Source organism: Castanea sativa, chromosome 3 (assembly GCF_040712315.1).
Source record: "Castanea sativa cultivar Marrone di Chiusa Pesio chromosome 3, ASM4071231v1".
Lineage (NCBI taxonomy): Eukaryota > Viridiplantae > Streptophyta > Magnoliopsida > Fagales > Fagaceae > Castanea > Castanea sativa.
The window spans coordinates 37,384,317-37,456,405 of NC_134015.1; the positions used below are offsets into that span (position 1 = coordinate 37,384,317).

The 72,089-nt window shown below is 37.5% G+C and overlaps 3 protein-coding genes across 7 annotated transcripts in view; all 3 read right to left on the reverse strand.

The window, feature by feature from the left end:
• Window positions 1–16,373: 16,373 nt before the first annotated feature.
• Window positions 16,374–28,679, reverse strand: LOC142628119 (coiled-coil domain-containing protein SCD2). 3 transcript variants are annotated; one of them, XM_075802117.1, is made up of 17 exons: window positions 28,198–28,679; window positions 27,439–27,608; window positions 25,999–26,074; window positions 25,828–25,869; window positions 25,661–25,723; window positions 24,591–24,640; window positions 24,480–24,507; window positions 23,273–23,347; window positions 23,049–23,159; window positions 22,912–22,972; window positions 22,173–22,289; window positions 21,925–22,040; window positions 21,657–21,726; window positions 18,024–18,065; window positions 17,586–17,626; window positions 16,930–17,056; window positions 16,374–16,848 (listed from the first exon to the last, which is right to left on the reverse strand). In XM_075802117.1, exons 1-17 carry the CDS (start codon window positions 28,537–28,539, stop codon window positions 16,730–16,732), a joined length of 1,650 nt encoding a protein of 549 aa, XP_075658232.1. In that variant the 5' UTR covers window positions 28,540–28,679; the 3' UTR covers window positions 16,374–16,729. The 3 variants fall into 3 exon arrangements, with proteins under 3 accessions (XP_075658232.1, XP_075658230.1, XP_075658229.1); XM_075802115.1 differs by having other exon boundaries at window positions 22,185–22,289; window positions 28,168–28,679; XM_075802114.1 differs by having other exon boundaries at window positions 28,168–28,679.
• An 11,017-nt stretch (window positions 28,680–39,696) lies between these two features.
• On the reverse strand, window positions 39,697–47,064 carry LOC142627972 (RNA polymerase II C-terminal domain phosphatase-like 3). Its single transcript, XM_075801883.1, has 12 exons — window positions 45,906–47,064; window positions 45,622–45,754; window positions 45,430–45,485; window positions 45,254–45,314; window positions 43,733–45,142; window positions 42,334–42,954; window positions 42,078–42,224; window positions 41,721–41,989; window positions 41,501–41,612; window positions 41,153–41,410; window positions 40,924–40,970; window positions 39,697–40,755 (listed from the first exon to the last, which is right to left on the reverse strand). Exons 1-12 carry the CDS (start codon window positions 46,634–46,636, stop codon window positions 40,692–40,694), a joined length of 3,909 nt encoding a protein of 1,302 aa, XP_075657998.1. The 5' UTR covers window positions 46,637–47,064; the 3' UTR covers window positions 39,697–40,691.
• A 24,997-nt stretch (window positions 47,065–72,061) lies between these two features.
• Window positions 72,062–72,089, reverse strand: part of LOC142627191 (acyl carrier protein 1, chloroplastic-like) — a 1,874-nt gene continuing 1,846 nt past the window's right edge. For all 3 annotated transcript variants that reach the window (XM_075800993.1, XM_075800992.1, XM_075800994.1), the window contains exon 4: window positions 72,062–72,089. This exon is cut by the window's right edge and continues 300 nt beyond it. The gene's annotated coding sequence lies outside the window, so the exon portion shown is untranslated.

Below are 72,089 nucleotides of genomic sequence, written 5' to 3' on the forward strand. Positions count from 1 at the left end.
GCTGAGAATGAGAAATTGACCTCAGAGGTGGCTGATCTGAGGAGAGACAAAATGGGGTCGAGTCAAACTTGAAGACTATGAAGACCCAGATAGAAGGACAGCGCAAGCTCCTTCGTGAAAGAGATGAAGAACTCTCCCAAACTCAAAGGGAGTGCTCGGATCTAAAGAAGGAACTGGAGTTGGTGAAGAAAGAGGCCAGTTCCTTCCAACTCTCTCTCCACGCTGCCAAACAGGCAAGTTTCGATGAAGGGGTAGCAACCACAGAGGAGCAGCTGACAGAGGAGTTCGCGGCTTTATGCCGCGAATACTGTCAAAAAGTATGGGGGGAAGCTTTAAACGTAGCAGGAGTTCCCCAATCTTCGGATCTGAGGAAGTCCGAGAACGTTTGGCTTCCCCTAGAAATACAGGAGATTGAAGAGGCTCCTGCTGCTACTCCTACCCTCGAGACAACTCTTCCTGTTCTACCTCCAGTGGTCCCACAGCAAGTTCCTGATCCTACAACCTCTCGGTTCCAACAAAGAGAAGGAAGGAGAAGGGGATGCGAGAGAAGGACTTGAGCCAAATAGTGGAACCCAACGTCCTTCCAACGAAGACGAGCAGATAAAGGAAAGCAAGTTTTGACTCCTTTTGAGCCGGAGTTTGAGAAAGACCGAGGCACCCGCACTCTCATACCCCCTCTAAAGGCTTAGGACTTATCTTTAGGACTTCTCTTTTTCCATTTTTGAATTATATATGTAATGTACATTTAACAGATTAATGAAGAACAATTTCGTTTGCTTTTCACTTGGGTTATATCTATTTTTACTTTATTCTTTTTGTACTTATTACAAAAGCTTCCCATTAAGTCATAGCAAAAGTTTCTCAGAGTACACAAATCTAACTCCAAGGATTGCACAATCATAACTTCCACATAATCATGCGTATATTATTAAAGATTCAATAAAAGGTGACATGGTTAATATATTTGAACAATGCCTCGATTAAGAAGAAGAGGGCCTCATATAACGATTAAACCCTTGTAATGCATAGCTCTGTTTCTAGCAAGATGTAAGATCCGAGTTAATAAACAAGTAACGCATTAACATCCGTACGTAATAAGGGAATGACTTTGATAAAAGTTGTGGTCGAAGATAAGACTTAACCAATTCTCCGTTTGATTCTTAAAGGTTATAACTTCAAAAGTAAAATTTCCCAAAGCAGTAGGTCCGAAGACCCAACATAACCGAGGTTCGTTTAACAAATGACAAGACGTCAATTTCCACAAGGTTTGTGGTCCGAGGACTGCACTTAACCAAGTTTCCGTTTGATTCTTAAAAGTGATAACTTCAAATGTTAATTTTCCCAAAGTAGGAGGTCCGAAGACCCGCATGAGGTTCGTTTAACAAATGACAAGTCGTCAATTTCCACAAGGTTTGTGGTGCGAGGACTACACTTAACCAAGTTTCGTTTGATTCTTAAAAGTGATAACTTCAAATGTTAATTTTCCCAAAGTAGGAGGTCCGAAGACCCGCATAACTAAGGTTCGTTTAACAAATGACAAGACGTCAATTTCCACAAGGTTTGTGGTCCGAGGACTGCACTTAACCAAGTGACGCGTAGAGTCTTAAAATTTTAAATACAAATGTAAATTTTCCCAAAGTAGGAGGTCCGAAGACCCGGCATAACTAAGGTTGTTTAACGAGATGACAAGACATCAATTTCCACAAGGTTTGTGGTCCGAGGACCGCACTTAACCAAGTTTGTTTGATTCTTAAAATTGTAACTTCAAATGTTAATTTTCCCAAAGTAGGAGGTCCGAAGACCCGGCATAACTAAGGTTCTGTTTAACAAATGACAAGACATCAATTTCCACAAGGTTTGTGGTCCGAGGACTGCACTTAACCAAGTTTCTGTTTGATTCTTAAAATTGTAACTTCAAATGTTAATTTTCCCAAAGTAGGAGGTCCGAAGACCCGGCATAACTAAGGTTCTGTTTAACAAATGACAAAACATCAATTTCCACAAGGTTTGTGGTCCGAGGACTGCACTTAACCAAGTTTCTGTTTGATTCTTAAAATTGTAACTGCGAGTGTCAGAGCTACTCATAACTTTGAAATACAAACTGACAAAAGCTCATTTCATTAATAATAATACCTTCTAAGATTATTTACATTCCATGGACGTGGTACAATTCGTTCGTCTAGATCAGCTAGCCTATATGACCCTATGCCTGCTACTGAAACAATGCGATAGGGGCCTTCCCAGGCTAGGTCCCGTACTACCCAAGCTGGGTTCTTAGAAGTGCCTACAACTTTCCTTAATACAAGATCACCAGGTGCAAGTGGTCTTAGCTTCACATGGGCATCATATCCTCGTTTTAGCTTCTGCTGATAATAAGTCATTTGGACCATAGCTACCTCACGTCGTTCCTCAAGTAAATCAAGATCTTTCTCTAGAAGTCCCTTGTTATTCTTTGGGCTAAAAGAACTTGTCTTTAGAGTAGGAAAACCAGATTCCAATGGTATCACCGCCTCGGCCCCATACGTCATAGAGAATGGCGTTTCTCCAGTGGATCTGCGCGGTGTGGTCCGATACGTCCATAGGACATGAGGGAGCTCTTCTACCCATCTGCCTTTCGCATCGTCCAACCTCTTCTTGAGCCCGTTAACTATGACCTTATTAACTGCCTCGGCTTGTCCATTTCCTTGAGGATAAACTGGGGTGGAATATCTGTTTATGATACCCATGTCACCACAATACTTCCTAAAAGCCTTACTATCGAACTGGACACCATTATCAGAGATGAGTGTGTGTGATATTCCGAATCTGGTGACAATATTTTTCCATATAAATTTCTTGGAATCAACATCTCGGATATTGGCTAAGGGCTCAGCTTCAACCCATTTAGTGAAGTAGTCTGTTCCCACGAGGAGCCATCTTTTGTTGCCGGCTTCTCGGAAATGGCCCCACAATGTCCAAGCCCCATTGTGCGAAAGGCCAATTTGGAGAGAGGGTTAAGAACCCCTCCGTGTTGGTGGATATTAGGCGAATCTCCGACATTGATCACACTTTCCGGCATAGTCCCGAGCCTCCCTCGCATATTGGGCCACCAATAACCCCGAGTCGTGGCTCTATGGGCTAAGGACCTTCCCGGTGTGGCTCCCACGCATTCCCTCATGCAACTCCTCCATTAATGTTTCGTTGATTCGGGGTGCACACACAACAAATACGGTCACTGAAAAGGATCGTTTGTATAGCTTCTGGTCCTCGGATAACCAGAAACGCGACGCCTTTCGACGTACCTTTTCTGCTTCAACCTTGTCTTCGGGAAGAATGTCACTTTTAAGAAAAGATATGATCGAATCCATCCAACTAGGACCAGGCCTTATTAGATGGATGCGAGGGGCGTTAGCAGTTACAAGAAAAGGTTCTACCAGATCCTCAACGAGAATAACCCTTGGTAGACCTTGAGCCGAGGATGTTGCCAACGTAACCAAAGAATCTGCATGAGTGTTTCCACTCCTAGAGTCGTGAGCTAAGGCAAAGGAGTCGAATTCAGCCTGCTGACGCTTGACCTGGGCCAAATATTCCTGCATTCGGGGGTCTCTAGCCTCCATGGTCCCCATGACTTGGCCGACCACTAACTGAGAGTCCGAGAACACATGGATTTCCTTGCCACCCATCTTATGCACCATTTGCATGCCTACCAAGACTGTTTCATACTCGGCCTCGTTATTAGTAGCCAAGAAGGCCAATCTCAAAGATTTTTCGAAGACAATTCCTTCAGGGGACATTAGAACAAGTCCAACACCAGACCCTTTTTGATTAGCAGCCCCATCCACATAAACTCTCCAAACCGAGGGCGATACTTCTGTGATCACACCAACTGATTTTTCACCCATGTGTGCTTTTGAAGTTTCTTCTAACAATGGTTCAGTAAACTCTGCCACCAAATCAGCGAGGACCTGTCCCTTTACCGAGGTACGAGGTTGGTATTTAACATCAAAGGCTCCCAAAATAGTTCCCCATTTTGCCACCTTGCCAGAATAATCAGCACTGCGCAACACAGCCTTAAGAGGCAACTGGGTCAAAACAACCACAGTATGAGATTGGAAATAATGAGGAAGTTTGCGCGTGGTGTGGACTACAGCCAGAAGTGCTTTTTCCAAGGGCAGATAGCGCACCTCGGCCTCATTCAAGGACTTACTAACGTAGAAGATCGGTCTCTGTACTCCGCTTTCATTCCTTATAAGGACTAAGCTCACCGCGTGAAAAGCCACGGCCAGATAAGCGAATAAAACCTCGTCCACCTCAGGGCGAGATAAAATAGGTGGCCGAGAAAGATATTGCTTAAGCTGTTGGAAAGCTAATTCGCAGTCCTCGGTCCATTGAAACCCTTTCCACTTGTGCAACAACCGAAAGAAAGGACGGCACCGGCACTGACCGAGAAATAAATCTATTCAACGCAAAGAATCATTCCAGTCAATTTCGAATCTCTTTTGGGTTCCTAGGCGGTACCAAATTCGAATAGCCTTAACTCCGCACCGGGTTTACCTCTATGCCCCTATGAGTAATCATATATCCCAAGAACTTTCCGATCCCACGCCAAAAGAACACTTGGAGGCGTTAAGGCGCAACTTATACCTCCTTAGCATCCGGAAGGTGTCGGCCGTATTCGTCATGTGTGAAGGTACCGTCTTACTCTTCACCACCATATCATCCACGTATACTTCGATGGTTTTCCCCGCTTGCCGTTCAAACATTCGGGTCATCATTCTTTGATAAGTAGCCCCGGCATTTTTTAATCCAAATGGCATAACCTTATAATGATAGTTCCCGGTTGGAGTAATGAAAGGGCTTCTCTGATCCTCTAACGCCAAGGGAATTTGGTGGTAACCCCGGAAGGCGTCCAAGAAACTCATCCGAGGATGTCCAACAGTAGCATCTACCGCCTGATCAATCCGTGGCATCGGGAACGAATCTTTAGGACAGCCTTGTTCGGATCGGTAAAGTCCACACATACTCTCCACTTGCCGTTCTTCTTCTTAACAACAACAAGATGAGCCAACCATTCGGGGTAGAAAACTTCTTTGATAGCCCCCGCCCTTTTGAGTTTAAGAACCTCTTCCTTCACGGCCCGAATGTTCTCGGGAAGATCGCCGAGGTGGCCGCCTCGAACAATGGCAGGATTGACGTTTAAGCGATGACAAATAAAGTTCTGATCTACGCCCTGAGCCTCATAGGGGTCCCACGCAAAGACATCCAAATTATCCTTCGAAACTTCAACAACTCCATCTTCTCTTGGTGTGGCAAAAGTATGCCAACTTGGAAGAACCTCTCGGATCGTCCGTTATTATAAATTTCTCTAACTCCTCACAAACAGCCTCGTCTCCTGTCATCGCTCCGTATGCCTCCCGAGCCGCACCGTTAATTGCTATGACTCCTGGTTGGGCAAGGTTGATGACTCAATTTCCGACCGACGAAGCACGCGCCCTCGATATGCACCGCCTAGCCACTACCCTTGGCCGCCGAGGATTTCCTCAACATGCTCCCCCAAGGGGAATTTCACCTTAACATGTAAGGTAGAGGAGACGGCTCCCAAGCGTGCGCCCATGGCCCGGCGAGGATGGCTGCATATGGAGAGTACGCGTCAATCACAATGAAATCTACCTCAACCGTTTTACGTGCCGGATTGAACGGGTAAACGGATCCGTCCCTTCGGCACAACGGCCCTTCCTTCGAAGCTTATAAGTGGGAGTCGTAAGGGGTTAAATCTTCCAACTCCAATCTCGCCCTTTAAATAGATCGTGGTACATGATATCTATGGCCCCGCGATCTATCATCACCCTCCTCACATCATAGTTCCCTATCCCGAGGGTAACCACAAGAGCATCGTCATGGGGCTGGATAGTCCCTACTTTATCCTCCTCGCAGAAACCCAAGACAATGTAAAGTACACTTTAATCTCTTCGGCTCAGCTACCTACATCCTCGGCCTGCGGATGGGAAACCGCCATCACCCTAGTGGGACCCGAGCCGGTCCTACCAGGTGCAGCGAAGATAACATTAATTGTTCCCAAAGTCGGCCGAGATGAACCTGCTCCTCCTGGTTGTTTGAACCAACTTGACTGACTTCCAGCCTGGGCGGACACAAGTCGCTTAACTTTCCCTCACCGACGAGCTGCTCTAGATGGTTCCACAGGGTCCGACTGTTCTCGGTAGTGTGACCCACATCCCGATGATACCGACGAGAAGGTTTTGATTTCTTCTCGCAGGTCCCCCGCCATCTTGCCGGGCCATCCGAAGAAGGGCTCCTTACGAACCTTTTCTAATAACCGATGCACTGGTTCTCGGAACACGCATTTACGCCGCGAGGTGCCGCCGAGCCGATTGTCCGAAGTAATCCCTCCTCGGCTTGTTGTTGTGATATCGTCCGACCCGAAATCCCTTCTCTCCCCGTGGATAACCTTCTCCTTTCCTTTTCCTCGCTCGTTGGTCTTCCTCTACCCTTTTATATTCATCAATACGATCCATAAGACGGCGTACGGCCGCGGACAAGCTTTTCGTCAAGGACTTTCTTAGGTCGTGATCAGTAGGGAGACCCACCTTAAAGGTATTAAGCGCCACCTCATCAAAGTCGCCGTCTATTTCATTAAACATCTCCCAGTATCGGTCGGAGTATGCTTTCAGTGTCTCCCCTTCCTTCATGGCCATGGATAGCAACGAGTCCAATGGCCGAGGGACTCTGCTACACGTAATGAATCGCGAAGCAAATGCCCTAGTTAGCTCCCCAAATGAGCCTACAGATCCTGATTTGAGACCGTTAAACCATCTCATAGCCACAGGTCCCAAGCTAGAGGGGAAGACTTTACACATCAAAGTCTCGTTGTGAGAGTGTACTGTCATCCTCTGGTTGAAGTGACTCACGTGCTCCACCGGATCAGTCCGGCCATTATAGATGGTAAATGTGGGCTAGGTGAACCTCCTGGGAAGCCTCCCCTTCTCAATCCTCCGTGAAAACGGAGATTTAGAGAGTTGGTGCAACGCCCTACTCATGGTATCGTTGCCTAAGCCCCTAGAACGAAACTTCTTACGTCTGCGGGTTGGCTGATCGTCCTCCTCACCGGAGGATGTTGCGCTAGTGGGGGAACATGACCTTGAACTGTAAGCAAGTCCCCTATCCTTCTCTGAGGAAGAACTAGACGAGGACGGGGAAACCTTACGTTCAGCGCGGCGTAACTTCCTCTTCAAACGATTGATTTCCCTCTGCATGGATTTAGAACCCTCATCATGGGTAGTGCTACCCCCTCCATGAGTATGGCTAGCCCCTGGGTATTCTGTATGGACGCTTCCCTCACGATCCCTACGATGTTCAAGACGTTGGAAATGATCTTCCGGTTGTGATCCTTGTGACTCTGCATGGTGAGAGCCTAAGCCTGCCATAATATCCCTACCTCTTCTAGACTAGATTCCCCACAGACGGCGCCAATTGTAAGTGCACAAATGCACCTGGCCCCAAGAACAGTTATGGGCCCAGGCCCAATGAGCCTTAAACAATATGAATTTGTAGAGGGTGGGCTTGAAACCCAGGTTAGAAGTGTGTGGGGATTAAATGACAAATTAAAAATTGCAAATACTTAGAAACAACAAGTGATATTGTAAATTGGCCTCCTCGGACTTAAGCCGAGAGCTGTTCTTCTATTATATCTTTCTCCTTGTCTTTTTTCTTCTTTAGATTACAAAAAGTCCGTCCCTCTTTCTATTCCCGGTTCCTCCTTAAATACTCCTCTTTTGAACACTTTGTACACGTGTTGCCCCACCTCCCCTTAGCCTAGATATTTCCCTTCTCGCGTGCCTTTGAATAGTAACCAAGTTTCTCTTCGTTCGAGTGTCACTTCCCCATAAATGCGGCCAGGGTGGTAGGTGCAGGGTCTTTAATGTGGAGGTAGCAGCCTTTATCTTTGACATTTCTTCAACATTGGTACTTCTGGGGCGTTCTAGGATTCCCCCCTTTTAACCATTGGCCTTAACCATGTCATCCCCTAATCTTTACTATGAAATCCCGAATTCTTCGGTGTTCATCCGAGGATAAGGTCACCCTCGGCTGGATCCTCGGATCCTCGGCGTATGGGCCGACCCATAGTACTAACAATTTCTAAACCCAGGATCAGGTCGGCCTTCCTTAACACGGCCCAAAAGGCCCACGTTCCCATCAGGATCTTTTTGCCCCCCACATGTAATATTTCTAACCTATTTAAAACTTTTTAAAGTTCATTTTATTACCAAAATAAAATGAAAATGTGTACGGTGTTCTAAAATATTGGTTGTCCATATCTTATTAAAAAAAATATACACACGAAATAAAATTTATTGTTTCATGATAATGAAAAATTAAGTTAAGAAGTAACAAAATATCTGTATTTTTTCCCACTAAAATTAAACAACTAAGAGTAAGCAATGTGCATACTCTACCAAATATTATCTTTACTAGGTATTTTTTAAGAGCCGACAAAAATATAAAAATGACCATCACTAATACTCAACTTAAGTAGGAATATATATAAATATATATATATATATATATATATATATAATTATGTTTATTTTTAAATACATTCTTGTTAATACATGACGTTACAAGATATTTTATATTTATTAAAGAGAATAAAAACTATTCTTGAAAATTCAACCCCAAAAAAAATACACAAAATATAAGAAGAAAATTGCGCCTATAAATCACATTGGACAAATATCCCACTACTTGTATGCATTATCTAGCAGCTTCGGCTGCTTGTTGTTGTAATACTTGGGTGCCTTTCTACCTCTTCTGTTCTCAAATGGGTTTATTTGCATGGATAAGACTTCTCTCTCGAAACTAGTTCGGAAAAATCTCTTTCGAATTAAAATATAATGATTTAAAAATCTATTCATGTGTATTTATTTAAATAAGTCACATAACTTATCTAAAAAATTATGTGAAAAAGTTTCTTCCAAACCAATTTGGAAGTAAAAACTTTTTGCTTTTGTCAATGAGTGAGATGGGTTTGACAAAATTGATCTTTTATACTTGTTTTATTTTTCAATAAATTCTTTTTTTCAGTCAAAATAAAAAGATTTTCAAGTATGCATCATCTTAGTGACAAATTTTTTTTTTTTTTTTCATAAAAAAAAAGTGACAAATTTGGTAGGGTGGTTAGCAAATGCTGTTCCGTGGTAAGCAAATCACAATTATGTGGTAAATATCCGAGAACAATCTTAAAGTATGTTTTGCTTTGTTTGACCTGTCTATTTAGGCCTTTAATTTTGTCTGACTTCTGAAGATTCCTTTTCCTCATACACAAGCCAACACACTCACGACTCACGAGTCTCTCTTATCTGGTGTGAATGAGCAACAGCCATTTGGGTCCATAGTCGTCCCTACCAAATGGGCCATGAAACCAGAGAGAAAGTATTGCTCCCCAGCCTAGCAAGGAGAAGTGGACTAATCACTAATGGCAGAGGGAATTTTTGAGAGAAAGCTCATCTTTATTCTCCACACTTTATTACCTACCATGATCTTAATTAGTTGCACGTACAAATAACTTTCACAAATTAGAAACCAGGCATTCGATTTAATTGATTGCGTAAATTTGGGGATTAGAGGATCATATGGGAAGCATTTTAATTGCAGCTATGCTTGTTCATTATGGGCGGCCTCCATGCTTGTAACTAGGGGCAAATTAGAGAATCACATTGGGAAGCATTTTCATTGCAGCTATATTTGTTTATTATGGGTGACCTCCATGCTTGTAACTAGGGGCAATACTTAGGCAGTTGCAGAGTAGTGTTCCAAGACTAATTAAGTTTTTTCCATTGTTCCAGTTCTACCTAATTTTTTTCCTGTAACTAGACTCGACAAACATGTCAAGTTGGATGGTTTGGGTTTAACATTCAGGTATGGAGTAAATCATATACATGTTAGAAACTATTAAACTAAAAAGAGTTGTTATTCCAAAGACTTGGAGACTTAAGCCCGATCTCTTGCCCCTCATCCCATGATAAATTTTACCTATGAAGTGACTATTAAGTCAAGAATGCAAGGTGGCGGTGGTTCAAAGATTCTTAGTGTAAATTCAGGTAAAAAATAATAATTAACATACTTTCTAACAATTTTTGTGTATATTTCTTTTAATAAAAATAAAGATTAAAGAAAACTCTCAAAAGACAAATGCTCAATAATACGTATTCCAAAAAAATGAAATGAAAACGCCTGTTTTTCATGTTATACTTGAAACATAAAATAAAATTAAATCACCAATAAAAACAAATTGTGCATTTGAATTAAATTTTTACTAAAATTTTATTTCTTATGTTCTATTTTTTTTAAAGATAGATAATGAAGAAGACCTTAGCATTTACATTAGAGGTGGTAAAACCACTTAAAAGCTATTTTAGCACCTCAAACCATAAAAATCATGTTACGAGTCTGTTTGGATGCAGCTGAAACTGAAAACTGAAAAATACTGTAGCAAAATAATTTTTTAATGTGTAAAAATCACTGTTCATTGGCATAAAATCACTGTTCATGGCCAATGAATAGTGAACAAAGCGCGTCCCAGAGAAGAAAAAAAAAAAAGAAAGAAGAAAGGGGCTGATACGCAAACGCTGGGTGTTTCAGCCCCTCCCCAACGCACTCTACATGAGAATTACTGCATCTAAAAAATTTTAGCATTCAACTGTAGTGGACTCTTATAAATAAGATTTAACTGTAGCAACTATTTAAAAAATAATAATTTTTGACTCTCTCTCTCTCTCTCTCTCTCTCTGTCTCTCTCTCTCTCTCTCTCTCTCTCTCTCTCGCGCGCGCGCGGTGCTAATATGGTTTTCAGTGGGTTTCGATGGTCCGAATTGGTTCATGGGTCTTAAATTTTAAATTTTATAATGGATGCAGTGAATGGGATTCGACTTATATAGATTGTTATTCATACTACCTATACTTTTTTTTTCCTCACAAATTTAGGTAGATTAACAGGATTGAATCTAATTTTATGAAGACTATTTGAAACCATGTGATTGTTCCTGATTGTAAAAATATGATCTGATAGGTGCCAATTCCCCAACCCCACCCAAAAAGAAAAAAAAAAAATTGACATTATCAACAGTCCTTCACTCAAGTTCCACTAATTTCTTTGTCACCACACCAGGCATAATGAGCAAGTTGAATGATTTAGGAAAATTTTGTTGTATTTGAGCCATTATTCCTTGCTTGATTCTGGATCTCTTATCAAATTCAACCTTTTTACAATCTTTAGAATTCTTTCTTTACATAGGTGCACTTTTTGGATGGGTGAGTCATCAACTGATAAACAATGGTCGATTATGAATCAAATCAAGAAAAGAGCATTTCCGTCCAACCATTAGCATATTTACTAACCCAACCTACAATTAAAGATAATTGATTGTGCGTGTGCCTGATTAGCAACCTAAAAAAACAGAAAAAGAAAAAGTAGATGACGTTTGTGCCTCTCTCACACAGTTATGAGATTTACCTTCTTCTTTGTTTTCTTTTCATCCACAAAAGCCTGACAACACAAAGGACAAAATATTCCGTAATTCTATGTTTTGGTATCGATAAGTATAGTAATAAGTTCTGATTACATATAAATATTTCACCTTCTTTATATTTTTCTATTATTTAGACAGTAAAAAATAATATTTATTATTCACTTTTTTTAAATATATTTTTTAACAGAATTTTTATCACTTTTTTATCTTATTTAAATATTATTTCTTTATTTATTATTTTTTTTAACAATTACACATCTTCTAACATTTTTTTATTCAATAGCTGATTATTATAATAGCTAAAAACGTTTGAAGTGTGAACAAGAAACGCTATAATATTCTCTACTTGTAAAGAAACACTGTAGCAATTCTAAAAAATAAATGAAGATAGAGAAACTGTTAAAGTGAATTTTTAGAGTATTTTCTCTCTAAAATTAGTTTTAAAGAAACTATTGGAGATGCTCTGAAGTTCCTAACCAACCAGCTAAGCTAAATAAGAAACTCGTACCCATGAATATTTAGCTGGACTGTCACCTCATTCCTTTACAAGTTTTATTTTATTTTATTATTAGGTAAATTTTTCACCTCATTTCATGACAATAATTTAAAGGTGAAAGGAATATAATCATTATAGGTGATTTAAATGATACTTTTCTAAAATATTTATATAAATGATATTTGGTAGCATTTCCTTTCATCTTATTAAGCATATGGGTAATTGTGTAGCTCATCGGTTAGCTCAAAGATCTCTTTGTAATCCTCTGTTAGTATGGATGGAGGAAGTTCCTCTTGACACTGTGGACGTTTACAACCATGATCTTGAACTTATTCATGAATAAATCCTGCCCTTATTTGTGGGTTGGTTTCTCAAAAAAAAAAAAAAAATGATATTTGGCTTCTTCTTTTTTAAATTTTTGTATAGGCAAATAAGAAGAAAAGGGTAGCTGAAATTTGAATTATAGACATAAAACACTAAAATATATCATTATTGTTGTACTATCACTTAAATCCTAAAAAATATTTTAACTTAAGGTTCTAAATGTAACATGTAAGTTCATGCCTTCTAATTCTGTTAAATAAGAGAATACTTTGTTTTTAAAAAAGATTTCTACTCGTGTACAAATCTTGATGGGAGTTTTATTTCATCCATCATTTGAGTAGGAGTCTTATATTAAACATGAACTTTTCTCTCACATTTATAAAAACATAAAGGAGATAGTTATTTTTACAAACTTTTTAAGTGTATCATTTTGATGATGTAGGTTGTTTAATTTACCTTTTCATTTTTCTATATTATTAGTGAGATGCCCTTTGCCTTTTTCTCCAAATTTTAACTAGATAGCGTACAATTAACTTCTTGTTTTTTGTTGTACCGAAGCAAAATACCTGTTTGTGGCATGTGATGCGAGTTACTTTTGAGTAGAAAATAAAAAGAATGTAATGAGAGTTGGCCTGGCTAGTTGGGAAATGTGCTAGAATGAGAAAGGAGCATGCAGCTCTAGTAAATCCTTTGTGGACTCTTGAGACGGAAGCAAAGGTTCACTTTTATCCTTTTCCAACTTTTTCTTCCTTCTATATGAAATACCCTTTTGATGATGCTATTTTTGTTCTTAGAAAGGAAAAGCTAGCTGACTTTTTAAATTAATAATACAACTTTTCATTCCTATATTTATTTGGCCTAGAATGCATGTTTGAACATCACAATTGCGCTTCAATCCTTGTATTAACAGCTTTGATTGCCTTACTAAAAAACTAGGAGTGTGGTCTCGTATGAATCAATGTGTCTCCTTTCGAAGACACAAAAAATGAAAGAAAATTCATGTTGGTATGATTGAGCCTCTTTTTCTTCTAGCAAAATTTGCGTAAATTATGATTTCATCTCTATGATAGTAATGTTTCTGGTCCATCATTTAATGAAAAAAAAAAATTTTGGGAACTTTGTTAAACTCAAAGAAACCTGACAATTAATTAAAAAAAAATGAAAACATTATTTACTAGAAGATGGCCGAAATTAACTAGAAAGATAATTATGAGTTTGACTGAGGGAGAAAGAACTGTATTTGCATGATGTAATCAATGGACTTTCACCATTAGAGAGAGTGCGTGTCTGGGACACTTTGAATGGTGAAGAAAGAAAACAAAGATTGGAAATTGGAAGACAACAGACAAAACATAAAAGTAATTAATTGAAAGTCGGAAGCTGCTAAAAAAGTACCTCTCTATCTCTCTCTCTCTCTCTCTCTCTTTCTCTCTCTTTCTCTCGGAGATGATGATGGGGTCAATAGGGGAATGATTTCCAAATGCGCATGTTGGAGAAGAGAGACATTTTAATTCGTGGGTGGCAAGACATTCAGATTCATATGTGACACATTTCTTAGTTTTACCAAAATAGACCAACCATTTTGCAGAGACAAAAGGCAAAAGCTACCACAAACACACCCCACCCAACATTTTCATTTCAAATTAAACCCACTCCACCCACAAATACAAATACCACATTGCTTTTTGCCTTTCTGGTGGCCCTCCTCAACTAACTTCCATACGAATCCTCACAACTGGAAACAAATAAAAAGAGAAGTATGTTTTTGAAAAGATGCACTTCAAAATACATAATCAGATTTCATCATTTCAACGTAATAATGATGAAAAAATAAGATATTAGCGTAAGTTTATCTCTTCAATTTTTTTTATTATTATTTTTTATTTATTTTGGCATCCTTTCACATTAAGTGGAAGAAGAATTAATCTAATCATCTAATGTTAACAAGTGTGTGTATTTGGTTAATGACATGTAGGGCCCCATGCCACTAAACAGAGAAAGTCAGAGAAACTGTTAACTGTTAGATAAGCGGATTAGGTCAAAATAACCTTTAGAATTTGTGTGTCTTTCTCTTCTTTCCCTATGCGCACCTTTTCACCAAAAGAATGCTTTTTTTCTTTTCTTTCTTTATTTTTGGCTATGTTCTTTGTCCCTGTGTTTATCAAAGGGACTGTGTGCCACTATTTTTATATTGAAATGCACATGCCCATGAGGCACACAAGATTAGAACCAAGCAATCCTTAGCCATATATATATGTACTTTATGATGGTAAGGTTATGGGTGTAACATTTTTGTTTTTATTATTTATTTTTTAAGTTTTGAGAGTATAGGAAGTAGGAACACAAACAAAACCTGCAGCGCGTGCTAAGTGGCATAGAGAATGAGGTAGCCCGTAGCCCTGATTGAAAGAGACTTCATAGAGAGATGGACCTTCAAAAGATAAAAGTCTATTCAATAATGATTCCCCGATCTTCTAATGTCCAATTTACAACGTTCCATCGGAGAGGTGACAAAACGAATTTCCAGAAGAAAAAAAATTATTACAGTATTATGCTTTTTTTTCTCTGTCTAAAGCCGTTATATCTGTACCAGATTTATGTGTCTTTATCTGCTTATATTCGGCTCTTTGGATAAGGGAAAGGGCTCGAGAAAAAGAACAACAAAAAATAGAGGAAAAAACAAAAAAGATTTGTAGACTTAGGTACTCTCTCAATTAAAAATATAATTAATCAACTTTTTTTAGCATATTAGGTTGAAACATATCTAGCTAACAAACAAACAAACCAAGGACTTCCTTCCTGAGTTATGACTTGCGACCATTGTAATAACTAATAAGAACTTTTTAGTTTTCTTGGGTTACCTTATTTATTTTCTCAAAATAAATACAATCATTTTCTCAAAATGGTCCTTGGTTCTTGGGTCAGTTTTCTTTGAGAAAGCAAGTAGGTGACTCGTTCTATATGGTCCTCTTATCCAAAAAAAAGTTCCATGCGGCCCATCTAACAAATGTGCAACTATTCACAATAAGTGTACTGTACACACGTTCCTCAAAAGAAAAAAAGGTACACTGTACACAAAGCAGACCTGGCCTACCCCACCAGCCCATACCAATATCTTGGTGGCCACTCATTATTTTTTTGGAATACAGAGTGTGGATATTTCCTAGGTCATTATTGGACCCTATCAAGCCAGCCCATATTGTATTATTGGAATCAGCCATCAGGCCAGTAAAGGCCAAATTTTTTACCATAATTAATCCATCAACAAGCATGATGAAAGTTGGTCGCAGACTGATTATATGATTCATATCCACATTCACAACAGAATGGAGCCCAAATCACGCCCTTGCTTAGCTGCTCTAAGAATATTTTTATATTGAAAAAAATAAAATACATGAATAAGGGGAAAAGAACTACCATTTTTCTTTGATTTATGGATTGATATTTGCTTTTAAATAATGACACCTAATAATTAATATTTTGTTTTGTTTCTACGATCAATATGAATTTATTAGGACACCAACTCTAAAATGCATTTAACATAAACGGATATATGAGATTGATATCAATTATCCCATGAATATGAGTGTTTTGATAGACGTTTGCGTTTTGAGTTTGCACGACAAGTATTACTATTACAGCTACTGTTCATGCACGTTATTACATTGTGCAGAAGAAAGTTACTGTTCATGCACTGTTTATGAGGGATTCAGATCCTCTAGAGTTCCTAGGGTACTCTACCAAGTAGAGTTCATTAAATCCTAACCACTCTTTAATGATTTAATGGTCTAGATTTTGCCATATCAGCATTTCATTAACAATCATCTTAATTGTTTTGTTTACAACATTATTTTATTATTTCAAGAATATTATTAATGAAATGCTGACATGGCAGAATTTAAACCATTAAATTATTAAAGAGTGGTTAGGATTTAATGAACTCTACTGGTAGAGTACCCTAAGAACTCTAGAGGATTTGAATCCGTTTATGAGACCCACAAGCACGTTATTCAGGAAAAAAATATTAAAAATGAGTCTCACAGCATTATTCACACATTTAAAAATTATTTTGCTACAATATTTTCAGTTTTCAGTTTCAGCAATAAGTTCTATCTAAACAGACCCTAAATCATACAACTAATTACAAAATTTATAGTTTTAAATTATGTACCCCAAATGGGTTGATAGAGATACGTGTAATGAACTTTACATCACAGTAACACAAATGGAAAACCCAGTTGGTATTTTCCCACATCACACATCAAACAAAAATGCTCCAAAACTAAAAGAAAATCTAACAAAAATGAATTACAGGAAAATAGAAACAAACAAAAAAGGAGTGCAAACATCTCGAGCCAGTGGTGGTTTGTCAAGCAGTACTCTTCATTTATGCAGCAGCTTTCCGTGAAATCAAATTGGAAGGATCCTGGTCAATTTCTTTCCGAGATGCTTCCCATAGTCGATGCTCAATCCCCAATTTCCTGAGCTCCATCAAACCTTGGTCAACTGAAACAAAACATTTAGATAAGAAATACTTCATAAGCAAAAGTTGAACACAAAACTCTAAATTAATGTTGTAGAAATAACCATCAACAGCATCATGTGAAGTTGGCGAATGCCCACTGCGGCTAATCCAAAACTGAAGACGTTCTTTTGCGATGCTCTCTTCTATACCATGAGCTTTGGCTCTTCTCCAAAAATATGTAAGCCATGCCTGTGTAAGTTGAAAACAGAAAATATCAGATTCAGTGTCTCTAATACATCTGATTGATTTGAGATATCTGTCAACTACTAGGCATGAAGATCAACATACAGAAACCATTTAAATCCTTACACACTGGCTGACAGATCTAAAGTACTATATAAAGGTGGGTAAAAAGCAGAGAAGAATTTAAAGAACAGCAAGAGGAAACCCCAAAGTTGCAAGCAACATAACCTCCTCCAACCTGTTCCACAACTAGCATTATAGAAGGACTGGAAGCTTATCTGAGTGCATCAGTAGGAAATGATGACATTGAGTCAAATTTTTTACTAGAGACTAGGATTCTACCAGCAGTTAACCAAAGGCTAATAAGAAAGCCCAGATAGTTCCTAGTGTTGACCAAAAGACTAGGATAGGAATAGATATTTATCATCACACAACAAGAATGGGATACATGGTCAAGGAATAACAGGGAAGTTTTTTTTTTGGAGAAAGAACAGGGAAGAAATTAAATAAATAAATAAATAAAAAACCAACATACCTCCTTGAAAAGAACATCTTCAGACTCCTCAGTGCTTAGTTCTGCAAGAGAAAATTGATGTCAATATCATGCGCTCATCATGACAAAGAATTTGTAATGATAGAAAGCATCAAAAAAACTAACAAATTTAAAACAGACTGACAAATCAAATTAGAATGATTTTCCATTAACACCATTATGCAAAATGGATTTATCGTTTGAATTGAAATGTTCTTGAAAGTGCAGGGCTTAATTTGAAACTTCTGAAAGTATGGGGTTTAATTTGAAACCACCTCTAAATTAGAGGGTTTGATAATGTAATTTACCCAAAATATTTTGAGTTAAGTGCTGTGTCCAGTCCACCATCTTAAATTGGTGCAGTGGTAGTTTTTTCTCAATTCAAGCACATAGTAACAAATTCTGAAGCGGAATCCAAAGGAAACCCAAAATATGACTTACCAAATGCCTCCATAAACTTCGGATCACTTGGTGATTTAAGATCTGAAAACATGAGGGGCACAAATCAGTAAACTGAGATTTCACTAAGAAAAATGAGGCTCATGGAATCATGACAAGCTAACTGAAATGAAGAGTGCTTCTAGGGTGTAAAGCAATCATCAAATACCTCTGAAAATACCAGAGGAAAAAATTACAAAAAGACAAAAAAATAAGAGCCCCATGCTTTATGGTAAGAAGTTGAACTAATTCATATAGAGAAGGTGAAAGTAGCACTAGCACCAATAAGAAACAAGAAAAGCAAATCATGTGGAGATGGTTCTCCTGATTGCAATTCTAACCAGTAGCGTACCAATGGAGATAAAGGTTGAAAATGCTGCTCAGATATGCAGGAGATCAGCTACAACATCAGTTGAGGTAGGGAGAAGATAATTTGGCATAAGATTTGTTAAAAATTAGCATTGATGCATACCATGTTGAACATGCTAGAGTATGCGAAAAAGGAAGCATAGAATAGGGAATATAAGAACATGAGGGTTACATAATTCAACCTTATTAGCCTATGTCCACAGAGAAAACCCTTAAGGGCCTTAAGGGCTACATAACCTGTGTTACAATGAAGCTTAACATGAGAATATATAGTAAGCTAAACCCTAGACTTCTAATACAAGTAGAAGACTTGTCTTGCACACAAACTATGGCCCCAGCAATCAGATAGTGGAACTAGTAAAGCATAAAGTCCCAAAAAGGACAAGCAACCAGAAAAATAATTTGGACCATAACCCTATAATGGTAACCATATTATCCATATTGACTCAACACTGTACACAGCATCATCCTAACTATGTTCTATTGTTTGAAAGGGTTACTGAAAGAACTATAATAATGCACAATAATGTTAGTATGTTTAAGTCATACGCTATAATGTAAAAAGTGTTTTTGTACTAGTATCCAGGTATCTCAATAATTCACACATAGCTCCTATATTTTTGTACCATGGACCTATCCAACCTTTATTAACAAATTTTGAACCATCCAATGTGCTTTTCAAATCTCAGCTTTATTATCAAAAATCATCATTCAATGACTATAAGTCCCAAATATTTCTTATCTGCACAGGCTGCCAAGACAAGAAAGAGTGAAGACACAGGACAAACCAGACAAATTGAATAATAAAATCTTATGAAAATAAAGGATAGGAACCTAGGAGTCAACACCAAGCAGAGATAAACCACTAGGAGCCGGCACCTAGGGTTGGCTAAAGTCGACACAAGACCAAAAACAACTTTCATCCGCCAAAATCCTCTCCAAAAGGAGTACAATAGTTTGGTTAATAGGAAAACTAAACCCTAATTCTAATTGGGGTAGGAACCTAATCGTCTTATTACGCAAATAACCTTGCTTCCAGATGTTAAAATACTACTACCCTAATAAACTACTAGGACCCAATAAATAAAAGCGAAAATACCATTTTGGTCCCTACATTTTGAGGTCACAGTCAATTTAGTCCCTACATTTTGATAGCAATCAATTTGGTCTCTATTATTTTCAACTTACAAACTAACGGAAAATGCCTACGTGGCAAACAGTGTGTACTATTGGCAAACTTCATGCCTACATAGCTTATTAAATAATATTAAAATTTTTCAATCAACATGAAAAAATTTCTGCATCAATATTTATATTAAATTACAATTTTTTAAGGAAAAAATAATAAATGAAATGAATAAAAAAAATCTATAAGAATCACACTTCTTTTCTTTTCTTGGCAACCAAACACAATACAAACATTGAAAAAAATCTCAATACAATTGTTCTGCGGTGGGTTTATTTTCCAATTGAAATGGTTGGGTTTGATTTTTATTCAAATCCAAAGTCTTCTCTCTCTCTTGGAAATACAGAAAACCAAACTAAAAGAGAGGAACCCAAAAGCAGGTCCCAAAACTTAAATCATATTGACCATAAATCAAGTAAATGTTTAGATCAGAAAAAGCCAAAAAAAATAATAACAATAACTCACTCCTCTGTGCTATATAATCATGAGTACAAAGTTCAACAGAAATTCTCACTGTGACCAGCGATTTGGGTTAGTTAGGGCCGAATTTTTTTTATTTTCATTTTCTCACAATCACTCGGAAACCAAACGATGGGTAAAAGCTTCAACCACCTGTCCCTCTCTACCTTGCCGCCACCGCAACCTAACCACTGTAGAGGCCCAAACCTCTGTTGTAATGGAGCCCCATTTGCCACCAATCAGCCATTGCATGAGCCAAACACCCAACAAGAACTGTAGAAGTCGTTGCCATTGAGGAGTCGCATCAGGTCAACAGGGATGTGCTGCTGTTGGGGTTGGAGTCCATTGCCACTGCTAGTACAGTATACTGTTAGGGTTGGTGAAGGCAAAAGAGATCAGTTTCATGTTGGTGATTTTTTTTTTGAATTTCAACTTTCAATACACAGATTTGGACGTGGTTTTGTTTTTCTAAGTTGGTTTTGGTTTTACAAGGGTGTATTGTGTTTGGTTACCCAGAAAATGGAAGAAAGAAAATGAATTAGGGAGTGATTGTTTTTGTTTTTGTTTTTGTTTTAAATGAGGAATTAATTTTGTATTTGTGTTTTTCTTATTTTTATTTTTTAATGCTGATGTGGCAATTCTTTTATGTTAATTAAAATTATTTAATATTATTTTGAGTAATTCTTAGGTACTCTTGGAGTACGGAGAATGGTGCTCCATTTTCTCACATTTATGGTGGAGTCCACTCATTAAATTCATGGTGGACCCCACCATGAATGTGAGAGGAGGGAGCACCATTTCTCCGTGCTCCAGGAGTACCTAAGAATTTTCCTATTATTTTATAAGCCACATAGGATTGAAGTGTGCCAATAATGCACACTATTTGCCACGTTGACATTTTCCGTTAGTAAGTTAACAGTAGAGACCAAATTGACTACAAGTTAAAAATAACAAAGACCAAATTGACTGCTACCAAAATGTAGAGACCAAATTAACTATAACCCCAAACTGTAGGGACCAAATTAATTATGACCCCAAAATGTAGGGACCAAATTAATGTTTTCACCAAAATAAAAATACGACTTGCCAAAAGTAAATAATACTAAATCAATATAAAAATTTCCTTGCATCTCCGGCATCAAGTGACTTTATCAACCATGATAGAAGTTGCTGCATCCCAAGCAAAAAACTATGGGTTCAACCCAACAATGAAAATATATGATTATGAACTAGCAGACAAGAAGAAAATTGACAGGAACTCAAATGCCTATAGTACCCAACTAATTTGTCAATGCCCTCTCCAATCTCCATAATATGGTATATACATAACTGGTGGATTAAAAGTTCAAACTGAAGCAAAAGTACGAAACAAAGATAAGTAAAGTAGATGATGTGAAATATCAAAACGTAGCTGTCATGTACAACTAAATATATTTAAGCTTAACCTTCTAATGCCTACATATGGAGATGTAGCCCATTGTCACCCAAAACAGGAATTCAAAGACCATATCAAAGAAAAAAAAAACATAAGGACAGACAATTGTATTGAACAGAGAAATCTACCAAATAGAGCAGGACTCAGAAGGGAATTAAACAAAACATGTCAGTTATATAAAGCACACCTGAAATAGATAGTCGAGCAGAATTTGGACGGCGCTGTTGGGCCAGTGAGAGCACAATGGCCTCCTCAACCTTGAAAATGGTAAACAATAAATATGTTAGTTTGTATGGCTGCAGTTAAACAAGAAAGCAAAACCAAAGCATGCAGACTCAGCGACTATTCAAGAAGACTAATGCTGAGCAGATGTGGTGCTTCAATTGGAGAATTTAAGCAAATAATAAAGAAAAATATAAAAACAAAACACTGTGAGCAATTAATTAGAAGAGAACCTTCAAGGAAGCAAGCTCTTTTAACCCCATTTCAATTGAAAGCATACTCTCAATATTTCCTTCTCCTGTTAAATCATAGTCTTGAACTTTGCTCCTGTTCTCAGGATCATCATCACCTGCTAAACAGAATGGTACAACCATAAAAAGATGACATTGCTGCCAGCAAAATGAAAAATTTTATAAAAAAAAAAAAACCCAGCATGAAAGGAAAAACATATCAACTGCAAGCTCCAATAGGGATTACTAGCCTTTTTCCCAACCTTCTTCCTTGGCCTTTTGTCCTGCAGAAAGGACAACCTCAAATGGAAGAGGTGCTAAGGATGACCAGTGTTCGTACTTCGACATTGCGATATCTGCACAGATACCTACAGATAAAGAAAGATGTTACGTAAGATAGGAGCGAAATGTGATGATGAACTGCATAATCATCCACCTGTTCAAACCATACAGAAAATGAAGTATGCATGCATCTGTAAAGGTAGTCAAAACCAAGCAAAACTAAAATGAAGATTTCAACTTGCACGGGGCATTGGGGGGGGGGGGGGGGGGAAGATAAAACATCAGCATGGAACCTTGAGACTTGAGAGTAGACTTCCTTTTTTTTTTTTTGATGAATGAGAGTGGACATGTTTTGGAAGGCCAAATAATAGACTTGAATAATTCAGAGTTCACAATAGATCATAATAGAAGGGGGTAGGGTAAAAGAAAAAAAGGCTTCTGGAATTTGTACAGTCTTTACAAACTTTTATTCAACGTTCTAAACTTGCCCACATTACTGTGAGTTGTCTAATTAAGTCATAGAGCAAAGAGTAGACAAGTAACCAGAGAATTCTTTCTCTTCATAATGAGTGAAGGCAATGCATACTCCATAAAAGTTCTAAACTTGTCCACATTACTGTATGTTGTCTAATTAAGTCATAGAGCAAAGAGTAGAAAGTAACCAGAGAATTATTTCTCTTCATAATGAATGAAGACAATGCATACTACCATATTTTGCAGCTAAGCCCCAGTAACGAGCAAGCCAACACCTTTTCAGCACAACTTCTTCCTGAAACATGGAAAACCTAGATAATTAATCTCCAAATTACTATTAATATTCTCTTTACAACGATGCAAGTAAATACCATCTCTTTCTGAGTTAGTATCATTCTTTGAGTCATTGATCGAAGAGCTTTTACGTCAGATTCAGCTCCATGAAGCTGTTGCATGACATCTGCTGCCTCATCTTTTGCATTCTGATTCAGGCAAGAAATAAAAGATAAACTGAAATATTTAGCAGTAGGAGCAGCAGAAAACTCCTCAGAAACTTTAAATAAAGTACATAGAAAAGGTGTACTATCATACTTACTGCAAGTTCAGATTGAAGGGAATCAATTTCCTTATCTTCTCCACCCTTAGATTTTTTTGCATCTTTAAGTGCAGCCTGTGAAACAAAGAATGTCTCATCAGAGGGAGTTTTCTTTAGGGGGTAAAACATTTTAACCACTATCTGATGAAATAAGACTCCATTTTGCTCATAGTTCAATACTCCTGGGATAGGAAGTTCTACTGGCACAAGGCCACTGAAGAAGTCTAACTTGATACAGCTCAACTCAAGGTAGAAGAGCATTGCTGAAGTAGAAAGTCATACAGTACTGACATAGGACATTGTGCACGGTTATTGGATCAATTTTCTTATTATTTATGTAATTTTCAGAATTTTATAGTGTAGGGTTTTATTTGCTTGTTTTAGTATTTTTGGGAGTATTTTAGTAAGAATGAGCCCTTTATAGTGGGACATCAATCAGGATCTCTATAGGAAAATTCTTGTTTAGAAATTAAGTTTTCTAGAGCCATTAAATTGAGCTGTAAGTTGTAAACACATTTATATAAGTTCACTATCAATTAAAATTTCAGCCTTTTGTTCTCTATTTTTCTGGTGGATCCTAGATCTCTATCTTGTGTATTCAAGATGTTCAGGGTTTACTCATGTACTAACCCTTCCCAAGCCATCACACAGCCTCAAGTGGTATCAGAGTGTTGATTAGCCTGATCTGGCGACCAAACCACTACCAAACCACTAAGTTACCGATAGACAGCCACCTTGTAGACAATGATCAAGGGGTGTAGGCCATCTAGACTACAATGAGAGTTCAGATGACGGCACTAAAATCCAATGAACAAAGTTTACTTTTCTAGTTGATCCAAGTATTCATGACAATAGGAATTGTGAAAGTGATTGGAGAAATTATAGCGAAGATTTAGCTTACAGTCAGCCTATTCGTAGACGTGTTCCTAGATACAACAAAATTCAATTCTTTGATGAAATAATGTGGGATTCCATCAATTTGATTTTTTTTTTTTTTTTGGAGGCTTATTTTGATAACTTCACTATCAATAAATATTTCAATCTTTTGGTCTCTATTTTTCTGGCAGATCCCAAATCTCTACCTTGTGGTTTCAAGGTGTTCCAGGATTTAGTCATGCAGTAACCCTTCCCACGCTATCATGGTATGTTACTAATATTTATGGTTTACATACTCAAAATAAAGTACATTTCAAGTTTCCCTAATTACCTCTCTTTGACGCAGTGCAGCTTCCTTTCTGCAGATTAATAATATAGTATGTTACAATTACGTTAAGAAGAAAAGAAGAGCAAACATGAAGGTTGTTAGAATGAAATCCACCTGCTCAGGAGTTTAGCTTCCAAAGAGACACCTTCTCCAAGAGAAGCAACCTGCAAATTTGGAATCAAGCAACAAGGCTTACAAATTGAATTTGCAATATGTTTGAAAATGTAAAAAAGAGTTGCTATTAAATTACGAATCTCCAAACCCTTAAATCTCTTTTGCTTTCTTTTTAAAAAAAGGTCCAAATCATCCAATGATCTTAAGATGGTAAACTGCATTTTGCAAGGCCACTGAGCATGCAGGCAAACTCATATATCTGTACCAATAATCTACCAGTTAATCCCTCTAGAAAATTCACCAATTTCTTCTTTTTCTTTAAAAATATCATTAAAAAGTGTAAATTGAGTTAAGATTACAAAATGTTAAGTCCTGCTCTAGGAATGAGCCACTGTCAATGGGTTCCATCAAATTGTTTATTGCATTAAATTTTTTTTTTTTTTTTTTTGATACAAAATAGAATATCTACTCTAGCCTAATCTAAGTGTATATGTGTGTGAAGCTCCCTCCTAGAGACTTGAACCCCGGCCGTTGCCCCCCACACCCCACAAGCATTTATACTTGTGGAGTGACCACCGCACCAAGGGTGCGCAGTGGTTATTGCATTAAAAGTTAATAATACCTCCTAATGAAGTTAGCTATCAATGGTCATTGAATTTAAGAGAGAAAAAAGAGCTTAAACCTAACATTCTGGGTAAGGTATGAATGGATGGATAACCTCATTGGATGAATTGTGAGAGTCAACTCCAGGTCCAGCACATAATGCAGAGCTTAATAGACACCTCAAATGCTACCACCATTCTCAATTAACATATTAAATGGCCTCTAAAGGTATAAAATTGCAAAAATTTAACATGATAGAAACTCAATAAGCTTATGCATTACATGAAGTGATTTGGCCAAGCGCTTCTTATGTTATTATACAAAATTTTGTCAAGCTCTTCAATTACAACATGTTGGAATGCAGAGTAGGGAATCCTCCAACCATGTTACAGCACCCATAAAAGAGAGTCTATTGGAAAGTATACCCTCTTATGTTATGCTGTACAGCATGAAAACAAAGCAATTACCTGTTTCTCAAGCTCCTTAACTCTGGCCTCTGCTTCCTTGTGTCTCTCTTCCTCAAGTCTGAGCTGTATGTCAAATTCCATGATATAGTTAACTACTGCCAGGTGAAACAAAATGTATAAATAATGAATTTACTTTGTTTGGAAAGGCCAAGAAGAAAATCTTGCACCTTCTCAAGCATACTCTCATTCTCTTCTTGTAGTATATCAAGCTGTGAGGCAAGCAGTTGTTAATTTCAAGAAAACTATGCACCTAAATAAAATTCACACAACGCATACTTAGTTTTATGCATAACAAGCACACATGCGCAAATGAAACTAAATTGATGTGGTTGACATACTTCATCACGAAGTGTAGAAGCATCGCGTTGATCTCCTGAATCTTTTGGTTTAAAATTTCCTGTATCTGATGTGAATCTGTAATTCAAGCAATTAACCATCTTCCACTTATCACAAATCTATATATCTGCATATATATATATATATAAAGCATAGACTTCAACAAAAATAGTCTACTGTTATTTCCTGTGGCGCATTCCTTAAAATTTTCTTCAATTAGCCTGCAACCTCACCACTATTTGCATTTATGTCAAAGTATTAATTATCTTGGTGCACTAATTTATAATTTATAAAACTGGAAACATTTAACTTTTGGTTGACCTCGTGGTATTTTGACACGGAAAACACATTTATGGTACTCTAAGAGTACTCAATAATTACCTTTTTGACACACGACACAAGCTTTAGAGGTCCCACAATTTTACTTGTCATTATTCTTATATATATATATATATATATATATATATATATATATATATATATATATATATATATATTGATTTAAAATTCTATTCTATATTTAAGCCCTCCATTAGAATCCTGCCAATTGATATTTTCGTTAACTTGTAGAATAGAGAGTTCCATTCACAAACACAATCATAATAAGTACCTGTTTCTCAAATAAAAAACAATCGTAATAAGTATTTATTAATAATTACCATAATTATCAAATTTTATACTTCAAATAATAATTTTCACAATCATAATAGATACCTATTAATCATTACCATAATTATCAAATTTTACATATAGACTAATAAATGCCTATTAATAATTATCTTAATCATGAAATTTCATATTTAGACAAAAAATAAAAGTGAGAACAATCTTATTATGTTAGACATTCCCGTGCATTGCACAAGTTACCAACTAGTTATAAGAAACTTAATGAACAGTTAAAGAATCTAAAACCTACATTAATGCCAGCTAGTATGTACTTTTTTTTTTCTTTTTGAAGAATCACAAAGACCAAATGTACTTAAATACAAATATGCATGGATATTTCAAATAAAGCCACTAATGCTAGATGTCAAGGGGGGTAAATAAGGTTTTCAGCACAGATATGAGGAGATATGTTACATGAAAAGCTAAAACTGGCTTCACAAACCAGCCAATAGCTTCTTAAAGTTGTAGGTACTTTCACAAAATAAATAAATCTAACTTATTACATTCTGCTTATATTTTTTTATGGCACTTAAACCTTTGACACCCTCCATTTTTCAATTATACAAAATAATTGTCATGATGATTTGACATATATGAATCATCAATATAGCAAAACAGGTTTTTGGGTCATTAAGAATAGCATTATTAGAGAGTCCAAATTATCCAATCATCCTAAACATTTTATATATACGTAATTTTCAAAGGCAAGACAATATATTTTCTTTTCTTTTTTCCTTTTCTTCGGTATTTGACTACAATGAGGTAAAATCGCCCACCTTTTATTGCTTTGCACAATTGCAGGAGGCTGATCTAGTGGAGGAAGAGAGACGGCAGTCCTCAATGGTGCTTTGTTTGGCGGTAACAATGGCGCTGCTGCACGAGCCGAAATTGCCGATGGCCTTCCAGTGGACGTTGAGCGGACCGACGGAGTCTCCTCTACAAAGTTCTGAGCCAAGTAATTAAAATATGAGAAAAAAAAAATCTAATTAGCACTCTACTATGTAAGCCCAATCCTCTCCCAAAGAGATATTACAAATTTTACTACATAGTTTTTACAACCTATTGTGTCACCAATCACACAAAAGTAATTCAAATATCACCAATCAAATTCATTTTCATGTTTTTTGCTTCCCAAATACCATTCTCAATCTCATAGATAGCACACATTCTTTCCATAAATAGCCATAGTTAACCCTAACTAATGAGCTCAATAATAAATTAAAAACGCCAAAGCTTAATTTGTTTACTTCAATTTATTAACTAATCAATCAAAGTCAAACAAATCTCCGTTTCCATTGAACACGCTTCTCATTTGCTCAAACTTTACGATATATTATAATAAAGGAAAACGCTATCTGAAAGTAAATTCAAGCTCAATGAAGTAAACAAAAAAAAAAAGTTTCCACAAAACAGAGCACACAACGCAATGCACTACCAAATCTGAAATCTACTGCCCGATCTCCTAGCTCACAGAGGTAAACGTAGAATGTAGAGGTGGAAATTACCGACGGTGAAGGAGATCTATTGGTTCTTACAGGCGGAATGGCCGGCTTGGTGGTGAGGTTGCGAGTGTGAGAGAGAGAAATAGGAGGAGGAGGAGCACTGTAACGGAACCCTAGGCCAGAATCGTCGTCTTCGTCGTCGTCGTCGTCGGCGGTCTGCGAGGCCATGACCTGAGCGAGGCGCTGAGCTGCGGCTTTGGCGGCGAAGTTCTGAGTGCGCTTGACGGTGGAGAAGGCAGTGGCGGAGGCCGATCGAACGTGAGTCGCACGCGACGGAGTCATCCCCGGCGAGGCAGCGTTGGTGGCCGGGGAAGTGGGAGACTCGCTGCTCCATTGGCGCGTGTATAGCGGACTGTCGGTTCGTCTACGCTCCATAACAGTCACTGTACATATATATACTATATATAATCAGAGAAAGAGAGAGTTGAAGATAGAAATGCGGAGAGTTTAGTGGGTGCCTAGATCCTCGTGTTAATGTTAGTGTAGGAAAGTGTAGTATAGAGTATAGTAGTCAGTGGTGAGAGAGGAAATGAAAGGATAGTGGGTCTTTGTTTGCTCTGAGTCTCTCTGTCTCAGACTGTGGGGTCCACCCTCAAGAAGAATTTTTGGGCGGAGTCGACATTGTATTTGTAATTAATGTACGTGTAGTAATCCGTTTCTGTTTAGTTTTTCTCTCCACAATAACAAGGCATTGTTATTAATTATTAATAATTATACTGGTGCAGTGCTGCTACAGTAAAAAAGGCAAAAAAGTGTTGTAATCATATTGGTGGGTACTGTACTACTGTTATAGCTGAATGCTTTGTAATATTTTGATTAATTGTAATAAGTAATACTAATAACCCATAATCTGCGTGATAAATGCTCCTAATTCTAAAATTTACGAGCATTGCATTAAGTTTTCAAACTTTTATTTTTTATACAAGATATAATTCTACTCTAACCTAATCTAAGTGTATATGTGTGTAAAGTTTCCTCCTAAAGACTTGAACCTCAGCCCTTACACCCACACCCCACAAACACTTATACTTGTGAAGTGACTATTACACCAAAGATGTGCAGTGATAAATTTTCAAACTTAACATCATCAACGGTATTTAAGTTTGGAGAGTTAGCCTCTCCATCTCATCTTCAATAAATGTTGAGTGACATTTTGGACAAGTATTTTTAGATGGTGTTAGATGCCGGCTAAAAGGGTGAAAAGGTTAGAATCTTTAAAACTTTTTTTTTTGTGTTGTTAAATTAAAAGAAAAAAAAAAGTAAGAGCAAGTTAAAGGTTTTAAAAACCGGATCAATCAAAGAATTAAAAAGGAGTGGTTATTGATTTTCTAGTTAAATTAATGGTCAAATCAGTTACGTCATAGATAAATAATTAATAATTATAAGAAAAGTAATAAGATATATAATAAATTTATACCTAGTAATATTTAGTTTAAAAATATATTTCAAAATTTAAAAAAAAATAATTCACAACACATAATAGCAAAGTTATACTAAAGTTCATTTATTATTTAATTTATAAACTAATTATTATTCTACATTATCACTTATATAGTTTTTTTTTTATAATAATCACTTATATAGTCATATAATAAATTATCAATTAAATAATATATAATTGTTTGGTTATTTAAATTATATAGGTAATGTTGTATATTTAAAAAATTAAGCATTTATTAGATTTAAATTATATTTATGCCAATGAATGTGTTGTATTTGTATCACCATACGGCTAATTTTTTTCCAGCAGAAAAGAACATGCCTATTAATTATTGTTTGGTTTCTTTCTTTTATGAATGGTAAGTAATTATTTTTTGCTAAACTGAAGGGTAAGTGGTAAGCAATAGTGGCTCTAGGAGTTTACAAGTAAAATAGTAACGTTACTCTAGGAAAGTAGTACCACGGTCCATTTAGAAATAACTTATTTTGCTGAAATTGAAAATTTTTTACTAAAAGTACCATAGATAAAGATAAAAAGTAGCTGAAATAGTACAATAAAACCCAAGAATAGTACCAAAAAGTGCAATGAGATTTATGAATAGTAGTAAAAATAAACTAAATAGTAAAAAAAGCTGGAATTTTTTTTTATACAAAATAAAATTTCTACTTTAACCTAATCTAAGTGTAAATGTGTGTGAAGATCTTTACTGAATTTTTAAACCAATACTAAACACACGCCACATTGAATGGAGAAATAGAAAGTTAGAACAATTGGAACCGAAGAGACAAAAAAAAAAAAAACATTTTACTTAATCTTAGCACTCAAAAATCAAGTAGTCAATACTCCCATTAAATTCCCCCACCACCCACCTACGCCACCTACGCTCTGACCCAGTGCCCAGGCCCCCTCATTTTTTTAAGCTTTCCATTTCTCCTCTTTTAAATTTCGAATCAGCTTCTTCTCCGTCTCTCAAACTCTCTCTCCCCAGAAAATTTCAAGAATCACTGTATTTCGCTCCAAATTAAAAGTCAGTTTATTTTACTATTTAATTTGTTTTGTTACTATTTATGAGTCCTACTATATTTTTTGATATTATTAATAAGTCTCATTGTACTATTTCAGCTAATTTTTGTATTTATCTACAGTACTATCAATAAAAAAATTTCAGTTTCAGCAAAATAAGCTGATTTCAAACTAACCCTGAGTAATTTGAAAACGGCCAAGTAAGGTAATCCATCTAAAAAAATATCAAGATCTCTCTCTCTCTCTCTCTCTGCGCAAACATATGTGGTTTTTATTTTTTTTCATTTTTTTTTTATTTTTTTAATAAAAAATGTATGCATTTGGAAATTTAACAGAGCCATTCAAGAACCGTTGCAACCATACCAGTTTCCAAATTTCATGATTGAACCATTGATTTTCTACTTTTTATACAATTTTAAGTTTTTAATACAAACCGGAGGTCAAATTTTTTAAATAACTATAAAATCTAAACTATACAAATCGGGACTTGATTGATGTTTGGTTCCTTGTTGAACCGGTTGAACTAGCTTATCCGGTCTGGTTTTAAAAACCATGAGCAAGTTAAGACTAAAAATATATATTATAAAAGGATAATATAAGGATTTTTTTTTTCAAGTTCTCACTTGCACAATATTATATATTTGATGAAATAGTAGCAAGGGAGTCAATCTTGTATTAGAGGCTGAACCGATTTGACCAGTAGAACAATATATTTAGGTACCGGTCAGTACCGATGTACCGTTTCGGGTTTCCCATTATTTTTTATACTTATAAATATATATATATATATATATATATATATGTGTGTGTGTGTGTGTGTGTGTGTGTATGTATGTATGCATGTGTGTGTGTATAATGATAAATATAAATGTTTACTATAAAACATTTTCTCAATTCAGAATAAATTATTCATAATTTTAGACTTTAGTATCAATTAAAAGGAAAAAAAAAAACACAATATAAAGAATAAAAAGCTTAAAAATTACCATTGCATACTAAGAAAACAAATAATACTAATAAGTTAGTACAAATAAGTTACTATTTTGCCCTAACAAAAATTCAAAAATTACAAAACTTAAAAATAAAAATAAAATCTTATCGGCCAGTATTGCCCGAAATTGGCCGGTATGACCGGTATTTAAATCGGTATAAAATATTGACGTTTTGATACCGGTACGGTACATACCGGCCAGTACCGGTACGGTATTAACTACCTTGAATAGTAGAGGGTCAGACCAAATATCAAGAACATAGTAGATTGTCCAAGTTGAAGTCATTGTCAATGGCAAACAAACATTAGGAAGATCGAACATACCTAAGGAAGTTTGCCTTCTCGGCCTTGCCATGTCATCAAAACCATTAGCTAAAAGGAGAGTTGCCCATTTAAAGGTATAGTCACCTCCACATTTATTGTGCCCCAACGATCTGGCATCACATTTAATGCAAAGTGATCTCTCTCCCCCTCCCCCCTACAAAGCAACTCAAAGAGCCCTCAATTGTACCCTGAAGGTCTCTACAGCAAAGTGACTACATCAAATCAATTAAAAGACTCAAGATTTACTGCATGCTCTAGGGTGGAAAAAGAAGGTCATTGACAAGTATAAAATGCATCTAGAATTTGAGAGAAATGTGAGAGACTAACTCAAAAAAACACTACTATTGATATTGTGAGAAAATACATTAACCTTATTAACTTATCTATTGGAGACTTGGAGTGTTGTTGGCCAACCCCTAAGGGAAATTCAATCTCATTTCTTTAGTGATTCTTGCAAGAGCATTGACCTAATATTCATCTAAACTTAGTCGATCTTCTATTATCTAAGAATCTATGTCTCACATTTTGTGCCATCTATGAGAATATCAACTAGGAGGAAGGGGTGAATTAAGGCTTACAAAATGTCAAACCAGCCCAGCCATTGCGGCAAGCACCAGAGGACCCTCATGGCGAAGGACATGACAATCCAGGAACCATGAAGCCCTAAATAACAAATCCCTCAAGGATAGTGTGAAGAGAATTTGTTACGCCAAGTAAGATTTGAAGAAGATGAATAAGGACACTAGGCAGACAAAAACCATGATCATAGAAGATACAATCAAAGGAACAAGAGGATAAAGGATATAAAGAAGTTGATATGTGAGCTTCACAAAGTTAATGACGAATAGAACCAACGGAGATCTCATTAGGATAAGCAAGAGTTCCTAAAGTCACTAAAGATCCTGCGAAAGCTCACATTACTACTAGAGCCATAAAAGGAAGAAGCAACAAGACCATCATTCACACGCAAAATCTTGTAGGAGAAAGAGTGGAACTCCCAAGCACCATATGAACTTCCATGGTTGATCGCAAAGGAGAAATGCTTGATAGGAGAAAAATATAATCGAAAGAGTGATACATCAAATATTAATTCCCACCTTTTCAACAAAAATTGAGCAAGTAAGCCTCCATGAAAATGTCTTGTCTCCCAACTTCACTACATATTGTGGGAAGAGTGATCATGTTTGTCATCTCAACCATTACATGAAGGCCATGGTCTTGTACAACAGGAATGATGCCCTTGTGTAGAATGTTCCCCTACAGGAGGTGGCACTATGTTGGTTTTGACCAACTAGAGCACAAACCAAGCTAGTCTTGGAAAGAGATGACTAAGTCATTCATGACCAGATTCATCACCAACACAAGGATGCTTATAGAAGTGGAAACTTTGCTCTCCTTAAGTGAAAGGGAAAACAAGGCACTCAAGCATTACTCAATAAGAAAATGGGAAGATTATAAAGAGATAAATTGTATATTGAAGGGATGTTGAATAATATGGCATAAAAGAAGAAGAAAAAATCTAATGAGAAAAGGATGTTCTTGAGGCATATTCTCAAATTCAAGAACTCATAGAGATCAAGAAAACAAATCATCTAGAACTAGTCGAGATCAATAAACAAAGTATCAAGAACTTGTGAAGATCAATAAAATAGAGTTTGAAGAGTTTATTCATGTTAAAAGAGAGGAACTTCAAATAACATGAACGAAGCAAGATTTGGAAATTATTATGATGGATACTACAAGTTTGGATCTAGTATAGCAACAATGGATTAGCCAACTCGGCCAATAAATCATTGAACAATCGTCAAAAGAAGAGTAATTAGTGAATATTGTTGCAATGTAGCAAGCGAGTCATGCAACCTTTTTGTCTAATGCATGGATTTGTTGTAATTATTGTCCATTGCATGGATTTTGTTGTTAAGATGTTTCTAAACTTGTTAGACTTTGTTGTGGTGGCAAAGGAGCCTATGCACCACTTTTAAGTCCATCCAAACTTTTGTAATTAACTTCAATATGTGATTGGAGTTTTCTTTGTCTTGTTCTTAGGCTTCATTCTCTTTTGTTTGTATAGCTTGTCATGCTTTGTTTCTCTTGGTCTTTGGTTATGCTATTGTTAACCTTCAATATCAAAGAAAAAAAACTTGTCAAACTTTACCAGTTTTATAAACTAATTGGGGTTTTTTTTTTTTTTTAAATTTACATTGTTTATTATGTCCTTTTTTTAATTGTATATATTCATTGATATTATAAAGGAAAATAAAGGTGATACAAGATGTATTGAAATCAAGGTTGTCAAAATTGGGATTCCATGTAGGATCGTGGGAGGTAGGTAGGATTATAAATCACAGGATCAGATCGTGGATCATAAAATCCTACCTATTTTCATATTTAAAGCAAAAAACACATTAATAGTGACTTTATATGTTGAATAATCATGTAAATAATGAATTATTCCATAAAAAAATAAAGATTTGTATCATATGATGTAATTTTGTAATTTGTATGTCATAGATCACTAAATATATTTAAGTTTTGACACAATATATTTAAAAAGTTCAGTAAATGTTTAATTATAAACCAACCAAGTACCAAAATACTAGCACACTTTTTCCTTTAGCAGTAACACTTGAACCCTCATCATCACCTAACATTGATAACTAAATGATACAATAGTAATCACACATTCACACTATATACAAGTAACTTTTTTTTTTTTTTTTAAAGCTATAAAGGAAGACTTTAGAATTGTAACTTCATTATCTTCATCAAAATTTGTACCATCATCTTCTGGTCAACACCCTTTGCTAACTCCACTCGTCATGATAAGTTCTTCAAACTAATTTCTTCTTTTGCACTTGATGGTTTAGGTATTTTCTCTTTCATCTTCAAGTTTTGCATAACAAATACCAACTTATTCATTTTTCTTCCTCTAGTTTAAACGATTTTCTCCCTTTTGAGTGTACTTAAAATTGTACCAATTTTAATAGAGAATTTTCAATTGAACAGGGGGGGGGGGGGGAAAGGGGATAATTTACCAAAGTCATTTGTTCTTAATATTTTAAAATGCACTCTAATTACTTTCACAACCTGAAGAGCTACATGTTAAGTTCAATATTTTTATAGCAAAATTTTTCAATTCAAGAAAATCATCTCCATATGAGTTCCACCACTTAGTTGATACATTTATGAAGTACAATATTTTAGTCTTGAGATTACAATTTACAACTTTTAAAGATGAACTTTAAAAAAAAATGATTTTTACGTTTTGGTAGGATCGGTAGGATCCCATACAATCCTACATGATCCTACATACGATCCAACAATTTTTATGATCCTTGTGCAATTCTAAACGTTTTGGTGAGGTCTGATCATAAAATCGTACGATCCTACAATTTAGATTAGGATTTTGACAATCATGATTGAAATTATAAATTATGATCATTAATTTTATTTTGTACAAATATAATCGTTGGAGTGTTGGAAAATGTAAGTTTTTTTTTAAGACTGTTAGTCGATTATAGAAATGAATAAAGAAAATTTGAAAAAAAAAATCTAAATGGAATATGAATAAGGTATTAAGGTTGATGTAGTTTTCTATGAATAGTAGATTAGCTAAAGTAGCAAAAGTGAAGTTTTTGGGGTAAAAAAAGCTAAATTCTTATTGAGGTTGATGCTAATGCTCTTAGACCAGTGTCTCTCTCTCTCTCTCTCTCTCTCTCTCTCCAAATCAAAAGGTTTAGGCTAGGATTAGAGCTCTAATATGTTCCTTCAAGTCAAAGAACATCGATTCAACCTATAACATGATCGGCAAGGTTAACTCAATTAGGGTTGTCCATGACCAACCAGGCCTAAAGTCACCAGCCGACTTGCCATCATCTGACCCGAACTTCGATCGATCTAATGAGCTTGGCAATCTACGATGATTATAAAAGACAGATTTGATTAAATTAATTGAAGTGACAGTTGAGAGAGCTTGAAACTCGACCCGTCCGAAAGTCTTCTCTTCCACCCTCCCATTTGAAGTTTCCTTTGCTGTCTACAACAATATTCAAGCCAAATTTCATTGTTTTTGTTTCATTCAAGTAAGATTTTCTTTCTCTCTTCGCCGATATAAGGAGATCTTGGCCAAATTTAACTAGATCTCGACATATCTTCTCCCTTTACCACAAACTCGATGAACATGACACCTGACCACCATTCAATAAGGCTCAATTGGACATTCCTTCACGATTGAAGAAGAATTCATTCTTCCCCCAAAGTGTTTGGGTCAAGTGTGGGTTGGGCATAAACCCAACCTAAACCAACTTGTGGACACCCCTAAACTCAATGACAAGCTCGTGAGAGAAGACAAAGTGATGGCTAGATAAGACAAGCTTGCAAGAGAACGAAAAGATGGCAACAATTGCTTTTTCTTTGAAGATGATGATGAACATCGCAGAAGAAGATGACAATGATTTATTCTTTGAAGATGACAAATTTTTGTAAAAAAAGTTGAATTTGTGAAAGGTTAATTTGGGCTTTTTGTGAAAATTTTTCTATTTGAATTTGTGAAAATACACACGCTTGTGAGGCTCTGATTTGTAAATAATTATTAAATTTGTGAAATGTAAAAGGTCTTTTTGTCCATAATTGAAGAGAGAAAATGCTAAAATTGGAGAACGATGGATGTAAAAGCAAAGAAGAAAAAAAAAAAAAAAGAGATATATAAGGAGAGAGAAAAATAGTAAAGGTCGAAATTAATATGTAAATAAAATTTTGAAAGATTGAAGAATATGAAGTGTGTAGCTGTGAACAGTGAAATAGGTGAAATATTATTAAAAAAAAATTGAGTTTTTTTTAATAGCTAAAAATGTATTGAGGTTAACCTAAGAATAGTGAAATAGTTATAAAAAAAGATTGTGGCCCTGACTTTGTGTTAACAAAATGCATAAATTTATTGCCACAGATATCTTCAAAATTTATCACTAATGGAATAGTACACTTACATTACTCCACAATTATTACTCTTCTAATCAAGATCAATCCCTCCTTGCCTCTTACGAGAAAGCTTCAGGGCAGCTCCTAAATATGCACAAAACAAGTCTTTTCTTTGGCAAGTCTACTCGCCGGACACCCTTAACCAGATTAAAGACTCACTCGGTGTCCAGGAGGTGAAGCAGTGTGAGAAATATTTGGGTTTACCTACACTAATTGGAAAAAACAAGAGAGCAAACTTCAGGTACATTAAGGAAAGCGTTTGGGCCAAGCTTCAAGGGTGGAAAGAGCAGCTCCTCTCTCAAGCAGGCCGGGAAGTGCTCCTCAAAGCGGTCATTCAAGCGATCCCGACTTACGCCATGAGCTGCTTCAAGTTCCCAGTCACCCTTTACAATGAGATAGAATCCTTGATTAAGAAATTCTAGTGGGGTCAGCGAAGTGAACAAAAGAAAATTCACTGGTCCAAATGGAGCACCCTTTGTAAACCAAAGTGTTTGGGAGGCTTGGGCTTTAGAGATCTTTAAAAGTTTAACGATGCGATGCTAGCGAAACAAGTTTGGCGCTTGATAACAAATGAGTATTCCCTATTTTATAGATTTTTCAAAGCAAATTTTTTTCCAAAAGGCAACATTCTTGAGGCAAAAGAAGGGAATGGTTCTTTTGCATGGAAGAGCATCCTTAAGGGCAAAAAGACAATCCAAAATGGCATGTTATGGAGAGTGGGAAATGGTTCATCAATTCAAATTTACCACGATAACTGGCTGCCTGATCCTAGTTGTAAGAAAATCCTGTCCAGACCTCTCCTTTTAGACATCCAGGAAAAGGTTTCAACCCTTATTGATAGTGGGAGACACTGCTGGTCCCAGGAGTTAATTGACGCAAATTTCTTTCCCAGGGAAGCTGCTTTAATGAAGGCCATCCCTCTCAGCTTTAACGTCTGCGCAGATGTGATGACATGGCGATTGAACATGGATGGGGTATACTCTGTAAGGTCTGGATAACACCTGTTGTTGGACATGGAACTCAATGAGCAGCCAAGGCCCTCGGACCTCTCCAGTACTAAACTGTTGTGGAAAGACATGTGGAGTTTAAAAGTTCCTAAGAGAGTAAAGACTCTAATTTGGAAAGCAGGGTGGGACTCACTGCCATTAAAGTCTAATCTCAGGAAAAGAAAAATCCCAATTGATGCAATGTGCTCGAACTGTGGCTTGGAACCAGAAACCTCGCTTCATGCAATTTGGTCGTGTCCCTCCCTAATGCAGGTTTGGAACGTCCACTTTAGTTGGCTGGTAAGCGAAGCGGGTAAAGCCTCCTTGACGTGGTAAAATTTTGTTCGGAGAGGAGTACTCTAGTGGACTTGCTTGCTATGACAATTTCCCAGATCTGGACTAGGCGTAACAAACTACGTGTGGGTGAAGCTGGTGCTCCTCTAGGTATGATCAATCAACTGGCCTCGGCCAGCCTGCAGGAATTCCATCAGTCCTCACTTAACCTCCCAAAAGCTCCCTCCCTCCCTAAAGCCACAAAATGGATACCTCCTCCTTCGAATTGGGTGAAGGTCAACTTCGACGGAGCAACTTTCAGCGACTCCAGCTCTGCAGGATTGGGAGCGATTATTTGCAACGACATGGGTCTAGTTATGGCTACTTTTATACAACCCATTCCACTGCCTACATCAGTAGAGATGGTGGAAGTGTTAGCAGCTCAGGATGCCCTCTACTTTGCAAAGGATCTCTGCTTTAACAAGGTAATAGTGGAGACTCAGAGATTATCATAAAAACTCTCCCCAATGGTGGTCTTTCTTCTTCCAGCTTCGGGCACATTGTAAAGGATATTAAGGTGATGTCTTCATCGCTTGAGTGTGTGCTCTTTAGTCATACCCGTAGGCAGGGCAATAGAGTTGCCCACGAAATGGCTAGAATGACGTGTAATTTTGTTCATTTCCAATCTTGGATCGAGGATGTTCCTCCAAGAGTGAAAGCTGTGTATTTCTCTGAAGTAATTCAATGATATCCTCCCCTCCTTCTTTGAGGGTGGTTCCTCAAAAAAAAAAAAAGACATTTGAAAGCTTAGAAACCATGACAATCCAAGAATATCCGTCAAATCTTGAGTCACAAGTAATAGAGTAACTGGTCGTGAATTCTTATGTCACGGTTTAAGATTCCAACCACAAGCATGACCATTTAAGGTGGCATTATCTGTCTATCAGTAATTCAGTGGCCTAAAAATAGACAAGCAAGCGGGTGGGGCATTTTGGGTTCCTAATTTTGGTACTTCTCTCACAGCTTTTGCGTTTCAGTTTACATCCATTGAGTTTACATCCATCGAGCTGTCAATTTATTATCAGATCAATATTATTTTTCCTTGGATCCACTAATTTTATTATGCATCACACACTAGGCATAAAATCCACCCCATGTGAGAGAATTGTTACAGCTTTTTCGTGAAAATTTGATGTGTCCTATACTTACTTCTCCATAGCCAAGGGACTTCCATTTTTAAGCCAAAAAATTTATTTAAAATTTCTATCATTCTATTTCCATGAAAATTCAAGTACGGTTCGACAGGACAACTGTGGCTGTGAAATAGTTTCAGTTTTCATTCTCTTGATCACATTTTTCATACTCTGTAAATATAGGGTTGACATGATATATTATGATTGATTTATAATAAAAATGATATCATTGGTCTAAGTGAAAATGACATTACTCCAATCATAAGATACCATGTCAATAGTTTTAAAAAAATAAAACAAAAACAAAACAAAAAAAAAGAAAAAGAAAAATAAGTTCCTAGATATTAATGACTTCCCTCAAACCTTTAGGCTACAAATTTAAAAAGAAAAACATATAAAGCTATTGAACCAGGGAAATTAAAAAGTTGTAATACTTTTCTTTTGTTCCCCAGGGTATTCTTTAAGGCAAGCCAAATTGATTGTGTGGGATGCGAAAATTCACTTTCAGATCAGGTAACCGGGAAATAGAGGAATCCGGGCAGCTCAATTAGATTACGAGGAACGAACTAAATATGCACATTCCTCTCCCCATGCTTTCCAAAATCGTTCTTCTAACCCCCTTACCAGTAATATTAAAGTCACATCCCAGTAAAAATAACAAGAATTTTTGTATAAAAGTAGGTTAGAGCAAGCCTTTTCTTCCTTCCTATTCAGGTCTCTCCCTGTCTCAAATGTCTTCATGCTTGACATATATATGAATCCTCACAATTGTGCATTTTAAAGCAACTCCAGTGACTTGGTTACTCTCTCAAATAGTATTTTTAACTTATCTTTAATTTTACATTTTGGATCTCCCAAACTTTACAATCAGTCAATCACCATTCTTGTTACCCAAGGAGACTGGTGCAAGCAATTGTCAAGGCCTCTGGGCAATATTTGTCAAAAATCTTGCCGTAGTGGGTTACATTTTAGTCACCAAACCCCTCAATCATATTGGTCAACTACCACTCAGACTCAACACCGTCTTCCCTACAAAATGTACCCCACCCAAATAAAGAAAAAGCTCAAGACTAGCATGGCATCTAATCTTATGAATGCTTTGGCCGAACTCTTCAGAAAATTGGCGGGCAATGAAAGGGAAAGTGCAGCCACCAGCTTATTATGGATGGATAACTTGAATCAAAACTATGCCAAGCATTCTCAGGTCTAGCCTGATCATACAAAGCATGACCTCATGATCCATCCACAACTTTAATGCTATTCTTGATTTTATAATTATCAGGTTTTAGTTTACCATTGGGGTTTAGGGAGTGGATTGTTTATGATTTAATGGCAAAGTCTCGCTCATTTGCCCTCCGGTAAAGCAAAGCTGATGCTTCCACCCTGTTTTTACAGCAAGAGGGGAGAAAAGGGGAAGAGAAAAAAGAGGGGGATGGGGGAGGGGGGAGAGAGAAGCTATGTCAATACCAAAAACAGAGGAATTAGGAAGAATTAAGGGAACAACTAAAAAAAGGACAAATATTTTCCCCGACCCAGATAGAGTTTTCTTACCAGCCTGGATATACAACAAATCTTCCTGTAGAAAGAGCCCAATTAACCTGTTCATAACAATAATACCATGCCTCAGATTTAAACACATCCAGGGGAATGACTCAAGAATTTTACGCAGATAGAATGACTCAAGGAATCAAGCAGATCCCCCAAGGTTTTCTGTTTAAACAATCTGAGTGAAGAAAGGTCCCCCAAGAGGTCTACAAAGCAAAGAATTTAGCAACAATACCTTATCAGTCCCAAGAGAATTGGCAACTACATGTGTGACCTGTTCATCTATTTGGTTGGTACATACAGCACCAAACTGCTCAGCTGTCTGCCAAAGTGGATGTAGGTGAGGATTGGCTTCGCCAACTGGAAACACCCTACTAAATACAATACGACAGCCAGACAATATCTTCCGCTGCGCCGCAGCTAGTATAGTTCTAACATCAGCTTCATCTAAGGACTGATGGGAGAAAAAGTCTTGATGTATTCTCTCAATAACCTATTTAAGACAAAAGAAAAAAACAAATAATCACCGGGAGAGCGGTTAACAATTCACAATTTCTCTAGGCAAGTTTAACTATAGCCTCACCGACAAAGAGGATGCCAAAGTTCCTTCTTCTGGTCTTTCATCATGGTCAATCTCCAGTAGAGAAGGACCTTGAAGCCCAAATTGGCGCCTACTACAGGGAAAGTATGTGTACCTGCAATACATCAATGCGTTAGTATAGGTATAAACAATGAGGCTGCCTGCCAAAATATAAAATCACTACAGACACTGCACATTTTATTTTAAATACAGGTATACTTACCTTTCTACAACTATCAAGTTCAGTTTGTTATGTGGCCAAACCCGCACAGAATCGTCTATAATTACAACAGCTGATTCCATACCTAGAACCCCTTCCAGATCCTTACTCTTAGGAACCCTCTCATCGCCATCAAAAGGATCCCCATCATCACCCCTAGAGATAACCCGTCCAGCAAACAGAACCCCTTTCGGATCAAGCACTTTTGCCATCTCTGTAGCATACAGCTTGTTCCCCATAGTGTATAGATGCAGCTCATAAAGCTTACTAGCCTAAAATGCAGACAGGAAAAGCATTGAGTGCTTCCTATTGAACCCAAACACCAATTGATTATCTAAGCCACAAGGACGAATAAATTACCTTCTCCAAAAAATTCCAAATACCAGGCCGTAATTTGGTCCACATTGCCATATGAGGAAAGCGGAAGAGGTGTCTCCACGGTTTTTCACGATCTTGTTCCTCTTTCTTTCTTAATATCTCATCATGAACTGGATCTACTTCCACAAACTGAAAAAGATGAATAGAATTATGACACAGTGACGAAATAAACCCTATTCTCCAAGGATTAGCCACCAACAAAAGAAGAGAGAGAGATAGAGAATCAACAAGTTATTACCTTAGCAGAATTAAGCAGTGTGTGATCCAGATCCAAGACAAGGCAGAGCTTGCGGGAAGCAAACATTTTATTCTGTTCTTCTATCCTCCTTGCCCTCTCTCTGTGGATAGCAGCCTTTTGCTGCTCATCATATCCTTCAAATAAATGTTCAACATCTTTCCATGAGTTTTCTGGACGAGAAGCAGCTGCTACACCTAATTCTGGTGCTGAACTCATCCCATTCCGCTGGTCCTCTGAGTTCGAAGCTATACCTTTCACATCCACTTTGTCTGACTTTACTGCTACTGCTTCAGAAGACATATTCTGAGAAATTATTGGTACAGTTGTCGACGCTTGGGAAACAGACATAATATCAGCAAGATTTTTCAGATTCTTGGTGAAAAGCCGAGCAATGTCAGGTGTTGCAACTGATTGAGAAGGCCCTGACTTTGTATCTGCCTGACCCTCCTGCTTTTGAACATTCATATTGTCCTTACTTCCCTGGGTGCTTGATATAGGGGATACAATAGTTTTGAGCTGCTCATGTCCCAAGCTTGAACTCTTCTGAAGTGCACTGCCATGGAGAATCCGGCGAGGATCACGTGGTTTCATACGAATTTTTCCCAAGTCATCCTGCTGGCTCTGTCAGTCATTAAGCATGCATAAAGGTATACTCAAAAGAAGCCAGAAACATATTGGTAATGACAATAATTATTTTTATTATTAAAAAAATTTGATAGAAAAAGCATTATGGTGTACTTTTATTTAATTCATCAGGAGGGGACAACTCAATATAAATCCCTTACTTTTCCAGATAAGTGAATCGAAACTCAAAAGTATATCTTACTGAAATTTATCACTATTTTTAATGAGGTCAATTAAAATTTAGAGAATATTGATCAAGCAACCAATTACAAAATTTAAAGAAAACCAATTTTAAGATCAAACGAACTAATAAAATGCTAATGGCCTTTTGGTCAAATTGCAGCTTCACCCTATAAGTATGGTCTTCAGGTGAACAGGAAACCTATCAAAATATCAAAGAAAACCAATTTTCAAGTCAAACAAACTAAAAAAAAAATCCAATGGTCTTCAGGTTGAATGACAATTTCACCCCAAAAGTCTTGGGTTCAAATCCGGTGGGACTGCAAGGTGAAATTAAATTTACTTACCAATCAAAATAAAGCAATAATAACTAAAATTTTTTGAAACAAACCAACCAAGGTGAAATTAAAGTTACTCCTAAAAGATACCAACCATATAACAATTTAGCTATAATAAAAGGAAAATAGAATAGAAACATTGAAGTAGGCCACTGAACCAACACAAAAAACAAACAGTGACTTAAAAAGCACATGCTTAACACTAAAATAGTTTCTGCCTTTAGAAAAAGTAGAAAATAGATATATCTACTGCTCACCATGGGAGCAAATTGTGCAGGAGCTTGAATTGTTCCAGCTGGTTTCTGTAAGAGCCCTAAGGTCTTTGATGCAGCAACATTCACCAAGGGAACTGCTCCAAGTATTGAGTTTGCGCTTGGAAGTTGAGTTGTACTTTTAGCAGGATCAACAGACATTTGTTGGGCTCCCACTTTAAGTATATTTATCAGCATAGATGGATTCACAGCTATATTTTTCAATAATGCAGGCAAAGAAGCCGTGGTGCTGGTACTTGTCACTGGCACCTGCTCATTCCCACTAATTGTCATGTTGGTGTTAGCACTAGTACTAGGACAATTTACAGCATTAACTATTTTATTGAGATCAGTTTCTGCATTCTCCATCAACAAGTTCCTGTTCATTAACTGAGGTCCAACTAGACCAGTGTCCTCCAACCAGCCACCGCTTCCAGACACAATTTTCACATCCCTAACAATTCCAGGATTTTCTAATCCATTCCTTTGCCTTTTTAATGCAGGACCTTCCAAACTAGGCTCCTCAATATTTTTTTGCTTTCTCGAATTTATTGTTCCAACAGAATCTACTTTAGGTGCATTATGCACCATAGATAAGGGGCGTTGGTTAAGATCTAAACCGCTCGCATCAGAATTGGCTAACCGAAGCCTAGGGTCTCTACTCTTTGCTGAAGCTTTCACTATGGGAGGATTCAACCCAGAAGTTGTAGGTGCAGCACTTACAGCAGTAATTAGTCCTTGCATGCTAGAACTGTCCATGGAGGGGGCAACTGATTGCCCCAAAATGGGCAAATTTGCATTTCTTACATTACCAACAGTAGAAGAACTAGAAACCTCCCCACTGGTGTCACCATCCCCATTATCCTCATCTGCCGAAGGAGTTGGGCTAGGGAGCATATCACTTGTAACGAATGAACTCCGACCAAACTTTTGTTGATAGCTAGAAACAGCTTTGAAGGCATCAGTTTCATAGAGGTGCAATTTCGAATTTTCTGTGTCATGCGCCAATTTAGTTGTTGGCAACACCAATTTAGTCATCCCATCTCCAACAGCCATTCCTTTGTTTACGGGGAAACTTGATGGTGCTTCCCGTGTGGGTGAGGGGAGACTGTCTGCATCATGATCCTTGTGAAGGTCTAACAGTGGGAGTAAAGCCCCTTTAGCCTTATAGCTAGACAGTCCTTGTTTCAAGCTTTCAGCTAACATATTTTGGTTATTTTGGACCGAGAATCCAATAGCTGCAGAATCTGAAGATAACTTATTAGAAGATGTCAATTCATGACCAGCATTTTTAGTAGAAGTATCAGAATCTTTATTGGTAGCCCCATCAAAGGATGATATTTCTTTCTCTTTATTACCAGCTCTACTACTCGACAAAGCTTCAACAGAATCCACAGAGGGCTTCATGGCCTCTATCTGTGAAAACAGACACCACATTTAGTTTCCATAACATCAACAATCATCCTAACCAAACAACAATGTGAGAGGCGAAAAAAATTTCCCAAACTAAATTACATAGAACCACACCTGTTTGATCTGGTCAGAGGAGAAAAGAGGGGGATCACAGTTGTTGACATAAGAAATTAACCTGTTAACAAAACACGACAAACAAAATAACTAAACAACTGATGGCATCAAAATTTCACTGCAAAAATAGAATAAGCATCAGAGAATGAAAAAAATACAAATAAAAAAATAAAAACCTCAAGAAATTATCTTTGTTCTGTTCCTTTTGACAAATGTTTATAGAGCAGAACACCTGCAATGAGCAACAATTAACCCTCTATAATGTTTAAAACGATCTTTGAATTCAATAATTAATACCCAATTTAAAGCAATCCCCAATGATGATAAATTTATAGCAAGTTTAGTTCAAAACTACTAGGGTTCCTTACAGAATGGACTGCTTGAATGGCAGTGAATGACAATTGAACAAGAGCATCCTTTGTAGGAACAATAAGTCCCGAAAACACTTCCTGCAAGCTCTCCAAAGTGCCGTGCACTCGGGAACAAACTTCCTCAAATGATCTACAACAAAAAACAAGCCAAGCCAAACCAAACCAACAAACAATCAAAATCCGAAAATCCTCCCCAACTAAAAAGCATTTCATATTGGGCAGTCACCATTACCAATCAATTATTATTATTATTATTATTTTTAACTTTCAATTATACTTACTTCTCTGCCTCAATCACATTCACACTCCCCAGAGCTTCTCGAATCGAATCCACCCGCTTCTCCAATTCCTTCTCTTTAGAATCAATCTCTAATCTTTCAACATTCACACTCTCAATACTCGAAACCCCTTCCTCTCCTTCTTCTTCCTCTTCTTCAACTATAACTTTAAATTCAACTTCCTCCAACTCAGGCTTCGCCTCGGCCGCCTTTTCAACCGCCATTTCAACCTCCTTTTCCACAGTTTCCGAATCCAAATCAATCTCACCTTCCTCCAACTCCCCGTCCTCCTTCTCCACATCCATATCATCACTACTATCATCAATCACAACCTCATCAACCACCTTATCATTCTTCACCTTCTCCTCCACAACCACCACCGACGCCATTGCCGGAGGCGGCGGCGGCGTAGTAGCAGCAGCAGTAGCAGTAGACGAAGATCGCTTCAATTTCTCGTCCTTCTCAGCCTCCATAACGAAAATCTCATTCAGTGGCTTATTCTGCACGGCTTGTGCCCAAGCCAAACTGTACAAACTCGAAGCATATCCCCTCGAAACTTGATACTTATACAGATCTTGCATCGTCCAAACCCTAGCTTCCGATTTCGGTTTCGGCGATACCTTACTACTAGTCTCTTGCTTAATAAAATCCTCTTCACTGATCTCCTCCACTGAAGCCGTATCAGAAATCTCACCTTCTTCCACATCTTCAACTTTGTTCTCTTCTTTCCCCATCTTTCCTAGGGTTTCTTATTCTCCTCCAATTTCCACACAATTGTTCCACTCCAAACTATTAGATCCACTAACAACCATATACAATTTATATATCAAAATCTCGATTTCAAAGTTTCACAACACACACAACAATCAAATTCATCACCATCGCCGATCTTTTACACAAAATACACACAAATTTTCAAATTCTGTTTCTGGTTTTGTCAAAGATCTGAATTGGATGATAAATTTTTTTTTTTTTTTGAGAGTGAATCAATCTTTTCTTTTTTTCTCTGTCAGTTTCAGATCTATATTTTTTGAGAATGAATTAAAATTTTACATTTATTTTTTTTTTCTTCCAAGGAAGAAAAAAAGAAAATAAAAATAAAAATGTATTTGAACAGAGTGGTCAGATAGAGATAGAGAGAGAGAACTGATAATTTAAGATGATGAGAGCAAAAGAAGGCGAGGGGGTTAGATTATAAGGACGAGGAAAATCTAGTATATACGAAAGTTTTAAATCTGGGCCGTACACGTCAGCGATCTGAAAAAAAAGAAAAGAAAAGAAAAGCAAAACGGGTTAAAGCGAAAGAAAAATGTTGAAATGGGAAAATAGTAATAGTAGTAGTAGGAGTAGTGGGATGTTTGGGTTGGAAAGTCGTGAGCCATTACGAAAATGGGTGATGAGCTGGCTGAGTCTTTCGGTCTTGGTCTTAGTCAGGTGTTGGATACAACAAGAAAGGAATGTGTGTACTGGTGGTGAGTTACCAAAGGGGGGTGACAAATTTGACGTTGTTCACTTCAAATTTGTGTGTTTTGTGTAGTGTACACTGTATCTGTATGTATATGTATGTACTTTATTATTGCAATGCTTACTAGGTGGTCGGTTTGGTTCTTACCTGCCGTCACAATTTAATGTCAAACTATTATAGTACAACTTAATGTTAACATAATCATAATTTAAAAAATTAAATTGATTTTGAGTTTTAAATTTTTACACTTTTCATAATACCCTAGTAACATCTATTCCATTTGTTACATTACATTATATTATTTCGTAAATATTAAAACTTGAAGGAGATTAAAGGAACATCAACAAAAAAAAAAGGAGACTAAAGGATAAATTGACTTGATTTATAAATAAGTGGACGAAATTGAAATAACTAATAGTTTAAAGAACTAAATTATTATGATAAATTGTTGAGTGACCAAATTTAATTTTACTCAATAATTGAGAAAACCAAATTTCTAATTTGTTTCTCAATTTTTTTTGTTTGTAATTTCACTCCCCTTTTTTTTTACTTGAATACTGGATTTTTTATATATAATTTAATAGATACAATAATGGTTTATTTGGGTTTGTTGGTAAGAACTTCTGGTGAAAAATATTAAAATAATAATCAATTTAATGACGACATGATAAATTAATGTTAAAGAATTAAATTAACATAATTAATGATTGAGGTACCAAATTATTAATTTAAACCCCCCTCCCCATTCCCCTCTCTCTCTCTCTCTCGAAAAATTATTAGATCCACTAAAATAATTGCTAAAGTGGTCCTCCTAACCAATAAAATGATAACGCCTATACAAATGTATGAGTCAGCTTTTTAATCATCACAAGAAATACAAAATTAAAAATACCAGGTGGCGTCACATTTGCATGAAAAATAGCGTTTTATTGGTTAGAATGACCACCTCAATAGTCTTCCAATAGACCTAATAATTTCTTCTTGCCCTCCCCTCTCTTTCTAGAATAGTGGCTAATTTGAGTTTTATGGTAAGAACTTCTCGCGGAGAATAATACAAATTAATTTGACTGAGGAGATTAGAAATTATTATGTGCTTTCACTCCTTTTCATATGTCTAAGATGAGAAACTTTTTTTTATTGGAAAAAAAAAGTTTAGCTTTAAATTAATTTGGAGTTTTCTTCCTCTAATCAATGATATGGCGATTAAAGAGACTATTCATATATTGTTTTAGTCTATTTTTTTATAAGACAAACTTTGGCTGAAATACCTGCTTAAAAATTAATATGACTACATATTTTTAATATCTAATTGTTAAATTACGTATTTTTTATGTTTTAACACGAATATCAAATTTTATATTAATCAGATGTTATTTATTATTAAATTCATAACCTTATTTTTTATGCATGATTTTAGACCATAAAAACTTAAAATTTAAACATTTGATTGATGACATAATTATTGATATTTGATTTTTTGAAAATTTTACAAACATGAAGGATGTAAGAAGAAAATGTTACCCAATGATAGATTTGTTAAAATTCACATGTAATAAAAAGATTGGTTACAACCAAATTTGTAGCTAGTCATATAACTTATATAAATAATACATAAAATAGCAAGGAAGTCAATACCGTACCGGAGGCTGTACCGGTTTGGCCACCGGTAGGATATATTTCGGATACCGATCAATACCAGTGTACCGTTTCGGGTTTACCGTTATTATATATATATATATATATATATACACACACACACACACACACACACCAAAATCTCTAGAACCATGTTTATAAACATATAATATTTCACTTATATTATAGTAAATATAAAAGTTTATTATACAATATTACCTCAATTCAAAATAAATTATTCATAGTTTTAGACTTTAGTATCAAATAAAAGAAAAAAAAAACACAATATAAAAAATAGAAAGCTTAGTTGTTCATTGTATACTTAGAAAACAAATAATACTAAGAAGTTAATGTAAATAAGTTACCATTATGCCTTTACAAAAATTCAAAAATTACAAAACTAAAAAAAAATTTAAAAAAAAATCTTTTTTCTGTACTGGCCGGTACGCCCGGTACCAGCCGGTATTACCTGAAATTGGCCGGTATAGCCAATACGGCCGATATTTTTTCTGGTACAATATAGAAGTGTACCAATACCGGTGCACTGGTCGGTACGGTATGTACCGGCCGGTACGGCCGGTACCGGTACAGTATCGGCCACACTGTAAAATAGTCTTATAATTCGTTGGAATTGACGATTTTAGTTTGACTTGCAAGCCAAATGTTGTGGGGGTGGAGATTGCACCCCGTGCCCCATACTTTTCCCTATAAATATATATATATATATATATATATATATATATATATATATATATAAATTATAACTTTTAATATTGCTTTTAACCCCAGGCATAAATAATTTTATTTACTCATTCCTCCCAAAACCTAGCCCTTCTATCCTCATCCCCCAATGCTCACACCTTACTCTCAGTTGACACTCCACACACTCATAGACACAACCATCCTCACCCAATAAATTTGTTTGTGTTGCTATTATTTTTGTTAGTGTTTTTATATTGTAAGATTTGAATTGTTTATGACGTTGTTAATACTTAAATTGAAGTTGAATTGTTCTTTGTGAGTTGTTAGTATGTTACTTAAAAAGAGAAGTAAATTTTGAAATTTTCAACTAGTATGAAAAGAAGAGATTGGAAATTTTAAAGATACCATGTAACGTGTAATTCTTAGGTACTCTCGAAGTACAAAGAATAATACTCACTCCTTTTATATTCATGATAGAGTCTACTCATTAAATTCATGGTAGGGTCTACCATTCATTGGAGAAGAGAGAGCATAATTTTTATGTAATATGAGAATATCTAATAATTTTTTTCATGTAACATGGTTGTTTTTTGATATACTTTAACAGTATTGTAATATAATATTTGCATAGATATTTTTTTTAAATGACGGGCCCCACTCTGCCCATGGGGTGGGGGATATGATAGCTACCCCATGGCCGATCCATTGTCATTGTTAATAATTTGTTATGTAATAAGTTAAAAGAAATAACTTTTAATTAGTTTGGAGTCAAATTTAATAGACCTATGGCCTTATGCAAGAATATTTATACTATTTATAAGAGGATTCTTCTCTTTTAATTAGATTTCTATGTGGTTCAGAAATATCCCTAAATTTTAAGTTTAAGGAAAAAACTTGAGAACACCATAAAAATATATCTCCAATTTCACTTAAAATACCTAAAAAAAAAAAAAAAGCCTTAATGCAAAGTGTGTGTGTGTGTGTGTGTGTGTATATATATATATTAAATTTAACAATTAATTTACATTATGTTTGGAAATTTGACATGAGCTGGATGAGAGTCCTTTGTTTTTTATTTTTGAGAGAAGGCTGAGACTCCTCTGGTCAAGTCAGGTTCCTTCATTTCTTTACTTGCCGGATAAAAGAAACGAAAGGATTATGTGTACACATGAGTTAACAAAGGTTTTAAGAGGTGAAAAAATTGAAATAGGCACGTATTAAAATTGTACTTTATTACAGTTCTTAGTCGGTGGTCGGTTTGGTTTCTACTACCAGCCGTCACAATTTTAATAATTTTAATTTCAAATTATTATAGCAGTTTGTTTGGCCTAAACTACTACTTTGTCCAATTGTCCTTCAAGCTTCAACTCCTAGTTCCGTACAAATGTTTATAGCTTCAAAGTCGAAGTTGTCTTAATTTTGAAAACTTTACACTTTTCATAATACTCTAGCAACATCTATTTTATTTGTTACATTTTAAATAACTTCGTTAAAGTTTAAACGAGGAGGTTATTTGAAGGATGAAATTGACTCCGTTTTGAGAGTAGAGAGACAAAATTTTCATAATCAATAATTAAAAAAATAAATTAACATAATTAATAATTGATGGACTCCATTAAATTTTACCTAATAACTAAAAGAACCAAATTACTAATTGTGGTAGTCAAAAACAACAAACACAGGAACAGTAAAGATGATATTTGATCTACACAACTAATTTTTAGAAGAGGGGAGGACATCCACAATGGGAAGTTTAAGCAGGAAGTCAAAGACGAAATAGGACTAAATCAAGTTTTTATATATGGGGGAACAATGTTCCCAAGGTACATGAAAGGGATTGAAATGCTGAAAACTCTAGTTACAAACTCTCTAATTTATCTTTCTCTATCTAGTTCTTGCTAAGACTTTCTCTCTCTAATTTCCCAAAACCCTTATCCTATTGCCCCTCTCTTACTTTTATAGCCATCATCCCCCCTTTCCTCTTTCTCCATTTGGCTTGCCCCAGATGGATTTGGGGGATCCTTGTCCCATCAGCTCTCTACGTACTTTGCCATCTTTTGATCATAAATGAGGACTTTTGGGGGTACTTTCACTATTCAAACCGGTCATTTAGTATTTAATGTGATTGACATTTGGTGAGGACCTCATTAATGCAGAGGTGACTGCTTCATTGGGTTCCGTGTTTTCTTATTCGTGTCCCTCGAGGTGAGATTAGAAGGTGAGAATCCATAATTGAGGAAAAAATGGCGTTTCTCAAGATTCCCCAAGTATCTTGGGGAGTAGACGAAATACATCACCTTGATTAAGAGCATTAGGAGGAGTGTTTACCTCAAATCTTCATATGGTGAGTGTGGTTTACCTTTAACCACAAGAAACTATTTTTTCTGTAATGATAGCTTGGGTTGGGCTCATATCTCAAGTGTAGCCCCCCGCGCAGCCCGAAATCAGGGCCATGTCCAAGTTCATCTCCTCACACTAAAAATTTTACTTTTTTTTTTTTAATCATGAATAGTGGCTAATTTGAGTTTTTCGATAAAAACTTGCAGTCAAGAATAATTAATAAATAATCAATGTGATGAGGAGATGAGAAATTATTTGGTGTTTCTACTCTTTATGTGAGAAGAGACAGACTCTACATTAAAGACCTGATAAATTTGAAGGGAAAGTTAATAGTAACAATAATAGCAATACTATTTATTCTATTGCCTTATGTAATGATTTTTTTTTCCCAGTTAAACAATGAATTTGAGATATGCTTGGGAATTTGGAGGGAGAGGAGATGAAGGGATAAGTGGAGTAAGAGAATAAGAAAAGAGTTGTTAGAGTAGGCATCTATCCCTTTGTTTGGATGTTTTCCTTCCCCAAAGAAGTTCTTTGATTTGGGGGGGGGGGTGAGTTTTGCTCTCCTCCTTTTGTCCTAAATGTATATTTACATATATTTATTTAATTTATATATAAAATATTTATTCATATATTTTAATTTTTTTTATACATATTTTAATTACAATATTTATTATCATCTCCAAAACATTTGTTTCTCATTCTCTCTTAGAATACTCACGATCGCTCATTCTTCATTGTTATTAAATAAATATTGGAGTCATCTCATTAGGACTAGTAAAGTATCTTTACCCATCTTCAACCCAACCTGCCATGCTCTTTCCCCACATAAGAGACTAGGCAAAGACGAGGCACCTATGATTCGACCCTACTCTAACCTATTGCCATCTCTATCCTCTTTTGCCATCCAAACATATCACTAATTTGTCTCTCCAAATCTAGAAGGAATCTGACTATACGAGAGAATATAATACGTTTTAATGATTTTGTTATATATAAAGTTTCAATAATATATATATATTTCCTTAAATGCCTATACCCCTATTTGTATTTAAAAAAAATGACATAATAATAATGTTGTTATACAAGAATTTGTTTCCACAACTTCTAAAGAAAATTACTGTGGGGGGCAAAAAGATCCTGATGGGAACGTGGGCCTTTTGGGCCGTGTTAAGGAAGGCCGACCTGATCCTGGGTTTGGAAGTTGTTAGTGCTATGGATCGGCCCATACGCCGAGGATACAAGGATCCAGCCGAGGGTGAACTTACCCTCGGACGAGCACCTAAGAACTCGGGATTTCATAATAAAGGTTAGGGGATGACACAGTTAAGGCCAATGGTTAAAAGGGGTGAACCCTAGAACGCTCCAGAAGCACCGGTGTTGAAGAAATGTCAAAGATAAAGGCTGCTACCTCCACATTAAAGACCCTGCACCTACCACCCTGGCCGCATTTATGGGGAAGTGACGTCTGAACAGTGGAAGAGAAATTTCTGGTTACTATTCAAAGGCACTGAGAAAAGAAATATCTAGGCTAAAGGGGAGGTGAGGCAACACGTGTACAAAACATTCAAAAGAGTAGTATATAAAGAGCAATTTAAGGCAGAAAGAGGAGGGGACTTTTTTGTAACCTAAAAAGAAAAAGAAACAAAGAAAGATATAATATAAGAACAACCTTGGCTTACGTCCGAGGAGGCCAATTTGCAATATTCCTTGTTGTTTCCAATTATTTACCACCCTTAGTTTGTTATTTGATTCCCACCCATTTCTAATCTAGGTTTCAAGCCCACACTCTACAAATTCGTATTGTTTAAGGCTCGTTGGGCCTCGAGCCCATAATCGTTCTTGGGTCCGGTGCAATTGTGCACTTACAATTGGCGCCGTCCGTGGGAATCTAGTCTAGAAGAGGTAGGGATATTATGGCAAGCTTAGGCTCTCACCATGCAGTCACAAGGATCACAACCGGAAGATCATTTCGAACGTCTTGAACATCGTAGAGATCGTGAGGAAAGCGTCCATACGTAATACCTGTGCGCTAGCCATACTCATGGAGGGGGTAGTACTACTCACGATGAGGGTTCTAAATCCATGCGAGGGAAATTAATCGTTTAAAGAGGAAGTTACGTCGCGCGAAGGTTTCCCGTCCTCGTCTAGTTCCTCCTCGTAGAAGGATAGGGGAGTTGGGTACAGTTCAAGGTCATGTTCCCCCACCGCAACATCCTCCGTGAAGAAGACGATCAACTAACACGCGTACGTGAAGAAGTTTCGTTCTAGGGGCTTAGGTAACGATACCATGAGTAAAAGGGCGTTGCACCAACTTCTCTAAATCTCCGTTTTCACGGAGGATTGAGAGAGGGGAGGCTTCCTAGAAGGTTCACCCAGCCCACGTTTACCATCTATAATGGCTCTGACCGATCCGGTGGAGCACGTGAGTCACTTCAACCAAAGGATGGCAAGGCACTCTCACAACGAGACTTTGATGTGTAAAGTCTTCCCCTCTAGCTTGGGACCCGTGGCTATGAGATGGTTTAACGGTCTCAAATCAGATCCGTAGGCTCATTTGGGGAGCTAACTAGGGCATTTGCTTCGCGGTTCATTACGTGTAGCGAGTCCCTCGGCCATTGGACTCGTTGCTATCCATGGCCATGAAGGAAGGGGAGACACTGAAAGCATACTCCGACCGATACTGGGAGATGTTCAATGAAATAGAAGGCGACTTTGATGAGGTGGCGCTTAATACCTTTAAGGTGGGCCTCCCTACTGATCACGACCTGAGAAAGTCTTTGACGAAAAAGCCCGTACGCAAAGGTACGCCGTCTTATGGATCGTATTGATGAATATAAGAGGGTAGAGGAAGACCAGCAGCAGGGGAAAGGAAAGGAGAAGGTTATCCCGCAGGAGAGAAGGGATTTCAGGTCGGACAGATATCACAACAAGCCGAGGAGGGATTACTTTGGACAATCCGGCTCGCAAAGACCTCAGTCGTAAATACCGTGGTTCCGAGAACCAAGGCATCGCGTTATTAGAAAAAGTTCGTAAAGAGCCCTTCTTCGATGGCCCGGCAAGCATGGCAGGGACCCCGCTAGAAGAAATCAAAACCTTTTCTCGTCGGCATCATCAGATGGGCCACACTACCGAGAACTCCGTCTGACCTGTGGAACCATCTGTGCAGCGCCTCGTCAGTGGAAAGTTAAAGCACGTGTCAACCCACCGGGCAGGTCGGCTTCAAGTTGGTTCAAACAATCGTAGGAACGGTTCATCTCGGCCAGCACTGGGAACAATTAATGTCATCTTCGCCGCACTGCAGGACCGGCTCGGGTCCCACTAGGATTATGGCGGTTTCCCATCCGCAGCCGAGGATGTGGGTAGCAGCCGAAGAGATTAAAGAGTACTTTACCCGTCTCTTGGGTTTTTCCGAGGAGGATAAAGTAGGGACTATCCAGCCCCATGACGATGCTCTTGTGGTTACCCTCGGGATAGGGAATTATGATGTAAGAAGTGGTGATGATAGATCGGGGCAATGCGTGCAGAGTATCATGTACCCCGATCTCGTTTAAAGGGCTAAGATTGGAGTTGGAAGATTTAACCCCTTATGACTCCCCACTTATAAGCTTCGAAGGAAGGGCCGTTATGCCGAAGGACGGATCCGTTTACCCGTTCAATCCGGCACCGAAACGGTTGAGGTAGATTTCATTGTGGTTGACGCGTACTCTCCATATACGACCATCCTCGCTGTGCCATGGTTACACGCCTTAGAGTCGTCTCCTCTACCTTACATGTTAAGGTGAAATTCCCCTCGGGGAGCACGTTGAGGAAATCCTCGGCAGCCCGGTAGTGGCTAGGCGTGCATATCCGCCGCGGTGCTTCGTCGGTGCCGAAGTTAAGTCATCAACCTTGCCCATCCGTGAGTCATAGCAATTAATACCCGGAGGCACTCGGGGCGATGACAGGAGACGAGGCTATTTGTGAGGAGTTAGAGAAGTTTGTAATAACGTATGATCCGGAGAGGTTTTTCCAAATTGGCATACTTTTGCCACACCAAGAGAAGATGGAGTTGTTGGAATTCGAAAGATAATTTAGATGTTTTTGCGTGGGATCCCTAGCGAGGCTCCGGTGCGTAGATCCGAACTTTATTTGTCATCGTTTAAACGTCAATCCCTGCCATTGTTCCGAGGAGGCAGCCATCTCGGCGATCTTCCCGAGAACATTCTCTCAAGCCGTGAAGGAAGAGGTTCTTAAACTCAAAAGGGCGGGGGCTATCAAAGAGGTTTTCTACCCCGAATGGTTGGCCCATACCGTTGTTGTTAAGAAGAAGAACGGCAAAGCTGGAGAAGTATGTGTGGACTTTACCGATATGAACAAGGCTCCGCCCTAAAGATTCGTTCCCAATGCCACGGATTGATCAACCGGTAGATGCTACCGTTGGACATCCTTGGATGAGTTTCTTGGATGCCTTCCGTGGTTACCATCAAATTCCCTTGGCGTTAGAGGATCGTGGGAGAAAACTCCGTTCATTACGCCAACCGGAACTATCATTATAAGGTCATGCCATTTGGATTAAAAAATGCCGGGGCCACTTATCAAAGAATGATGACCCGAATGCTTGAACAAAGAATCGGGGAAAACCATTGAAGTGTACGTGGATGATATGGTCGTGAAGAGTAAGACAAGCATTCACACATGACGTATCCGGCCGACACATTCCAAAGTGCTAAGGAGGTATAAATTGCGCCTTAACGCCTCTAAGTGTTCGTTTGGCGTGGGATCTGGGAAGTTCTTGGGATTTATGATTACTCATAGGGGCATAGAGGTAAACCCAGTGCAAGTTAAGGCTATTCAAAATTTGCAGCCGCCTAGGAACCCAAAAGAGATTCAGAAACTGACTGGAATGATTGCTGCGTTGAATAGATTTATTTCTCGGTCAGCAGATCGGTGTCATCCTTTCTTTCAGTTGTTGCACAGGTGAAAAGGGTTTCCATGGACCGAAGACTGCGAATTAGCTTTCCAACAGCTTAAGCAATATCTTTCTCGGCCACCTATTTTATCTCGCCCCGAAGTGGACGAGGTTCTATTCGCTTATCTGGCCGTGGCTATTCACGCGGTGAGCTTAGTCCTTATAAGGAATGAAAGCGGGGTACAGAGACCGATCTACTACGTTAGTAAGTCCTTGAATGAGGCCGAGGTGCGCTATCTGCCCTTGGAAAAAGCACTTCTGGCTGTAGTCCATGCCACGCGCAAACTTCCTCATTATTTCCAATCTCATATTGTGGTTGTCTTGACCCAGTTGCCTCTTAAGGCTGTGTTGCGTAGTGCTGATTACTCTGGCAGGGTGGCAAAATGGGGAACCATTTTGGGAGCCTTTGATGTTAAATACAGGCCTCGCACATCGCAAAGGACGGATCCTCGCAGATTTGGTGGCGAGTTCATCGAACCATTGATAGAAGAAACTTCAAAAGAAGCACACATGGGTGAAAAATCAGTTGGTGTGATCACGTACGTATCGCCCTCGGTTTGGAGAGTTCATGTGATGGGCTGCTAATCAAAGAGGGTCTCCGGTGTTGGACTTGTTCTAATGTCCCCCGAAGGAATTGTCTTCGAAAAATCTTTGAGATTGGCCTTCTCGGCTACTAATAACGAGGCCGAGTATGAAGCGGCCTTGGTAGGCATGCAAATGGTACATAAGATGGGTGGCAAGGAAATCCACGTATTCTCGGACTCTCGCCATGGTCGCTGTCGGCCGTCATGGGAACCATGGAAGCTAGAGACCCTGCACGTGTGACTATTTGGCTCAGTTAAACGCCGCAAGCCGATTCGACTCCTTTGCCTTAGCTCACGTCTCTAGGAGTGGAAACACTCATGCATTCTTTGGCTACATTGGCCACATCCTCGGCTCAAGGTCTACCAAGGGTTATTCTCGTTGAGGATCCGGTAGAACCCTCTCTTGTAACCCCCAATGCACCTCGCATCCATCTAATAAGGCCTGTCCTAGCCGGATGGATTCGATCATGTCTTTTCTTAAAAATGACATCCTTCCTGAAGACAAGGCCGAAGCAGAAAAGGTACGTCGAAAGGCGCCGCGTTTCTGGTTGTCCGAAGACCAGAAGCTATACAAACGATCCTTTTCAGGACCGTACTTGTTGTGTGTACACCCCGAATCAACAATCATTACCGGAGGAATTGCATGAGGGAATTTGTGGGAGTCACACCGGGGAAGGTCCTTAGCCCATGTGGCCCCCGACTCGTGGTTATTGGTGGCCCAATATGCGGAGGGAGGCTCAGGACTATGCCGAAGATGTGATCAATGTCGAGGTTCGCCCCTTAATATCCACCAACCCCGAGGGGTTCTTAACCCTCTCCCGCCCTTGGCCTTTCGCGCAATGGGCTTGGACATTGTAGGGCCATTTCCGAGGGCCGTTGGCAACAAAAGATGGCCGCTCAAGTGGAACAGACTACTTCACTAAATGGGTTGAAGCCGAGCCCCTAGCCAATATCCGAGATGTCGATTCGAAGAAATTCATATGGAAAAACATCGTTACTAGATTTGGTGTACCAAACACACTCGTCTCGACAATGGTGTCCGCTCGATAGTCAGGCTTTTAGGAAGTATTGTGGTGACATGGGTATCATAAACAGATATTCCACCCCTGTTTATCCTCAGGGAAATGGGCAAGCCGAGGCCGTTAACAAGGTTATAGTTAACGGGCTCAAGAAGAGGTTGGACGATGCGAAAGGTAGATGGGTAGAGGAGCTCCCTCATGTCCTGTGGACATATCGGACCACACCGCGCAGGTCCACTGGAGAAACACCATTCTCCATGACTTATGGAGCCGAGGCGGTGATACCACTAGAATCTGGTTTTCCTACTCTAAAGACAAGTTCTTTTAGCCCAGAGATTAACCAGGGGCTTCTAGAGAAAGATCTTGATTTACTTGAAGAACGGCGTGAGGTAGCTATGGTCCAATTGGCTTATTATCAGCAGAAGCTGAAACGAGGATATGATGCCCACGTGAAGCTAAGGCCACTTGCACCTGGTGATCTTGTATTAAGGAAAGTTGTAGGCACTTCTAAGAACCCAGCATGGGGCAAGCTAGGACCTAACTGGGAAGGCCCCTATCGCATTGTTTCAATAGCGGGCATAGGGTCGTATAGGCTAGCTGACCTAGACGAACGAATTGTACCACGTCCATAGAATGTAAATAATCTTAGAAGGTATTATTATTAATCAAATAAGCTTTTGTCAATTAATATTTCAAAGTTATGGCTAGCTCTCGTATTTGAAGTAATAATTTTTAAGAATCAAACAGAAACTTGGTTAAGTGCAGTCCTCGGACCACAAACCTTGTGGAAATTGATGTCTTGTCACTTGTTAAACAGAACCTTAGTTATGCCGGGTCTTCGGACCTCCTACTTTGGGAAAATTAACATTTGAAGTAATAATTTTTAAGAATCAAACTGAAACTTGGTTAGTGCGGCCTCCCTCTCGACCATAAGCCTTGTGGAAATTGATGTCTTGTCACTTGTTAAAATGTAACCTTAGTTATGCCGGGTCTTCGGACCTCCTACTTTGGGAAAATTAACATTTGAAGTAATAATTTTTAAGAATCAAATGTAAACTTGGTTGCAGCAATCCTCGGACCACAAACCTTGTGGAAATTGATGTCTTGTCATTTGTTAAACGTAACCTTAGTTATGCCGGTCTTCGGACCTCCTACTTTGGGAAAATTAACATTTGAAGTAATAATTTTTAAGAATCAAACAAACTTGGTTAAGAATGTCCTGACCACAAGCCTTGTGGAAATTGATGTCTTGTCATTTGTTAAACGGAACCTTAGTTATGCCGGGCTCGGACCTCCTACTTTGGGAAAATTAACATTTGAAGTAATAATTTTTAAGAATCAAACAAAACTTGGTTAAGTGCAGTGCCTCGGACCACAAACCTTGTGGAAATTGATGTCTTGTCATTTGTTAAATGTAACCTTAGTTATGCCGGTCTTCGGACCTCCTACTTTGGGAAAATTAACATTTGAAGTAATAATTTTTAAGAATCAAACAAACTTGGTTAAGTGCAAATTCCCTCGACCACAAACCTTGTGGAAATTGATGTCTTGTCATTTGTTAAACAACCTTAGTTATGCCGGGTCTTCTAATTCTACTTTGGGAAAATTAACATTTACAGTTACAATCTTTAAGAATTAAACGAAAGATTGCTTAATATTTATCTTCGGACTACAGCTTAGATTAAAGTTAACTTCTGATTGTGTCTGGATGTTAATACGTTACTGTTTATTAACTCAAATCGTAAAGTTAACTTCTGGTTGTGTAAGGAATGGTCCTCGGCTCTTACATCTTACTAGAAACAGAGCTATGCATTACAAGGGTTTAATCGTTATATGAGGCCCTCTCATCTTCTTAATCGAGGCATTATTCAAATGAATTAACCATGTCACCTTGTATTAAATCTTTAATAATATACACGTGATTATGTGGAAGTTATGATTGTGCAATCCTTGGAGTTAGATTTTTATACTCTGAAAAACTTTTGATATGACTTAATGGGAAACTTTTGTAATAAGTACAAAAAGAATAAAGTAAAAATCGACACAATCCAAGTGAAAAGTAAACGAAATCGTTCTTCATTAATCGCCTGAATATGCATTACAATATATAATTCAAAAAACAAAAAAACAAAAAAAAAAATGGAAAAGAGAAGCCCTAAGCTAAGTCCTAAGCCGTTGGAGGAGGATCTTGCCGAGAGGTACTAGTGCCCTCGGTCTTTCTCAACTCCACTCAAAAGGAGTCATAACCTCGCTTTCCTTTATCCGCCGTCTTTGTTGGAAGGACGTCGGGTTCCACTGCCCGGCTTAAATCCTCTCGGCATCCCCTCCTCCTTCCTTCTCTTTGTTGGAACCAGGAAGGTTCTTCGTAGGATCAGGAATTTGCACAGGACCACCGGAGGTGAGCAGAAGAGTTGTCTCGTGGGTAGGAGGCGCACAGGAGCCTCTTCAATCTCCTCCGTATTTCTAAGGGAAGCCAAAACGTTTTCGGACTTCCTCAAATCCGAAGATTGGGGAACTCCCCGCTACGTTTAAAGCTTCCCCATACTTTTTGACAAGATTCACGGCACGAGCCGAACTCCTCCGTCGCCTGCTCCTCCGTGGCCGCTACCCCTTCATCGAAACTTGCACTGCTTGCGCCCGCAGAGAGAGTTTGAAGGAGCTGGCTTCTTCCTTCATCGAGCGCTTGCTTCTTCGTATCCGAGCACTCCCTTTGGGCTTGGGAGAGTTCTTCATCTCTTTCATGAAGGAGCTTGCGCTCGTCCTTCTATCTCGGGTCTTCATGGTCTTCAAGTTTGACTCGACCCCATTTTTCTCTCCTCGCATCCGTTACCTCCGAGGCCGCCTTCTCGTTCCTCGGCAAGGGCTCGTACCCCAAGGACTTCTCAGCCTCCATCCTAATTTCGAGCTCAGTTCGGCTACTTTCCGAGCGTCTTCAATAAACTTTTCAGCTACAAAGACCTCCCCGAATAGCCCGTAACAAAGTATGATGCGCTAGGAATAATGAAAAATAAACTTATCTATAAATATTATCAAAAGTGGAATCTACCTAAAAAGGAGAAAACTTACCGCCGCTAAGTCTCTTTTCGTGAGAGAAATAGTTGTGTGGCTGGCCCATCTTTTCCAAAGTCTCCATGTCTTTGGGCAGCGAGAGGGCGTTCCAAGACCTCGGCCGTGTGGTGGGCATGGCCTTGTTGAACCGGCCTTTACCGGACTCGGCAGGAGAGATGGGAGCGCCGTCCCGTCTTAGATCTGGGGACCAGCGGTCGGTGCTCGGCGCACTACGGCCTCATCCCCGATTTCCCGGGTTCAACTCGAACGGGCTCTACCCTTGCCCTTGTCCAGCCTTGCCGCTGGGCCGGTGGGAGTTGTTGGCGTGGTTTCTTGGGGTCTTTATTAATTGTCCCTTCATTATCCCCCTTCCTCTTCTTCTGGGATCCTCGGCCGGGTGTCTTTGGCTCACTCGGAGGAGGAGGAGGAGAAGGTGCCGGGGGAACTTGGGACGTCCTCGTTTTCTTTTCTCGCAACCTTTAGCAGCCCTATTCGTGAGGAGTGCCCTCCATTCTTCCCATGTCTTCTTCAAATTCGTCCTCGGGAAGGGCAACTACAAACCTCGCGATTCCGTGGCCTCCGGTGGCTTCTTCCTCCTCGTCGGAAAGTACCACAAACCGGGTTTCCGCGAGGTCTCTCGGTGTCTTCGAGATGGAATTGGTCTATCTCGTCGTCAAATGTGCGCGAAGAAGACACCTCGCTCTCCGGAACGACATTGCTTGCGAGTGCACGGCGAGGGGGACTGCTGCTATCGGCCGGTTGTACAAAATGGTGTTGGTGAGCGTCTCGGGAGGTCACGGTCGTCCAAAAAGTGGGCCGAGCTACGTTTATCCTCTTTCGTCTTCTGGCCGCCCGCAATTATGGCGTTCTCTATCTCCCGGAAGTCTTTGGAAATGGGGGTGTACCCAAGAATAAGGTGAGCAGCCTCGAGTTGTAGGTCTTCACTAACGAACACCTCGGAGCGAAGTACCCGCAAGATCGACGTTACGTGACTCGTACGAGGACGCACGTGTTGCTTATCTCGCAAAAAAGACATCAATACAAACAAACTTGGTCAGATTTACATAGATGTTTAACAAATTTAAGCAAGTGTGAATACGCTTTTCTCGTGTGTGTAAGAAGTTGTGTTGTGGGAAGATTAATCCTACGGCATCGCACTGGATCTCCCCACCGAACCTGGCAATGGAGGCCGTTGTTCCAGCCTCCCGTACACGATCAAGTAGTCGTCCTTCATGCCTTTGTTTGACTTGGGCGGCAGAGATTAGTCTAACGGTCCGGACCGAGATTTAATATAATAACCTACCTTAGAAAGTTTATGGGACTCATATAGAAACACGACATCGTGCCATGTGAGGTTTAAACCCATTTGCTCGTTTAGAGCATCTACGCTACCTAGAACTCTAAAAACGTTTGGGAGGCATTGATTCGGACACAACCGTGGTTGCGAAGGTACTCCCTCATTACGGGGTTTCATTGGAAGGGTCATCCCACCCTCTATGAAGGCTATCATAGGAATGATAACCTCTCCCTCCTTCTTCTAGAACCGGCCACAACGTTGTCGGGCAATATTCTAATTCTACGTCGGGCCGGGAATATGGTATTTGGCTCTAAAGCCTTCCATCCCAGCGGCGGAATCAACTAGACATTTAAACTTACCCATTAGAAAAGAACGAAAGGTTAAACTCTAAAGGGGAGGGTGTTTACGAAGATGCCGAGGACTCGTATCCGAGGAGAAAGGGTTAAGAATAGAGAGAGAGAGCAAGAACTTACAAAGTTGAAGGTACAGTTTCCACGGTTTTCTGCTGGTAAAGAATAATTGTTGTTGTTTTGATGGGATTGATCCCCCGAAGACTTAAATGAAGGCGCAGGTTCCCGAAGCGTCACGACGTGCGAAAAGGCGCGGCCTTGAAATTATGTTTGTCCCGCCTAAAATTTCGTGGGATGATGTGGGCCGTTGGATGTCCATCTCACCGTTGAACGTGAGGGACAAAATGTAACTCGTATTGAATACGCGCGTTGTTCAAAATAAAACCGCCAAATGGCATCTTCTCGGGGACGTGAAACGATTTCCACACGTGCCATTGCTCACAAAGTGATCGGAGAAGGTTCTTGCCGGATCAAAACCCTATTTTTCTCCTCGACGTTGAAAATTAGAGTTTTGAGGGGCTATTGTGGGGGGCAAAAAGATCCCGATGGGAACGTGGGCCTTTTGGGCCGTGTTGGGCGAAGGCCGAATTCGATCCCGGGTTTGGAAGTTGTTAGTGCTATGGATCGGCCCATACGCCGAGGATACAAGGATCCAGCTCGAGGGTGAACTTACCCTCGGACGAGCACCTAAGAACTCGGGATTTCATAATAAAGGTTAGGGGATGACATACGCTTAAGGCCAATGGTTAAAAGGGTGAACCCTAGAACGCTCCGTAAGCACCGTGTTGAAGAAATGTCAAAGATAAAGGCTGCTACCTCCACATTAAAGACCCCCGCACCTACCACCCCCGGCCGCATTTATGGGGAAGTGACGTCTGAACAGTGGAAGAGAAATTTCTGGTTACTATTCAAAGGCACTGAGAAAAGAAATATCTAGGCTAAAGGGGAGGTGAGGCAACACGTGTACAAAACATTCAAAAGAGTAGTATATAAAGAGCAATTTAAGGCAGAAAGAGGAGGGGACTTTTTTGTAACCTAAAAAGAAAAGAAACAAAGAAAGATATAATATAAGAACAGCCCTTGGCTTACGTCCGAGGAGGCCAATTTGCAATATTCCTTGTTGTTTCCAATTATTTACCACCCTTAGTTTGTTATTTGATTCCCACCCATTTCTAATCTAGGTTTCAAGCCCACACTCTACAAATTCGTATTGTTTAAGGCTCGTTGGGCCTGAGCCCATAACTGTTCTTGGGTCCAGGTACAATTGTGCACTTACAATTACTTTCCATCCATTCATTTCCTTCCAAACAATCAAACTAGAGAAATAAATAAGAAACTATTTTTCATTTTTTTTTCTATTTCATTCATTTATAAACTCCCAAATATAGTGTTAAAAGTTTTTTTTTTAATCTAAACTTTGACTCTAATTTCCTAATTCGAATGTCTATCATCTATGTTAAACTGATCAAGTTTCCTTAAAGAAAAGGCTAAGTGTCATTAAAAAAAAAATACTAAGTGTAATCCCTTTTTTTAAGAAACAAATCACTATAAGTCAATGTGATCCCAACTCTATATTCAAAACACTACATCTTAGAACTCGAAAGGTCCTAGGCCTTTTGAGGTAATGTATTTAATTACTTTTCATTTCCTACATGCATATTACCACAAAAATTATATTTTTTTTGTTTTTGTTTTTAAAGCTAAAATGAAAGAATTCGAAAGGTCCTAAACGGCTAAACCGAAATCCTACAACGTAAATAGCACTAGAACTATTCCTCCTCCCGTAGATTAGATATATACTAGATTTTTTAAATAAACAAAATGCTTGTGGGGGCAAAGGCCGAGGTTCAAGTCTTCAGGAGGGAGTTTCACCCACGTATACACTTAAATTAAGCTAGAGTAGAAAAATTAAAATAAACAAAACACAAAGTTTTATACATTTTATGTTAATTTATAGTTTTATATTTTTAAAATTTCTCTTGGCTTGCAATTATGCTCCAACCAAACTCTAGAAAAAAAAAAGGTATGCAAGACTTACAGGTTTTAATGTTTAATCATTAATATGGTATTCAAGCAGGTCATTTATGTTGGGGTATATTGCATTTAAGTTATTATTTTAATTGATTCTAAAAAAAGTTATTAATTTAATTTTTTGAAAAAACTATTAATTTAAATTAACTTGAAAGTTGTAACCCCTGTAAATGGATGAGCATAGTTAAGAATTAAGATAAATGGTCAATGTGTATTTACTTAAGACTTAAGAATTAAACCACCGCGCACCCTTGGTGTGGTAGTCACTTAACAAGTATAAATGCTTGTGGGGTGTAGGGGCAAGGGTCGGGGTTCAAGTCTCCAAGAGAGAGCTTCACATACATATACACTTAGATTAGGCTAGAGTAGAAATTCTATCTTGTATCCAAAAGGACTTAAGAATTAAGATGATTGGTAATATTTTTTTCATAAAATTGTAATCAATCTATTCATCACATAGGCATACTAATTATAACTTTTAAATTTTACTATTGTTGCCAAAAACCTTATAACTCAATTTAAACTTTGTGGTATTTTTTATGGAAGTGTCTATGATTTAAATCCTCATCCCCCAACTATCAAATTATTAAGAAAAAGAAAGAAGACTTTTGTCATTTTAATAGATGTTTTTTGGTTTTGAAATCAACTATCAAATTATCAAGAAAAAGAAAAAAGACTATTGTCAATTTAACAGATGTATTTCAAATTTTGAATTTGGTTTAAAAAAAAAAGAATGATTGACCAAATAAACATATATCACCGTCCTCCAACTAACAAATTATCAAAAAGAAAAGACAATTTTCCTTTTAATTGATGTAGTTCAAATTTGGTTTTGTAAAAAGTAAATGATTAACTAGGTAAACATATAGTTGAGAAGTTGAAATCATCAATCAAAACACACACATATATGTTAGTAATGTGTGTGTGTGTATCACAATTAGATATTGTAAGCAGGCAAAAATCAATTATCAACTCAAGTTGGATGGAGGGTTAATATGTGACAGCCCAGCACAATTAATTTGTAGAGAATGAGTTTCCATGATCAACCTTTGTAAGCCCTTATGGTTTCGTTTAAAGTTAGTAGAAAAACAACAAATTACCAATAAAAAAGAAGAAGATTTCAATATTAACTCTTCTTCGAGTTAGTTCGAGGATCACTAGTTCATATAATATTCAAGTTTTAGTTACAAAGCTTATAGATGCACAATTAGATGTATATTCAAGTCTTTATATAGCTATTTGATAGAGGGTTAATATGTGATGGCCCAGTACAATTAATTTGTAGAGAATGAGTTTCCATGGTCAACCTTTGTAAGCCCTTATGGTTTTGTTTAAAGTTAGTAGAAAAACAACAAATCACTAGTAAAAAAGAAGAAGATTTCAATATTAACTCTTCTTTAGGTTAGTTCGAGGATCACTAGTTCATATTGTGGGGGGTAAAAGTACTTGAATAAACGTTTGGGCTTTAGGCCTGATTGACTGGTATAAGTCTGTTTGGTCAGGATCTCTAGGCCCACCGGTCAGACCACACTGTATTGGTCTGAGGAGTTGTCTGAGGAGGAGTATATCCTCGGACAGGCCCAGTAAGGACCTTGGACTTGCTAAATGGCTTAAAGGTAGAATTCTGGAAGAATTGGTGGGTAAAAGTGTGGTCCAAGTCCCCTTTAAAAGCAGGAACGTGTGAGAAATATCTGAGGAAAAAGCTGCTACCACCACATTAAAGGCCCTGCATCTACCTCCCTGGCCGCATTAATGGAGAAATGACCTTTGAACAGTAGAATTCAGCCTTCTTGCTATTATTTAAAGACTTCAAAAAAGGTGGTGGATGAGACAAGTCTCTAAAAGGAAGATTTGTGTGACACGTGGACGAAATAGGGAAGAAGAAGAAGTATATAAGAAGACGAGAGAGGAAAGAAAGAGGGATCTGCTTCTTAGCTAAAAAAAAGAACTAAGAATTGTAATCTTTGGCTTAGAAAAAGCAATACTATACAAATTGTCCTCGACTTACGTCTGAGGAAATTTCTTCGTCATATTCATTTGTCACTTGCATAGATTGCGGCATTCTAGTCTGTTGATCAACTTCCAACATCCCAAACCTAGGTTTTAAACTCATACTGTACAAATTTCATTGTATAAGGCTCTTTGGGTCTGAGCCCATCATTTGTTTTTGGGTCCGGGTACAAATTGTGCACTTACACATATAATATTCAAGTCTTAGTTACAAAGCTTATAAATGCACAATTAGATGTATATTCAAGTCTTTATATAGCTATTTGAAGTGCATCACAGCCCTCTACTTGTACAGTCACTGATCTTCATTTGGATGCTTGTCCCACCAGGGTTATGCTGGAGGTGGTAGAATGTGCTACAAGCTGTGAGGGTACTGTTTAGGGGTCATTCTGCCATTAATGCGGCTAGCTGAGTTGGTGTAGTGCATTGAATGCAAATGTGATGATACTATATCTGAATATTTCCCTTCTTCTTTACTTGTACGTCTCTAACTCTTTCCTTGGTATTTTGTCTTTTGGTCCAGTTAGCTTACCTAAAGCTTTCTAAGGAATGTTCGCTCTTCGGGCACCTTGGGTGGTTGGCTTCTTCGGTTTCAATACTTGGGCTCTTATCAATGTATTGGGCCAGAACTGATGAGAGGCTAGACCTTCCTTCTCCTCTGGTTGGACCCATTTGGCACTATTCTGTGTTTGAATCTTCCTCCTCCCACATATATATTTTCATATGCTCATACTTAAATTGAATGCTGCTAATGTTAATTTTTGAATTTTTTTTGAACTATTTAGAAATATCATTTAGTAGAGTATGCAAATTAACTACAAAAAAATTGGTTTATAGCCGTGTTTTAAAAATGCAGCTGTAGCTTTTTAAAACATGGCTATAGGTCCATTTAGTATATAGCTGTAGTTTTAGGCGTGGCCAATACATCATGACTATAGGGTGTACATTAGCCACGTTTAACAAATGTGGTTATAGGTGTTAATTTAGCCACACACACACACACACACACACACACACACACATATATATATATATATATTTGGTTGGACCTATAGCCACGCTTTAAAAACGTGGCTATAGGTCAGGATTTTAGGCCACCTTTCTTAAAAACGTGGCTTTAGGTTGGCTATGGCTGCGTTTTTTAAACGTGAGTATATGTTCTTTTATATATATTCGATTGAACCTATAGCCACACTTTGTGAATGCGGCAATAGGCCCAATGCAAAAAAATGCGAATAAAAATACGTAGAAACGCGGCTATAGACTGAACCTATAGCCGTATTTCTTAAAAACACGGCTATTAGTTACCTATAGCCTCGTTTTTGGAAACGCAGCTAAAAAAAACGTGGCCATAGGTCGCATTTTGAGTTTATGCTTTAATTATCTTGAATAGAATAGGTTTTTAATATAAAAAAATGTTACCCAATTACATTAATTAATGTGTTTTCAAGCATAATGTTAACAAACTTTATATCTTGACTTTCTTTTAAAAGAGGAGATCTAACTTCAATCCATTAGCCAAGGTTTTGTAGTTGAATTAGTACATTCCTATGCATAAAGTGCTTGGGAGTATAAGGGAGAGGGGTTCTAGTTGCGGGATTAGTATCATATTGTAACTATCTAAAAAAAACCCTTCAATCCATCAGAGGTAGATTAGAATCTTTTATAATGCTTAGGATTTAGACACATGGATTTGGATTATTAAAATTCAAATATCTTGTTTGGATAGTTTACAAAGGATGAAGGATTTGGATTTGACAAATCTGTCAAGAATTTTAAACTTTAAAATCCTTAAATTTGAAATAACTTCTAAAGTCTAAACCCATAGAGTTTTAGACATACTTAAATATTTTTGAATTTAGAGTTAAGGTATTTCAAATCTATCATTTTAAAATTTAAATCCAAATCTAAATCTAAATTCAAGTATCCAAACACAACCTTAAAGTTTTTAGAATATCTTTAGCATGGAGTTTTTTTTTTAAAATTTATTTTTATTAAAAAAAATTATACAACAAGTTTGAAATGAGTTAATTGGTTTCTTTCCATGTTATTACTAATTTAAACAGACAACAAAATAGTATATTAGTTAATATGGGTTTAAATTAATGCCGTACAAAACAACTTTAACCATTAATTTTATAATGGGATTGATAAGACTTTAAGAACTACACAATAGACTTAGCCTAAAACTATAGAGAAATCCATCATTGCTAGATTATGGATTTGTGAGAATTTTAGAAAAAAAGGATTAGAGTATATCTATTTTTTGTAATAATAAAAAAAAAGCAAACAATCAGGCCATATGTTACTGTATTACGGCTGCTATTGCCTCCATAATTTTTTTTTTTAATTTTTTAATTTTTGTTTTTCCACCGTGTTTCTTCAAAAATTTCAACCAAAGACTAATTACTGTTTGCGACGGGTGGACCCATAACAGGGTAAATCGCTGACCCATGGAGTTTTTTCAAAGTGCTGGTGCTCGGACTTGAACTAGAGAGCTCCTAGTCAAACTCAAGACAACCATTTTGAGACTGAATGCCCAACCACTCAGCCAACTCCACTGGGTTGCCTCCATAAATTTGATTGCAACACAACCGATGTTAGAAATATTGGGCCAACCAAAACACAAAAAGAGCGTGCTCATAAATCATAATAGCCTCATTCCAGCCCATTGCCAAATAATTGTATTTCTTGATTTCATATCCTTTGATTGTCTATATAAAAGGGGCAGTGCCAGTCACTCATTCGTGCATAGTATACACTACAATAATCATTTCACGTCTCTCTCGCTTTTCTTATCAATTTAATTAATGGACTTTCATCAAAAAAAAAAAGAAAAAAAGAAGTAATGGACCGTTTGGTTGGGTGAAAAGGAGAGAGAAAACGGGAGAGGAAAAGAAAAGGGGGAATTTAGTTGGGGTGTAAATCCAAATACCTCTAAAATTTAGGGAGAAAAATATAAATACTTCTAAAATTTAGGGGGTAAAATCTAAATTTTGAAATGTTAGGGTGTAAAATTCAAACACTCCTAAACTTTAAAATGTAAAATCTAAATTCTAAAACTTTAGAGTGTAAATCCAAACATTCCCAAACTTTAGGGATACAATTTGCAATTTGACCTAAAATATTTAATAGGGGCATAAGAGTAAATTTATACAATCTATTTTTTTCATCCTCTCACTTTTCTCTTTAAACAAATAAATGAGTTTTATATCCTTTCATTTTTCCACCCTTCCCCAACCAAACACCTTGAGAGAAAACTAAGATCTCTTCTATCATCTCACCTTTTTATCACCTCCAAATTTTTTATGGATAGTAATTTAGAAAATGGTGGGAGAATAGAAATGTGGGATAATAAAAAATAAAAAAAAAGTTTTCCCTCATATGTGTTATGTTGGAGTGATGAAAAAGTGTAAGGATAAAAAAACACTATTGTTTGGTTGAAAAGAAAAATGTGAGGATGAAAAATGGTAGTTTGTACAAATTTACTCTTATGACCTTATTAAATATAAATAAAATAAAAGTAACAAAAAAAAGAAAAAAAAAAGGTTGAACCAAAAGAAAACCAAAACAAATTGGAAAAAAATTAGAACAACAACATCAACAAAAAATAGAATGAGAAGTACCTCGAAAAGACAAAAACCAAAGAAAGATAAGTAGAAGACCAAAGGAAATTAACAATAAAATAAATGAAATAAATGAGCAGTAGAAGAGACAAAAACCAAAGAAAAAGTAAAAAAAGAAGAAGACGAAGAAGAAGAGATTAGATTCTGTAAAGATATGGTGTAAAATCCATATTTTACCTCTACGATTCCAATATGCCACATCATCTTATTATATGTTCAAGAATAAGCACAATTACACCCAATCAATTTCAAATTTCTAATACCCATATATATAAATCCAATCAAATTAAGAACTTATTAAGATATTATTAAGTGTGGTAGAGTGTATTAAATTTTAAGTAAAATATTGATGTAGAAATTGGGTTTTACACCCCTTTCTTACCAAACTCAAACTCAAAAAATTAGAAGTCCAAAAAAGAAACATTACACAGGAGGCACGTGGTTTGAAGTTTAAACTATGCACAATGGGGGCTTTTTAGTTTGAATATTTTGTGCTGGTTTTCTCCCCAATTTGAGAATAAAACATTTTGATTAACCGTAAGGAATATACTTGAATCTCACCAATTTTTCATCCTCTCATTCTCTCAAATAATAAACCTATAAAATCAATTTTCTCTCTACTTTTTACTTCCTCATATTCCGTCCACCCTAAAATCTTTTCAACCAAATAGACACAACATTCAGATGGCAGATAGTGTGCATTTTATTTTTATACTAAACAAATTACAATGAATTTTATTTTTATACTAACAAATTACAATGAATTAATTGAGCCTAAAGGGAAAAAAGATGGTGGAAATATGTCCTATAGCTTTAACAAAGAAAACAATAAAAGAAAAAAAAAAAGTTTTCGGAAGACATTTGAGGTTTCAATCATCTTCTGATATCATCCAGTACTGCCTAGAAACTGAATGTCACAAGCATGCAGTAATAACGAAGAATAATGCTACATACACAACTGTTTTCATAATAAATTTCACACCTCCTGAGTTTGTAGTTTATTGATTCTTACATAGGCCCACCACCTTGGTGTGCCACTAGACTTATTAGATAGGGAAAGAGATTACTCTTTGGATGCTCAATTCATAAAAAATAATGCAGTTAAGTTCAAAAACAATGCAATTAAATT

Bases quoted from the DNA above. Each gene is read 5' to 3' on its own strand.
- LOC142628119 (XM_075802114.1), bottom strand. From the start codon at position 28,539: ATGGAGCGTAGACGAACCGACAGTCCGCTATACACGCGCCAATGGAGC. The intron at 25,724-25,827 runs GTGCAAGATTTT...TTTGACATACAG, and splicing joins ATGAGAGTATGCTTGAGAAG to CTCAGACTTGAGGAAGAGAG. The intron at 16,849-16,929 runs GTTATTTCTACA...GTTTTGTTTCAG, and splicing joins TTCACATGATGCTGTTGATG to TTGACCAAGGTTTGATGGAG.
- LOC142627972 (XM_075801883.1), bottom strand. From the start codon at position 46,636: ATGGGGAAAGAAGAGAACAAAGTTGAAGATGTGGAAGAAGGTGAGATT. The intron at 45,143-45,253 runs GTGTGGTTCTAT...CTGTTTTCACAG, and splicing joins CCTCTGACCAGATCAAACAG to ATAGAGGCCATGAAGCCCTC. The intron at 40,971-41,152 runs GTATTGTTGCTA...TGTTATGAACAG, and splicing joins ATTCTCTTGGGACTGATAAG to GTTAATTGGGCTCTTTCTAC.